Raw genomic sequence first — 67,869 nt, 5'->3', positions numbered from 1 at the left:
ACTTCAATTCCATTCTCTTGTTTGTCTAGTATTATTTTAGGGTTTAAACTAGTTGGCTTTTGGTGTTTATAATTAATTGGCTCTTTTGTATTTTGCTGCAGATCTCGCTTCCTGTCCAAACAAGAGAAATACTACCCTCGCTGTACCCCAAGAAACTCTGGTCCACAATCTCGCGACAGTCCTCCGAAAAGAGGTTATTCAATCAATCATTCTACTTACTTTAAGATGGTAATGTACCATCATTGGCCTTCATGGATGGTGTTGGTAGGTAATTGGTAACATATTTGATTTATCATTGAGAATTATTGTGGTGTTTGGTATTTTTTTTTTATAGATACTGGCATTGCCAATGAGAAGGAGTGGGGCATCAGCTTGTTAAACGAAAATGTAAATGAGTCTGGCACCAATGAAGATGGCACTACTTGGTACCGCGAAAGTGGCGAGGACCTTGGCAACAATGGCTACAGATGTAGGTGGACAAGGATGGGTGGTACTTCCCACGACGCTTCTTCACAATGGAAAGAAACGGTATTTATCAGAATTTATCATAATTATTTTACTTTTTTTACTTTTTTAACTCTGCCATGTATGACTTGACTATCCTTCTTCACTGTCATTTTGTTTACTTTAGTAATAATTATCATTGAATTCTAGGATTGTACTACCAAGGCGCCTTATATTTCATACTCAAAAGCCTTAAACAAGTAGAGGAGGACTTGGACATCCTTCTACCTGTAAATTAGCCTCATATTCTAAGTCCCTTGCTGCATTGACTTTGTCTTTATAACCCCATTGAGTATCATCCCAGGTGGATGCATTTAATTGGATTTGTTGATCTCATTGACAGTGGTGGGAGAAAAGTGACTGGACTGGATACAAAGAGCTAGGTATACTTCTTCCTTGTCTTCATCTTCAACTGCTGGATATCATTAACCATGCCCATCACTATGTAATTTCAATGAATTAGATATCTTAGATTCTTCATTGTCCTGAATAAAACCACAACCTTCAGAGTAATTCGATGTAAACAAAGCAACACATTCATTTTTATAGATGGAAAATAAGGTTTTTGCTGCAATATAAAACCTTTAAGGTCTTCTAATAAGTAAACTTGTCAGCACAAGTCTTTGCAGGTTCAGTATTCATCCTTGTTCCTAGAAATTTTTGAACCTCAACACTTCCCACTGCTGTGGCAAACTTGCACAAATATCTAAGGGCATTGAGCGGCAACCATTTACTACATACTGGTTTAATTAATCAATATCTGTTTTTAAAGACAGTGTTCTGTCCTGTATACTTTTACGGTCATTAGTCTTTCAACTAATTTGACTACTGTATCATGGGTATGGGTACAGATAGGAATGCATAATTCGCATCTATTATCTTTTCATAGGTGTGGAGAAATCTGGTAGAAATGCTGAAGGGGATTCGTGGTGGGAAACATGGCAAGAAATTCTTCATCAAGATGAATGGAGGTCTTTATCTTATCTCTATTTGATTAAGTTTTAGAGAATTACTTTTAACCCTTACTAAGTAAGCGGTAGTTATAGAACTTTTTAAAATTTGTGTTTCTTGACCTTCTCATTGCTTCATTGTTTCCTAATGTAAATTAATACTGCAACTTTGTAAGCACAGTAATTTAGCGAGGATTGAGAGAAGTGCACAGAAACAAGCAAAATCAGGCACGGAAAATGCTGGATGGTATGAGAAATGGTAAGCTAAAGTACGGTTTGTTGTTAATTCAATTTTTTTTCACATTATAACGCACGAAATAACTGATGAAATAGATAAAATGCATGGACGGTTTTTACCTATAATTTGGATGCAGGTGGGAGAAATATGATGCTAAAGGCTGGACCGAGAAAGGAGCACACAAATACGGTAGACTTAATGAGCAGTCTTGGTGGGAGAAGTGGGGAGAGCATTATGATGGAAGGGGATCTGTTCTCAAATGGTTTTCTCTAACTAACTTGATTTGCTTCTTCATCTGTTCATATTAAAACAAAAAAAAAGTCTTCATTGTTTCTCCTTCCTCTTAAATTCAGAAATTCGTTTGTCATCTGGTATCATCATTTTGGCCATTTACAGTTAAAAGTATGAAGAACAATACAGCAGCTAAAAAGTATCTAGTCGTTGATTTACGCTGGACGTATAATTTTCAGGACTGATAAATGGGCTGAGACTGAACTTGGAACCAAATGGGGAGACAAGTGGGAAGAGAAGTTCTTTGCTGGCATAGGTTCGCGACAAGGGGAGACATGGCATGTATCTCCAAGCGGTGAACGTATGTGCAAGCACCTTGAACTATGATTTAACACAAAATTTGTTTGCCTTTAGTTGTTTCCTTGGGTAACTAGTATACCATGCGGCAAACATATACAATGTCTTGAATATGTTCCAATTATTCAGATCTTCATGTTCATTCAACTTTTCAATAATTTAATCTGATGTAACTCTGTTTTTTGTTCTCTCATGTCTAGGTTGGTCAAGGACATGGGGAGAAGAGCACTTTGGAAATGGGTACGGAAGGAAATAAAGTTGCTGAACTGCATTGTCATCTATTGTTCTTTGACAAGTTAACTTGCTCTCTCTTTGCAGTAAGGTGCACAAATATGGGAAAAGCACGACAGGGGAAAGCTGGGATATTGTTGTGGATGAGGAGACCTATTACGAGTAAGAGTCTGGAGTTGGTAATGGTTCTGTCTGCATATAGTATGTTGAAGCAGTCAAAAGGATTTCAGGGGAACCAAGTATAAATAATTTAGATTACATCTTCTGGTATTGCTCTTACTGTAAAAGTAATTTTGATCTCTCACTTTTTGATGAAGGGCTGAGCCGCATTACGGGTGGGCAGATGTCGTTGGTGACTCTAGCCAATTGCTGTCAATTAAACCTCGAGAAAGGCCACCTGGCGTCTACCCTGCCCTTGACTTTGGATCATCGTCGCCTTCAGTTGATGAACCACCAGATGAATTTTCTCCACAATGAAAGGTGACCAAAATTAGGTGGTCTAGTTTAGAATATTGATCGACGTCCAATAATATTGGCTGAAACTGGTCTTTTGTAACGGACATTTTAGTATTCATTTGATTCATTCTTTCAGTTGCCACTAGTTTGAGTTTTGAGATTTGAGTTTAGGTGACTGCTGCTACTTTTTTCGCACTATTTATTTGGGGAGCTGCATCGTACTTCATCCATACCCGTCCCGACGTAGATTTCTAGTATTTAAAGTGTTCTTGCCTGAAGTGATTCGATGGTCTTTGAAAAGTCCCAACTATAAATTTTACAAGTTGAGGGAGGACAAAAATGATATGGAATTGAATTGTCAATGGAGTTTTTAGAAAGTGGCAAAATGGACAAAAATAGTGACTTTCACAGTTTTTGTAAAAATTGATTTGATTTTATTTTTTTGTTAGTTTTGCGAGGTCCGAATTAAGGGCAAAGTTTTAAACACTTTAAAAGTGGTCTTATAATTTACTGACCTTGAGAAGTATTTTCTATGAATTTTCCCAAGTCCCAAAATTTAATAATAGATAGAAAAAGACTAGCGTGGCCTAAAGCGATTCCGACATCCTGATGGTCCTTGAAAATCGTGACATTTGCATGCGAATTAAGGGCAACATGAATTTCTAGGTTGCTAAATGGAATGGAATCACATGTATAGAAAATGCTAGCAAGTCCCAGAAGTTAATTCGGAATTTTTATTGGTCAAGTTTAAAATTTATTTACAGCTGCCGTCTGTCTCTCAATTTGGTAAAAACATCCATATAAGAATGAACCCCATCCCCGCACCTCTGTGATATCTCAGGTGACTTGAAGAGACGCTAAACATTTAACCTCTTGTGAGCCGCCCAAAAATCTTTAGTACGAATAAGCCTCAAGGCTCAAGCCAACCATGGTTACGACACCCATTCTCTGCTTCAGCCCACATAATCCGTTTCCGACTCGTTGCTTTCTGAAAATCCATCATCCACTCTGGTCACTTCCGGATGCCATCGCATTGCCCAGAGTGTTTCACAAGTCGAAAATCAGTTTGCTGCCCTCCAGTGAACCTTGTGCCAGTGTTCATATATGTGGGATGCACATTGTCTATCCTCTTAGTTTTATATACAGAAGATATAGGAGGAATTGTATCCAAAACTTTCGTCTAGAGCTTGAAAATTTTGAGGGAGAAAATACGAAGAAATTGCGTATAAGAATCAGTTAAATGCAGTTGACAACTATTAGCAAGGGTCAAGATAGAACCGTCTAGTCTGAAAGCATCTCCTCCAATTCAGGTTCCTCGGAGTTGACAGCGTCATAATCCACACCTCTTCTGTTAAACAAATCATTGTCCAAGGGGGCACTTTGATATTCATCCTCATCAGTATCAGGCCCTTCTGGATCATCTTCCACGTTTTGGGCATCAAACTCTACTTCGTCTTTTCCTGTTTTGTTACTACTCCTACCATATTTTCTAGGTCCCACATCCCTCTTGGCCTTGGCCTGAGAATCTTCACATATGCAGGTATATGGGTTCTCATGAAAACCACCCCTGCCTGGCCTCACTTCATTCGGCTCACCCATAAAGCCTCTCTGATAAGTACGAACATTAGAAGCAAAAGCTCCCCAGGTCATGTTCTCTTTGCTTAGGAACAACCGGTAGAGTTTTTTAGCATTTGGACGAATAGTGGGCTTATGTCCAAAATATCTCCTGCAGCAAATAAAAGATGTGAAAACTAAGCAGGCAGTGGGGAAGAATAAGATGAGAAGAGAAATGGAAAGAGGAAAGAAAGACAGCACACCTTCGTCCGGCTAATATTTTGGCCATATTGCCATTGTTGTTTGTGACAAAGACATCACTCTCATCACAAACTATGAAGTCAAGTGCCGCCATGCGAGAAGAAAATGAATAAAATGGTTCCAATTCCTCCTTGGTTGCTATTGTCTCTTTCGAATAAAAGTTGGGGAATAGTGCCTTAAGGGGTGCCAATGTTTCTTCTCCTCCATAGACTTCCCCTGATGCCACATAGATGTGAACATCGCTGCCATAACCCAGTGCTCTCAACATAAGACCAACTTCTTCTGGAGTAAGTGGACACCTCCCATGCCTCCTTGGCTTATCAGGATTGCTAATCTGCAACTCCATCCAAGATACATCTTATAGATACAGAGCAATGGGATATAAATAGACTCGATACACACCTCATACTTGATACACACCTCCTTGGCTTTACTAAATAAACATAAGTACACACACAACTTGCGCTTGCACATTTATTAAAATAAAAAAACAAAGGTCGGGTTTTAATCAATTTTACTCAGTAGTTGATTCAGGGGACATAAGATGACATAAAGCCAAAAGAACAGCAATTAATCCTTACATGTAAAGTCTTCCACCTCTTTCGTATGGCACCCAGTTCTTTCCTTTCCTTGTCTCCTCCACCATAATAACATCCTGAGAATGCAAGCATATCAGGTTCATACCTGTAACAGTAAACATTTAATTGCATCAAGAAACAACTTGACAAGTAAGCCTTAGAATTTGCAGAATCTTGTTTCTAATATGGGTGCAACCTATTAGTTGCCCGTGCGAAGGAATCTGGGGGGTTGTTTTAGTCTACTCATGAATATGCACTTGTATGCGTGTTTCTGTAAATGTATCAACTAGATATGGAAAGCAGGTATACTAATGTACACAGAAATATGATGATTATGATCATTGGAACAAGGTTTGACGTGCAATTTTATGGCTCAGTCTAAATATGCAAGAAAGACAGGGCAATAACGCTAGTTAAATGGTTGTTCTAAACATAAAAAGTAAAAAAAAAGATGGATAAAATTACCTCAGGTGCAATGCGATGTAATGCTTGCTTCTCAACCTCATTTGATGAACCAACTTTTTAGCCATTTTCTGTATTGGGTCAGTAAACTTTAAAGCATGGTAGTTGACTCTACATCTTAATTTTTGCAGATCTGTATTCAGCCTGTTTGAAAGTCTGTAATCAAACTTGTTGAGCTGAATAGCCTGTCACAGAATGAAAACTAATAAGTGCCTTTTCCATAAATTATGTATACTTGTAGAAAGATAATTCAAGAAGACGTATCTAGGGATGCAAACAAGCGGTGCCATCCATTAAGGGATCAAATCATTCACTAGAGCCATGATCAAAGCTAAACTTATACATATTTAGTAAACGAGTCCAAACCTGGGGCTTGGCTCATGTGCTTGCCTGAATATATTGTTTTTATTTCAAATGCAATAAAATTCTTAGGGAAACAAAATGTCTGACCACGAGATTTTCAGACAAGAACCATTTGGTCCACAAGATTGGGCACTGGATTAAATGTAAGTGAATGAAACATGGAAATGTCATATATTTCAAAATTAAAAGTTGGCAAACAAACTGCAGGATACAAAAGTAAGCAAAGGAGAAGGCAGTACTGATGCAACTTACAGAGGAAAAGAAGTTTCTACATTCTATAAGAATTAGAAGCTTAAGAGAACTGAAAACTTACATGCCTTTTCAAAAGAACAGGTAATACACGATTTTGATAACATCTTTCACTACACTTCCTTGGAACACGCATAGTGGATGGCGTCCACATGTTACCTCCCTTTCTTGGAAGCTGTTTTATGATTTTAACATCTTTTGACAGAAATGATATAAACCAATCAACATCAAAAATCTCTGAAAAGTTACTGCAAAAGAAAACAATTGATTGAGACATGTCCATGCAATTACAAAATCTGGATTGCAAGTAAATATGGCAGCATAGATATGATTCAAGGACTGACCTTGCATCCTTCCAGAAAGATTTCTGGTCCAACTTTGGAACAACAAGACTAGAATTCAGTATACGAGCTGCTACAACGGCATCTGTTATCTACCAAAGTTATAGGTAGAGTAAGTTCCCCACTAAAAGCGAAAAAAAACTATACAAATACTATATAATCAAGAAGCACAAATGCAACCAAGAGGCCGCCCTTAACAACTTCTTAGATTGGGCCTTCAAGCAGTTCCTCGACGAGTTCTCCACCCTGGCCACCACTCCTCTGCAATCAATCGCTGAGCAATTTCCTATCTCGTCGGGCGGAAAGCACACAGAGGAACAGGAAGAGAGTGAGAGAGAGACGAGTGGAGAACGGCGGCGAAACGGCGCATTCCACAGGGTTGTACAGAGAAGAGGGGCAGGAAGCTGAGGAATCTGCCATCTCAAAGGCCGAGTATAACCCCGTATTCCTGTCCGCCTTCGAACGAAGTCACGCAGGGACAACATCGTGGTTGTTGGGCATTGTCGATCCAGCGTATTTGGCTGATATCTGGAGGCCCTACTTGGTTCTTCCCCTCCTTCTCCAAGTCGGATTCCGTCAATGCCCTTCCCCAGCCCAATGCCCAAAATCAGTCAGCCCCAATTTTCTCTCCGATGAGTATTCTTGGTTTTTTGAAATAAAAAACGAAGTCCTCTGTGTGCATTTCCTCTCCAAAAAATTGAGGAATAATAGAAAACAAAGTCCTCTGTGAATTTTTCTTCGTTTGTGGTTTTTTATTTTTCTCCCCTTTTTCATTTCAACAACAATTATTTTGTGAAAATTTTTTAGAAAATTATTATAGTCCAACATATTATCCGATGCACAGATTAATCCGACACAGCACCAAATGCCCGACTAATTTAGTCAGTACTATCCGAACTCTTTCAGCCGGACTATTTACCCTATCCAGCTGAAATAGTCAGTAGAGTTTGAGCTGCCAGATGAGGCCTTAGTCTATATTTTAATCCCTTTATATTTTTACCTTGGTTATGCATCAGTTGAACTGTCAGAGATAGGGTGGAATCAAGTATCCTCTCAGACATCCTCAAGGAAACATCAATGCAGTAACTATGACTATAATGCTGCAGAAGATAAACAAAAGTAAAATCGTAAGTTACCCCAGTTCTTTGTTGATTCAAGCCTCCACTGGTTGCAATCGCCAAGTACCTATTAGGACGCGTAATTTCATCAACATCTGCAAATATGAACAATATAGCTATTCAGGATGAAATTCTAAACACCAATGTCACTGTGAACACAAAAGGAAGTGTCATTTTACGAAAACCATATGAAACAAACATATAACAGAAACCACAAATAGGCAGCAACAATGCATAATTTTGGTCAATCAATTACGAAACCCTATAGACTGGGGTATACTAAATGAAAAGCAAACTGGAAAAGGAAACAGACTTGGAAATTTCTTGGTGCCATTGCTGCATCCATAGTAGAATTTGGAATTCCTGGAGCTCCAAATATCACGATCCAATCTCCCTCCACCGCTCTGATTTTGAACAAGTAAAGAGAAGCCGTAAAGATCCAAACAAAACCTAACATTACATTAAGGTTGACATCCGAAATTGAGAAGGAAAGAGAAAAACCCCTAACTGGAACACGAAAGACAGTAAACCGTGCAGCAACGGCATCGTCGTCCACGGCAACATCGAACTAAAAGGAAAAGAGGAAATTAGGATACGAATCTAATCATACGAGTTGTTAATTGTGAATAAGAAGAAAATGCGGGAGAGAGAGTGTACCGTAGAAGAATGACGCCGTTGATGGAGGTTATTGACATCGAGAGGGGAAGGAGCAAGAACCAAGAGAAGAGCGAAGAGGACGAGAAGGGCTCCGGATATGGCGGAAATGAGGGGAAGAAGAAAGCGAAAGCGGTGGTAATAGTGGAGGCGGCGGCGCTGGAAATGAAAAGCCATTGGTACAGTACAAGTGGCACGGCGGGTCACTTTGACTCAATCACTCTCCTCTCTGTTTTATTTGATTTTGCTTTGTGTGGGTTTTGGGTTTGGAATCTGGATGAATGAATTACGAAACAGGTCGACCACCGCGCACCACCGCCCTCCCACCGCCAGCAGAGGCTGAGACTTGAGGTCGTGCAATGTGGCTTGGGGTGTGGGGGTTGGCAGCCTGGCACCTAGCACTACGATAGAGTAGACTACTGTCTCTCCAATGGCGGAGCCTGGAATTAATGGGTGGGTGGGTTACTACGAAAGGAATGCTCTTTTTCTTTTTTTTTTTTTTTTTTTTTTTTTTTTTTGTGCTTGCACAAAATTATATGGTAGTAAACTTAATTTAATTTCAAGTAAGTTGTAGTAATGATTGTTCAACTTTAATCAAATGAAGCAATGGTCCATCAATTTTAATCCAATTGAAGTAATGGTCTCTCAACTAAAAATCCATTACTATTGGTCCCTCAACTCATAAAAAATGTGTAGCTATGGTGTTTTTTATCAATTTCGTCAGAATTTTGTCAAAATGAGTTATGTTGGAATAATCATTACTACAATTTGGGTCCCTCAACTAATCAAAACGTGTAACTACGGTTATTTTCGTCAACTTTATCAGAATTTTGTCAAAATGAGTTATGTTGGAAGGATTATTGCTACAATTGAGTTAAAGTTGAGGGACCATATCTCTAGTTGGATTACAATTGAGGGATCGATTGTAATGAATTTTTAGTTGAGAGATCATAGCTGCACATTTTGATAAGTTGATGGACTAATGGTAATGGATTTTTAGTTGAAAAATCATTGCTCCAATTAAGTTAAAGTTAAAAGATTATTGCTACAATTTATGATATTTTCAACAAACATATAAAAAAAAGTTATATATAATAATTCAATTTATGCAAACTAAAAATATTAAAATATTTGAAAATTTTAAGCATGAACTCTCAAAATTCAATAATAACCAGATAAATTTGCATCAAGAACTAAAAATAAAGTGGTTAGGAACTTACTAATCGATCAGAGAAATTAATAAACTTGCATACTAAGAATCAAAGAAGAGATATCTATGTTTGAGTGTCTTTTTGGCAAGAAGTGTACACTACTGTTTTTATTTATTTTTATTTTTTTATAACTTCAAAAATGTCTAATTTGATCTGTAATTATGGAATTGACGAACAACTTTCATGAGTTATGATTGAGTGCATTGAGTGGTGAAAGGCTATACTCTATAAGAGCCACGTGTAGCAGTAATGACATTGAAAATATTAATTTAAACTAAACATTTTTTTAGTGTTGGTTAAAGTGATTAATTTTTAGCATTTAAAATTAAGGATGGAAGTCTTAGATTCGATTCTTTTTAAAAACGAGTCCATTGTGAAGCTAGGCTCGCTCCCCTCCTTCTTAGCGTAGATGATGTCGTTTATTCGAAAAAAAAAAGAATTTATGGGTAAAATATATTGCCAAATTACCATGCCAATCATTCCATATTGATTTTGTGCCAATTGGTAATGGCACGGTATTGTACCGAACCGAAATTTTTTGATAAGACATTAGTATTCGATACTATTACCGATGGTATTACTGTGTTGTACAAAAAAAAAAATATATATATATATATATATATATAAAGAATTATACAATATTTAGAAAAAAATGGATCTTTTGATAGAGGATCCTCGGTTTTGAATTTTTTAGATCAAACATTTAAGTTTTTTAGTGATTTGATTAAACTTTTTTTGTCATAATTTTGGTGCTATATGCATATTGTATTGTAACAAATTTCCTATAATCTAGCCTTTTAATTACACTCTTCTCCATTAGAGATAATTGTAAAAAAAAAAAAAAAAAAAAAAAAAGTTTGGTTAGATTCAATTTATTTTCACAATAATGCTACAATTTAGCAATAATTATCTACGATTTAAGATATTTTCTTTCCAAAATAGTTTAAAATATTTTTAAATTCCACAAAATCAAATGTACCAAAATAAGTTTTTCTTCTAGTACGTTAAGAGAAAATAGGATTGAGAATAATTTAAAAGTACCAATACACAATGTGTACAAAATAAAATATACCAATATTAACAATATGTATCAAATCAAATGTACCAAAATTGCAAATAAACGTACTAATTAATGATTTTTGTAAATTCCCGCAGATAATATATACGTAATGTATTGTACCTAATAATAATTTGTCAACAACTATATTTAAAAAAACAGCAAAAAAAATATAATTTCACAAAAAAATTGAAAAAAATTACACGGAGCTTTTAGGTTGATCACCAACTATTTGAAAAAAAAAAACCACTTGGAAAAAGAAATAATATTAAATGTTTGCATAAAAAAAATACTGTGATCGAAAAAACATATTTGGAATAAGATAAAATATAGTTTAATTACTAATATCTCCACTAAATAAGGAAAAATGCATTATGCAGATAAAATGATAAATTCAAAAATTATTTTAATTTAAAAATATAATAATGACATGTAATTTAGCTTGAGGTGGTTATTGTTCAAGCACTTTAATCAAATTTTAAAAATGCACAGATGTTTAATCTAAATGATATAGAAAAATTGTACGAAATTCTAATTTTCCCTAGAAAAAACCCTTCAGTGCCTCAATCATTCCTTCGACAATTTCCCTCTTCGATACTCTCTCCCACTCTCTACAGGAATTGGTGTTGGTGTGCTTGCCTGTGCTTGTTGCCTGTGGTTTCTTACTGCAAGTATTCTATTTTGGTTTCCACTTTAGGCTATGAAAAATTACATTTTTGAGAGAGTCTCCTAAATATTTCTCTTCAGGTTTTTCATTAGTTAAATGGATTAGGGTAATAAAAAGTGATACAGTAGCCCAACTAATTAGTATTTTTAATGTTAAAAAACTCAAAACACTTCTCATGCTATAGCCCACCGTTCCAGACGAGACGAAACAGTTTTGTTGCTGACACTCTACTTCGTGCCACATCTGAAATAAACATTTAGGGCGCGTTTGTTTGATCTCGTTAGGTCTTTAAAGCTAGTTAAGTGTGCTCTCATTTGTCTGGTGCACCAAATGCACACTTAGAAGTGTGGTAATAATCAGTTTACATGATTTTTCATGAAAAATGTTTTTACTCATTACGCTGAATTGGTGATGATGCTCATCACTCATCGCCAAATATTTAGTTGAAACACATAGATGATTGTTTTACTAGCTAGCTCATATCATTGACTGAACTACTTGCTGTTGCTGGCTACTTTCTTCAACTCGACAGCCAAAGAGCAGGAGAGAAATTCTGTTGGAGTATGTAAAAAATGTGCAGCCAGAATTCATGGAGCTGTTTGTAAAAGGGAGGTATTTTATATGTTTATTTGCCATTAGTGCATACCATCTTAATGTCAATGAGGGTTTATTACTATTACTTATGCAATTTCCATGCCTTCTCACTGAATTGACAACACTTTTCACGCTTACTCATGTAGGTTGTTGGTGCAATGCGCCAAACAGTGACAAATATGATTGGAACATTACCCCCACAATTTTTTGCAGTGACACTAACCCCCGTAAGTCTATAACTATTATTCTTTCTTTTCGTCACCATAGCAGCTTGAGTATAGTAACATCTTATCTGATGGGTTCCTTATGTTGGAATTTGGGTGGCTGACTGATTTAAACTGATGCAAATTCCATGTGCATGTTTTCTGAGTTGTTGCATTTAAGGAATTTATGTACTCAGTGGGATTGGTTGACTTCCATCTCAGGTCGCAGAAAATCTTGCACAACTCATGTACAGTATCATGATGACGGGATATATGTTTCAGAATGCACAGTACAGGTTGGAACTTCAGCAAGGTTTAGAGCAGCCAGCTGCTCTTCCTGATGTGCAAGATAAGAAGGTAATATTTTTCTCATTTTTTTTCAAGTTCTATTTATGAACCATACTCATCCTTTTGGCCGTTGAGGAAACCTTTTACTACATTACCATTTACCGAAGAAAAACCATACCTTGTTTTTGAAGGCTTTGGCTTACCATTTATTTGTTATTGTGTTTTATTGATGGCACTGAAATTAGGCCCTGATGGCAAGTTCAGTCATCTGACCCCTGCGTTATTAACATGCAAACTCCTGCTTCTCCTTAGTAATATGCAGAGTTTGTGACATTCACTATTCAGATGTTTCTGATACATTTTTCATAGTCGTTTAGAGGACTTTTTTCAATCTTTCTATTTTAGTTTATGAGAGGTTCTGCCGTACAAACTTTAAATGGTGCCCAGTGACTGTTACAGGATGCACCAGATTATGCACCTGGTACACAGAAGAACGTGTCAGGTGAAGTTATTAGGTGGAATAATGTTTCTGGCCCTGAGAGAATAGATGCTAAGAAGTACATTGAGTTACTTGAAGCAGAGATTGAGTAACTAAATAACCAAGTTGGTAGGAAATCCTCGGGCGGACAAAATGAATTGTTGGAATATCTCAAGTCTCTTGAACCCCAAAATTTAAAGGTAAACAACATCCCGTCCGCTTATCCCAACTACTTTCGGTTGGCTAAATGTTTAGGTTCGTGGCTGGCAGCTGAGCATGGTAGGCTTATGACTAAATTCTAAGTGCTTTTTGTTAGAACATCTCAAGACCCACACTACTATTATTAATTTATTACTGTTATTGTCTGAGGTAAATTTTTAGGTTGAAAAGATCTTACTAGTTGGCTGCGCCATCATCCACAACATATTGTAGCTATCTAATGTGTGAATTGTACTACTGTGATTCTTTCAAACGAGAAAAACAATCATAGTTAGTCATTATTGCTTCTGAAATTAGTAGATTTATTTATAAAGGTCCATAAATCTCTCTTTGACCCTTGGTTAAATGTCTTCAAATTCGAAGTAACTGACGAGCAGTGCTGGAGACGATGTTGTGGTTGCGATGAATACATTCATCAAGCGGCTTTTGGCTGTTTCTGATCCTCGCCAAATGAAGGTTTGCCTCTGGAATGAGCCGTCCTTAACTTGCGGTTTAAGTTTCGGGCAATCCTTCCTGTAATGGAAGTATTTTCCAAAAAAATAAAAATAAAAATAAAAGGATCAACAACTGGTATGTGTTGGTACAGACAAGAGTAAAAGAGACAACTGCATGGGAATTTGCGAAGCTGCTGTATTGGCTGATGGTTGTTGAATACAGGATTCGCAATATCGAAGTTCGTTTTGATATGGAACGAGTACTTGGACTCCTCCGAAGCTCGCAGAATTGCCTCCGGGAGAAAATGTTTAATTACTCCGGAAAGAATTACAAAATAGGCGTGAAGGTTTATGAGAGGGGATCTAGAATGCTGGTGGTCCTAGTTGAGCTACTGGTATGTGTTCCTTAGAATGTGGACGAAACTGAGGGTTCCAAAGAGATGCAAGCAGGAATGGAAGTAGGATAGAAAAAAATTTGAGCGATGAATTAGGAGGCGGCCCGGGATCCTTTACTTTTAGCAAGAAACTCCAAATTACAATTCTTTCCTTTTTAGCAATGAAAAGGCCCAACTGCCAAGTCCCAACTGCGAACCCTGTGTGATCCAATCCAAACAGCCCGATAAAGAGGCCCAAGCCTGCGCCTTTTTTCTTTTTTTTCCTTTGCCTTACTATTTCTTTTATCATTTTTTTTCAGAGGTTTTCCTTTTTACAAATTCTTCCGGTCTCTATTTTTGATATTCATCTGTTAGTCTATAATTTCTATCGGATGTCTCGGAAGGGACTGTGAAATCCTTTTCCTTTTTGTGAGGATTCTGGAGATACTCAAATCGTGTTCGTTCATCGTACATCATACGATTAGAAATTATTTTAAATACTTTTATTTAAAATTAAATATGAACAATACTTGACAAAAACTGACCGCACGATGTATGATAAAGGGACACAATTTGAGGATCTTTTTTTTTTTTTTTTGTTACAGTAGTCAAGAAATCTTTTTTATTTTATTTCGCAAAGTGATTTGTTACTTTTGTTGGTTAAGAACATGAAAATCTTAATAATTAATTAATAGACTTGGCACATCTTAGTAGAGGAAATTGGAAATCCTAGCACAGAATCCGGATTAATCATAAAATCCTTAGCAATTAATAGAATATTAAAGTCGAGCACAGTACATCCTAGTCCTAGTAGAGAAAATCCCAAAAGAGATCCAGACGGATGATGAAATCAGATGTTGAAATCCTTGACCATTAATAGAGGAAATCACTAGCTCACCTGGCTAGCTAGTGTTACATATATAATATCATCAGTCATCAGGAACTGAATCATCTATCACCTACCTAGCTAATTGAGCTAATCAAGATGTTGACGTCCATGATGCAAGTCAAGATAATTTCCGATGAGTGCATCAAACCCTCTTCCCCAACACCCCAACACCTGAGAACCCACAAGCTCTCCCTCTTGGACCAGTTCATTCCCTCCGTCTATGTACCCATGATCCTCTTCTTTCACCCCTCCTCCTCCATTCACCCCATTAATATTAATATTACTACTCCAATGAGGTCACAACTGCTAAAGCAATCCCTCTCAGAAACCTTGACTCACTTTCACCCACTTGCCGGTAGAATTAGAGAGAGTCTTTCTATTGATTGGGGGCTCGTTACGTAGAGGCCGAGGTTGACTCCAATCTCTCCCAGTTTCTCAACCATCCTGATCCCTCCTTCATCAGTCAGTTCCTTCCCGGTGAGGCTAGTTGGCACGAAGCAGCTCCCGGAGCTCATGTAGCTATGATGCAAATCACCAACTTTGCATGCGGCGGTTTCGTTCTGGGTGCCTTTATCTCACAAATGGTTGTTGATGGAACCGCATTGAGCGCCTTCCTCAAAGCTTGGGCTGCCGCAACATTTCGCTACATAGCGACTCCTAATACTCATTATATTTATACAAAGGGTAAGTTTGATGCACCATTTTGTTTCCCCAAAATGATGCAAACCCAAGAGAAGCGATGATGGCTTTGCACTACCGCTTCCTGAAAGTGGGAAACTGTGTTACAAGGAGAATTGTATTTGATACTCCTGCTCTGGCCACACTCAAGAGAAAAGCAGCCAGCTCAAGGGTGCCAAATCCAACGCGTGTGGAGGTTGTCGCGGCACTCATCTGGAAGAACATTATGGCTGCCCTTAACTTGAAGGCCAAACCTAATATTGTTCAGAACCGGACAACTCTGATAACACACGCTGTGAATTTGCGTCGAAGAGCTGTGCCACCATTTTCCGAATACACTATGGGAAATTTTCTGTCCATGGCAGCCGCGCTATCACATTGCAGTACAGAAGATGATTATCAAAAGGAGGACAACTTAGCTCATGTGGATGATGATCGTGATCATGAGTTGGGTAAGTTGGCGAAGCATGTGAGGGAAGCAATAAGCAAACTTGATGGTGATTTTGTACAAAGCCTACAAGGAGATGGGACTAGAGGGCTCACTTTATCTAGATGAGCAAGACATGGCTTTATTAGAGCATGATCCTCACTTCCTTGCTTTTGTTTCTTTAAACCCTAGTCCTCTTTCTGTTGCCATCAGAACACCATAGACAGGCTGTAGGCAGAAGGCAACTCTGTTCCTCATCCGGGTCCCTGACATTAATTAGTGAAATAAAGATCATCAAATCTATGCCATTAATATATGTGCTAAACAAAAATCAATATTAAAGAAATTAGAGTTTCATTGACTTACTAGAGTTTCATTTCAAAGAAATTACAAATGTCAATCCTGTTAGACTAGAGACTACAGTAGACTTATTAGTCGTGAAGATCAATTACCATCTCCTCAAGTTTTGTGGAGAGAGATGATGCTGCTTAGTTCGGAGGAAGTGACGCTCGTGAACCCCCCATGGAGATTGTTACAGCAGAGAAACCCTAGCCGATGCCGATGTCGGTGGCTAGCAAGGAAGGGAGTCTCAACCCTCAAGTCATTCCACTTGCCTTACCTTAAAAGCTAGCATATTTAAGTATTATTTTATTATTTTTAAATTAACAATAACCCAACTTTTATCATTTAAAAAAAAAAAATATAAATAAAACAATAAATTTTGACACAACTGATGAAAGAAAAATATTGACAATAGCGGCATTTCCCCCGATGAGCACACTTACAGCCTGCTCATTGATGCCTACGCGAATGCGGGCAGGTGGGAAAGCACAAGAATTGTGTTGAAAGAGATGGAATCTGGCAATGTGCAGACCAATTCTTATGTTTTCAGCAGGATTTTAGCCAGCTACCGCGATAGAGGGGAGTGGCAAAAGTCGTTCCAAGTTTTGAGGGAGATGAAGAGCAGTGGAGTAAGACCCGATAGGCATTTTTACAATGTCATGATTGACACTTTTGGAAAGTCCAATTGTCTTGATCATGCTATGGCTACCCTTGAAAGGATGCTATCTGAGGGAATCCACCCGGACACCATCACCTGGAATACGCTTATAGATTGTCATTGCAAGTCAAGCCGCCATGTAAGGGCAGAGGAGCTGTTTGAGGAAATGCAGCAAAGTGGGTGTGCCCCTTGCGCCACCACCTATAACATCATGATCAATTCCTTTGGGGAGCAGCAAAGGTGGGATGATGTGAAAGGCTTGTTGGGGAAGATGCAGGCTCAGGGTTTACTGCCCAACATAGTTACGTATACCACATTGGTTGACATTCATGGAAAGTCGGGGAGATTTACTGATGCAATAGAGTGTTTGGAGGTTATGAAGTCTGCAGGCATGAAACCATCCCCGGCAATGTACAATGCCTTAATTAATGCCCATGCACAAAGAGTAAGTTGTCTTATCAACACTAATGTTAATGTGTGTGTGTGTGTGTGTGTATTTATTTCCGATTGCTGAAGCTATAGACAGATATCAACCAGAAGGCTATTCTTCTTGCTTCAGACTACCAGTTTTATCTTTGTGTTTGGATCCCTGATAGTGAATTGGATAAGATTCTTACCGTGAGTGTGATGGTTGAACATCCATTTGATCTTCCATGTGAGTGTTTGACAGGGTTTGTCGGAGCAAGCACTGAACGCGTTTAAGGTAATGAGAGCAGATGGATTAGAACCCAGTCCCTTGGCTCTCAATTCGTTAATCAATGCATTTGGTGAAGATAGAAGGGATACTGAGGCCTTTTCTGTGTTGCAGTACATGAAGGAAAATGTAAGTTATTTCTAATGTTGTCATAATTACTGTTACTGCACAGATTGGTACAACAATTGATCTTGTTTCTTTGTAACTGCAGGACCTGAAACCAGATGTAGTTACGTATACCACACTTATGAAAACCCTTATCCGTGTTGATAAATTTTATAAGGTATGAATTTCATATATTATCATAGATAACCTTTGCATTGTCGTTGCATGCATAACAGACCTTCAGCTTATAAGTTTCATTCGAATGTACAAGTTGCATGTTTTTGGTTTCAGATTCCAGCAGTGTATGAAGAAATGATTATGTCTGGTTGCACTCCAGATAGGAAAGCTAGGGCTATGTTAAGGTCTGCGCTGAAATACATGAAACAGACACTCAGATCCTAAATGACATGATTTGAGTCATCCAGCCACAGTTAAATGTGTTCACCTGCTATGTTTGGTCTAGTCAGGTATGATATGAAGATTAAGGCCAAACCCATTGATCTTTATACTAGTCATAAGTTTCACACATGCCAGCATCTCCAGACTCCGATGGCTGTAAATCACCATCTTTGACAGTCTGATCATTTTGCAGGAACGACGAGTCATACTGGCCATCGTGCAAGAGTATCCAACATCAAGGGAAATTGTGTTCCAGAGTTTGGGAACAATGACACTGAGCACAGCACACCCTAGTGACAAACACAAGAACAGCTGAAGAAATACACCCCCATCACCATTTCCATTACCATTACCTCACTCAAATTTTCGGTTGTAATTGTCTTCCATATGCACCGCTGCACCAGATAAAATGTGATTCATTGCTTGTATCTTGTAAAAATTTGTCCGATTGTTTTTCATCATAAAGTAAATGTAATTATAAAACTAAATTGTATGTGTTTTTGTTCATATTTCAAAAGGAAGTATGCAAACGAATATGCATATGTTAGGCGTTAGGCCACTGTGGTCACATCAACTCTTGGTTATTCAAGGGTGTGATCAAGAACAACGATTAACTGTTCAGAGATTCGAGTAAAATGCAAGCATACATTCAATCCAAGCAAATAAATGATCACTTAAATTGAAAGAATATTTTGAATATTACAAATAAAACAATCACACTCTATGGGTTTAACAATTGTTCGTATCGTGGGTAAAAAATAAAAAATTTAACTTAAAGAGACATCCTTTCTAAAAAATTTGGCATGCACCCCACCCCACCCCGCTATGATATTTCTTATTTTTGCTTCTCCTTTTTCCCATGAAAACTAGGAACTTGAAATATAAAAAAAAATTCACTTCAAATTATGGACCTCAACTTCTTGCTGCTCATGGTGTTTCACAATCGGTATTGAAAATCAAAGGAGACGTGGAGGAAATGTGCGGAACAACATGTCGATCAATACAGTGCAGCATGAAGCCTCTAACATGGAGTTGTTTCTCAATATCAGATTGCAATAGCAGAAACAATTGGTCTAGCACACTTGCTTTTTGTAATTCTGGAACAGAACATGAACATTAACAGAACAGAAGATAACAAGAAGAGCCTGAAATATGTTCTTATCTCCTGCATTCCTAGTTCAAGCACCTCCATCTTCTTTCCATATCTACTACTCCTCTCGACTAAATAACCTTCAAGATACTCATCTATGGATACCCACTTGTCTAATAAGGTGGGCACAGATGCCTTGAATAATTTTCACCAAGCTGGTCTGGCCCCAATTTAAAAATTGTGAAAAATGCAGCAGACCATTCATTGAGAACTCTCTGAAACGAAAAAGATTTACACTGTTTTCATTGACTGTTGCCTCTATACATGCTGAAACTTAAAAGATGACCAAAAAACTGACATACATTGAAGGTAACGAAGTCAGTGGGATTAAACATTTTGAAGCAATCTCTTGATGAGGCCGCTCCATCTCCATATATCTGAGTCACAACAAAAAGGATGCAAATTTGTCTAGGTCCAGGTTACTTTTTGATCAGAAATTTGAAGGAAAAAATGAGGGATAACTTGACAAACCTCAAAGGTGAAAGCCATTGGCACCCTTACAATGTCGAACATAAAATCAGTTGCTGTCCCATGTGCCAGGTACCTAGAAATAAACCTTGATGAAAAAACATATAAAAACCATTTTAAAAGAGTAAGCATCGAAACCTATAAACTTTGGCTCACAATTCGAGGAGAGATGTGGGGGGAGGGGTGGTGGTAAAGTTTATTTATCCAAATAAACCACTTAAAATTTCAAACCCAGCAGGGCTTAGCCTTGCAGTCCAGCTACCACCACAAAAGATGGTTACAAAAGTATAGAGGCTGATCTTAAAATTTCAGATAACAATAGTAACAATCAACTGAACAATACAATAACGACTGCTAGTAATGCTAACCCAACAGAACCTCCACCAGACCCAACCATGCAACGCTTTTGGCAGTGCAGTTGGTTGAGTTCTTCAAGCAATGACTTCATCTGGTGGGAGGAAACTCCATCTGGGGTTGTGTTCTTATGGTCATACGGCATAAACAGAGCCTGAACAAACCCGAATCTATATAAGAAATGTCATATGCAGAGTACACAACCCTAAGTTTAAATGAAACATAAAATTGAGAATCACTGTGACACTTCAATGGTAATTGGAAAAAAAAAAAAAAAAAAAAAAAAAAAAAAAAAAAAAAAAAACAGTATAAAGTGGCAAATCATAGGGTGATATTGCATTTGGTAAAACAGAATTGCATCAATCGTTAACTTCAAAAATGGTTGATATGACTTCAGAGTCAACATGAGGGAATACTAATTGAAAGTTTATGTGACCTACCTCCATCCCAGAGTGTATATTAATCCAGATGTGTGGATCAAATGACACGGCAACTTTCCGTATTATCTGAGTTTCAGGCTCGCTGAAAGGAGCAGTTCCAGGATTTTCCTCATATGGATCATAATCCTGGGATAGAAATACAAAATAAAAGCAAAAGAATAGTCTTAAGCACAAAAAAGAAGAAATGGAATGACAGTTGAATACTGAAGTTAAGGAGAGGAAGCAGGAAACAATAACTGAAACTACATCATCATCTAACGGTGGGTTATATATTAAGTGCAGTGCTTTATAATCTTAAAGAACATCCATCTGAAGAAGACATCTTAATCAATACACTCAAAAGATAATGCAGTATAGTATGATTAACCTTCTCTTTTTTGCCCCAATCTACGCTCCAATTACGGTTGAGATCAACTCCCCTCCCTGTCCAGTATGCAAATTTAAGCATTTAACAATCTTTATAAGATGTGATAAATAAATCAAGGATTCATGCACACATACAGACATAAAATCTTGAAGAATTACCACACATGCTGGGGCATTTTACTATTGCTATCCATGAAAATATCTCTTATTAGTGTTCTTTCATATAATAGGCGAGCATTTGATTGACAGGGAATTCTATTTATAATGTTGTATGTGCGTGTGTGTGTGTGTGCACGTGGGTGCGTATATATTTTAGATCCCAGAAAACCAATTGCTTTACCATTTCTTCTCTCACAGAGGTCTCCTGCTTCAACAAGTTTACGGCCATTTAAGTTTTCTATTGGAACCACCTGAAATAAAATTAGATATCAGTACTCAAAAAATACCAACTTCTTAAAGTTATCTCCAAAGAGATAGCTAACAATTGCAGCACATTACAAAGATGTCACCTTTATCAAGAGCTTGTCCAGGGTACTGTCTAAGGAGGCTGGGTCCAGGTTGGGTAGAAACTGTTCTTTACTACAGATTGATAGGATTCGCAATGCAAGCTCGGATGTAATAAGCTCCCTTCCATGCTGCCCAAAACTCTGGAAGACAAGGAATCATCTGTCAAAAACACCAGCCATTACCAATCTGAGATTATCTATGACTATAGACAGCCAGCCCGCTATGCAAAATATAGTCAGAACAAATCGAGCTTATAAAAATACATGAAAAAAACATACAAGAAGGATCCGAAATTTTGGCTGGTCATCAGTCTCTTGACTTCTCCGACTATAGGTAACTATTGCGATCTCAGCAGAGTAGCCCTTGTTTTGAGATTTAATTGTATCCAACTGTCATTAGCATCAATTAGAACATGAAATGAATTTCAAAGGGAAAAAAATGATAGAAGGCAAAGGAAACCTACAGTGAGCTCCTCTGGGTGCCGAAAGACGAGAGCTTTAATTTCTTCCATCAAATCCCCACTGCAGACCAATAAAAAGGAAAACTTTGATGTTATACATTAATTGTAGATTATGTTTTCGTGGTTAAAATTAAATTGCCTGAGGAATTCATAACAAGTTCACATCATCAAGTAAGGCAAATAATTGAAAGGTAAGGGAGGGAATAGCCAAGATTCGCTACAATTTCTGACCAACCTAACCAACCATAGAGCCGGGAAACAAGAAATTACAGAAAGAAACAGAAAGCCCATCACAAGATTTAAACAAAAATAAATGAATCAGTAACTATCAATTCAGCAGAAGTCCGTAGAAGCCTGATGAGATTAATCAGGCAAAATACAAGGTTAGTGCAAAACGATTGGAAAACAGTAAAGAAATAAATGTTGGATAAAGAAAATAGAGGTTACCTGGAGTGATAGAGATCGCGGTTGATAGGGGTGAGAGAAGGGTGGGTGAGATTACTATTGCCATGGACGACCAAGAAAGCTTGTAACCACGCAAAGAAGTAGAGAGTGATGGATAAAGGAGAGGAGAGAGGAAGGAGATGAACCATGGCATTGGCAGTTGACGATCTGTGTTTTTTCTTTTTCTTGTTTTCACATTATTATTTCTTTCTTTTCTTTCGAGCTGTGTCTGTGTGCGCGTGGTGTGGCAAAATGGGAAGAGAAGGGCAAAAAAATGGCAAAATAAGGAAAGAAACAAGGAAAGAAACAAGGGAAAGACAAGGGTTGTCTTGTCTTTTGGTCTGTTTGTCCTGTTATTCACACACACCCCTCCCCCTCCCCACATAAAAAGTCCTCTTTCCCACCCCGTCTTTAATCTATTTTTAATGACATATTTACCCTTATGTCAAATGACGTAAATACCTAAATAATTTAAAACCCTTCTATCCCCCTCCCTCTTTCAAACCTCTCGCTGTCCAGCTCCACTATCTAGAACTCGCAACCCAAGAATCATCTTATCCATAATTCTAACCTAGTTTCTTCTTTTTGTTTTTGCAAAACTCAATAAGATCCAATTTCTTTGAATTTCATTTTATTGTTTTTTTTTTTTTTTTTTTGAAGAACTGGCATCCAATAAAACCAAGGCCGAAGCCAAAACGCACCAGAAGCTCACCGAGAGCAAGCTACAAAGGAAACCACAACTAAAACAGAGGAGGAGGATCAACACTACAGACCCAGCCCAAAGCCACGGTCTCCCCCTCCCCAGCAAAAACAAAAAAACTAATGGGGACAAGGTAACCCATCCTTGTTCAACACATGGACCAACGAAGATGGAGGGATATTAACCCAATTCACATCGCACATCTCTGGATTACTTCTCGACGCCAATACATGCGCCGCCAAATTGGCTGACCTTGGAACCCAAGCCCAGCGACAGACCTGAAAGAGCCCCCCTAGGCGCAAAGCCTTGGAAATAACGGGAAAAGCCTCCCAGCTGCCCCGCGAGCACCCCTGAGCTAAACAGAGAATATTCTCCTTAGAGTCAGACTCCACAATGATGCACTCCAACGCCAAGGTTTTGGCCAGCTCGCACCCAAGCAAGATCGCCGCTGCCTCGGCAGCAGCAACATTAGAGGCCCCAATCAAACCACGACAAGCAGCCACAAACTTCCCCGCATGATCCCTGATCACCACTCCAGCAAAACCACTTTTGGAACTGGCCTCCCAACTCGCATCCACATTCACCTTCAAGAAAGGATGGCCTGGGGGACCCCAGCAAGCTGAAGGACCAAGACGAGACAGATTCCTCTGAGGGTGACCCTCGGAAGCAACAGAAGCCTCCAAAAACCCATTCACCGAGTTCGAAATAGACAAGATGACTTGATTAGGATAAATTCCCCTGTTATCATAAACAAAACTACACCGGGTTTTCCAAATAAACCAGCAAGTAAAAGCCACTATCATCAGGATCCTAGCAATCTCATCCTTAGAGCCCAAGTCAGACCCAAGGAACGAAAGAACCCAGGCAGGAAAGTTCGATATATTTGCTCTATTCACCCGATAATTCAACGGGCCCCCAAACCAAATTGGTTCAACCCATGGGCACAGAAGGAACATATGTTCAACAGATTCATCGTGCACCAAACAAATTGGGCAACATGGGGAAGGGGAACAACGGCGCTTGAACAAATTCTCCATCGTGGCCAAAGCACGGCTCAACGCCCTCCACATAAAATTACGAACCTTCGGAGGGGTCTTCAAGTGCCAAATACATTTCCAAACAATGTCTGGGATTACAGATGAGGAAGCGGAAGGCCTGCCAATCATAGAACTCGAGTTAGCATGCTTCCAATGATACCCAGATTTCACCGAGTACACCCCATTCCTGGTAGCCGGCCAAATTAATCTATCCTCCCGAAGCCCATCACCTATGGACGTATCCAGAATGGCCTCGAAGTCCTCCAAAGAAATAAAAGGCCTAATGGCCTCAACATTCCATGTTCCGGACACTTCATTAATCAATGTGTTCACCCGCATATTCCTAGACACTCTCACACCTCCAACAGCCGTAGGTCTCCCCGCAGGGATAGACGGCACCCACCTATCATGCCACAATCTGATGCTTCTGCCATTCATAATCTGCCAATGAGCACATCTCAGAAGAATCTCACGCCCTACCAATAGACTGGACCAACCCCAAGACGCTCTTCCCCCCAAAGAAGCATCCAGGAACGAGCAGTGAGGAAAGTACCGGGCCTTGATAAGCTGCGCCCATAGCGAGTTTGGGTCATGAATCAATCTCCAACATTGTTTGGCAAGCAATGCATCATTAAACGCTTGAAAATTCCGGAACCCCATACCCCCCTCCTGCTTCGGGTACCCCAAGATACCCCGAGAAACCCAGTGGATGCCCTTCTGCCCCCCACTCTTTCCCCACCAAAACTCAGCAATTAAAGCATCAAAATCCGAACACAGTGTAGTTGGGAACTTAAAGAGATGCATGGGATAGGCAGGGATCGCTTGAATCACTGCCTTAATCATTATTTCTTTTCCTGCTTGTGAGAGGGTGCACTGTTTCCAACCCTGAACTTTTGCAAGAATTCGCTCCCTCACGAAAGCAAGCCCCTGCTTTTTTGACCGACCCCAGAAAGAAGGGAGACCCAGGTACTTCCCCGGCTCCTCCGCCAATGGTATACCGACGAAGTGACCAAGCTCAATTGACATACTTCTAGGCACATTTGCCCCAAAGAACAAACACGACTTCTGATAATTCACCAATTGCCCCGAAGCAGAACAATAATCGGCTAAGATCTTCTTCAGACTATCACAATTTTTTTTATCAGCGCGCATAAAAATCAAAGTATCGTCCGCAAAGAACAGGTGAGAAATAATCGGGCACCCATAGTTCAGTTGGATTCCCATAAACAACCTCCTTTCCACCGCCTGTTGAATAAGCTTATCCAAGACCTCACCAACAAGGATGAAGAGGTACGGAGATAGAGGGTCCCCCTGCCGAATTCCCCTAGTTGGGATGAACTGCTTCCCAGGCCGTCCATTCAGAATAATAGCAAATTCCACAGTTTTAACACAACCCATAACCAGATTCCTCCATTGGGAACAGAAACCCAACTTTTCCATGACTGCCTCAAGGAAATCCCATTCAACCCTATCATATGCCTTGTGCATATCAAGCTTCACTCCCATCTCAAACTTGCTTTTAGCCTTTCTGAGCTTCAAGAAATGGAACATCTCATGAGCAATCCCAATGTTATCTTGAATTTGTCTTCCCGTCACGAAAGCACTTTGCGTGGGGGAAATAATCTCCGATAGAAGGGGCTTGAGACGATTCGCAAGAATTTTAGAGACAATCTTGTAGGAGTAGTTGCATAAGCTAATAGGTCTGAATTGCCCGACCGAGTCCGGATTTGAGATCTTCGGAACCAACACAATATGTGTCGAGTTAAGCCGTTGTGGATCCGAGACCTCCAGCATATAATCCTGAACAATACCATTCACATCATCCATAAGGGAGTTCCAGAATGAATGATAGAATATCCCCTGGAACCCGTCAGGGCCCGGAGCTTTCAAACCTCCCATTTGTAATGCTGCCGTCTGGATTTCCTCCAAAGAAACCGGTTTAATCAAGCCGGAATTCATCTCATCACTCACCTTAAGTTGAAGACAATCCAAAGTCCTTCCCCACTCTCTAGAGCCCGAAGTAGAGAAAAGGTTTTTAAAATGATCTTCAATGTACTTCTAAACCTCACTCAGATTATCAATCCAAACTCCGTTCCCATCTTTAATCTTTACAAGCTTGTTTCTCCTTCTCCGTTGAAGCGTAGATTGATGGAAAAAGGCAGTGTTCGCATCACCTTCCTTAAGCCACTTCACCCTCGATCGCTGTTGCCAGAATTGCTCCTCAATCTCTCCCAATCTGTCAATCCGCGCCGAAACCCTCTTAATTTCCCCCCAATTTTTGCACCAATTATTTTGAAGTACCCCCAGCCTATTGATAAGACCGTCAAGCTCTCGCCCTCTTGCTTTAAATTCCTGCTGGCTCCATTTGGTTAACTTTACTCGACAATCATTCATTTTTTTCTGCCATCTCATAATACCGTCTCCACTGCACTGATGCCCCCAACAGCGATCCATAATTTCCTTACACCTCTCTTCTTTTGCCCAGTAAGCTTCGAAACGAAAGAGTTTTTTCGTTTTCACGGCCCGAGGCTGGCATTGAATAATTATAGGGCTGTGGTCCGATCCGATAGCAGTTTCATGGATGACCATAGTATTTGGCCAACAGTTTTGCCACTGCCTTTTAGCCAGGCCCCTATCCAACCGCTCCTCAACAAGTTGCCCATTTCTCATGCCTCTCCAAGTAAAGCAAGGCCCATTAAAATCCAAATCCATAAGTTCCGTACCCTTTAAGAATTCCTCCAGGTACCTTGGACGATTATAGTTCAGACTTGCTCCTCCTGATTTCTCATAATCCCAAAGTATCTCATTGAAATCTCCTCCGCAAAGCCACGGAATATTGGTCGGTCTAAACCGTTCTTTCATCCCCCTCCAAAAATCTAACTTTTCACTCCGATAAGCAGTGCCATAAACCCAAGTGACCCGAGCCCGTCGATCCGAATCCACAACAGTAATATTAGCATCAATAATATGTTTAGAAGTAAAATCAATCGTTACCTCTACCGAATCATCCCACCACAGACTTAGACCCCCAGCTCTCCCAATGGGAGAAACGTTAAACCCCTTCTGATACCCCATACGCCTTCTGACGCCCTCAACTCTGTTATCTCTCATCTTTGTTTCAGCAAGAAAAATCATGGTCGGCCTGTGCTTCCGGATGAGCCCAATTAGAGCCCGAACTACCGTGTCCGACCCTAGCCCACGGCAGTTCCAAACTAGGTGTGTCATGGCTCTCTTGCGGCTGTTGAGGGCCAGCCGCCACCACCCTTTTTTCCTTTGAGCTCCCATTGTGTCGTCAGCTCATGTGACTTCGACTCCGCCCTTACTTCATCAATATCTCACTTCTCTTCTGACTGACATGCCTCTGTTGTCGTTGTCCTGGGTAGAGGTGACTCCCAAATTGTTCCTTCAGCACTTCCTTCCCTCAGCTTATTCCTTTTCAAAGAGTACTGGATTGTCCCTAGGTTGCTCCTCTTTACACCGCTGCTCCACCCTTCTTCCGGTCGCCAGTGTTGCCCGCAAATCTCGATCATTGGCAATGCACCTCTCGATCTCCTATCAGGCCTATTTAGCGATGCCGGTGTCTCAGATTCAAGTGGGTTACCCAAGTTCGAAGAACCATCACTGATTTTGAGAGTAGGGCCACCTGTTCCCCTGTTTTGGCTTTGAGTAATTTCTCCCATCTCCTGGATCTCATGGACTCGGGCTACCTGGGGGATGAAGTGTTGGTTAGGGATATTAAGAATTGTATTAGGTTGAGGGCCCAAACACCCTATTCCCATAAACACTTGATGGGCCACTTGGGCCATGTGACCATCTATCACCCACTTTTGAGAGGGCCCATCCTGACTCCCCATACTCTTCTTCATCCTATGCCACGTTCCTTGACTTCTTCTTGAACTGCGTGCCTCCGTCTAGCTTGTTGTCCCCCTCACTGGCCCCTCCATTTCCAGACGACCAGCGGCCTCCGTGGGCCCTACGCGCCGTTGCATATTGGTCTGATCCCCTCCTCTGGTGGCTCCAGCAGGTCTCCTCTCACCCAAATTAACCACAAGAGGATGTGGCTTAGTTATCTCATCTCTAATAGGCCCCGTTCTCGTCCATTCACCATACCCCGCTGTAGAGCTCTGCCCAATCTCAAAAGAGCACTCATTACTTGCATGTCCTATCCTCCCACATTTGTAGCAGAAATCCTGGAGTCTTTCGTATCGAAATTCAATCCATGAATCCGTATTTTTCTCCCGCGGTATCCAGCATCCTTTAGCTAACGGATTTTTCGTGTTTATGATCACCCGTACCCTGAGAAATCCCCGAGCCTTTGCAGGGTCCTCAATCTCCACTACCTCACCAATCTCTTCTGCCAGTCGTCTCCCATTTGTTTCTGTACACAAACATAAAGGAACCCCCCTAATTTGAACCCAGAACGGAACCAGCTCCATAGGGATTTCCTCTATTGCAAGCTCTGGTGGCCACCTTTTAATAGAGAAGTTCTGCTTCATTACCGCCCATGGAACCTGACTCAATATCCTCTCAGCCGAGCTTTCATCCTTCACTGTGATGATAAAAGTGTTTCCATGAATCCATTTGACTTCGAATTCCCCCATTTCCTTCCACGCAGCTCTCAGAATGTTCCTGACTCCCCATTTATTCAACACTTTGTTGGTTAAAACAGTTCCCACCAGCTTTATTCCTCGTTCCATATTCGTTATCTCCATTGACTTCTCCAGGTGGACCATCAATTCTTCCACCTCCTGATTCGCCATTATCCCGATGCTGTCTCTGCCTTCTTTTTCCTCTGACCTGTTGCAAGTTTGCCTTTTTTCTATCTGTACCACTAGAAGAAACAACACAGCTATGATAGTAAAATTTAGGCCTCCTTGCCTTCCCAAAGGGTTTTTACGCCTGCTCCAGAGATCAGAATTAGCATTAAAAGGGCCGCCTTTAATTGCTTTAACCTTGTTAGGTAACATCCTGTCATAAATACCCCCAACCCTCTCCGCCAAGAATGGGTTGAAAATCCACATCACTCCTCACCCAACCCTGAACCCACCAAACGCCTGGGAAACCTAAATCCCAACTAAGAGGAGAACTCCCAAAACCACCTGGTTAAACTTCCAACACCCCCCAGTAATCACCACAAAGAAAAGAAGGAAACAGAAAATTGACAAACCAACACAGTCCCACACAGGTAGATAGTACACTTACCTCAGAGGTCTCTCACAGTAGAGAAATCGGTACTTGCAATTTCCCCCTTGGATTTTCCCCATAAATACACAACCACCAGGAACTCCCACTAGACACTTAAGACCCCAACCCCCCATCCTGAGGAAAAATTAAACACCTATCGCCCCTGTCAGATCCACCAACCATCCACCCAAACCCCTCCCACATAAAAGCCATCCGACAAAAGAAATAACTTTCCCCAACCTTCACTCTGAACCCTACCCCCAAATTGACCCTCACACCAACCAGTCACACCTCCATCCACCTACCTCCAGATAAACTACGATCCAATAAATACACCCCAAAGGGAACAACGACCTTGCAGCAAAACACTAACCCGCAACCCACGCGCACGAAGGCGGAACTCACAGCGGAGCAAGCACTCTCACACTGGGGAGAGAAAAAATAGCAATTTTTTAAAATGTTATTTTTTCATTCATTTTATTGTTAGCTACTGCCTTTGTATAATTGAAAGAAACAAAAAGTGAAAAATTGAAAATTTAGAAGAAAAATGGAGAGCCCAGCAACCAACTCCCCACATCCATGAGCTACCCACCCTATCCAATTTGACAGCAGCCATCCTCCACCGGCTTGACACTTCAACCTAATATTTTCCTTCCTCCATCTCAATCGAACTCACAAATAATAAAACTCAACTTTAACCGTGGATGTCACTCATCCTCCTCCTCCTAGTCAAAATGGGCCACGTCAAGGCCTTCCCCTCCAAATTTCCAGAGAGAAAAAATTATTTCTGGTGGGAAGGAGGTTGTTGTCGAATTGAGTCGGATGATGTTAATTGTATCTAGGATATTTCAGGAATAAAAGTGGGTGGAGAAAGAGTATTAAATATTTTTAACTTTCTATAGTGAGTGAAATTATAAGAGGGGGGGTGAGAAAATAGGACAATGGGGTGGGTCTAGTAAAACTCATAAACATTCGACGGTTGGATGGTGATATTGCTTTTTTTTTTTTTTTTTTTGGTAAATCCTTTCCAAAGAAGCAAAGGTAATTTACAAGACAAACGCCCACAAACAAATATTAACAAAACAAAAAGGAGCCACCCAAGCTAAATTAAAAAAAAAAGCCCAACTAGGACCCCAAAGTCTGATACACAACAAATGAACGTTCTAGATTCCTTCCACCGTGCAGCAGTTCTTCTCGATCAACTAAATTCGATTTCCCCAACTTACGCCACAACTCCCACCAAGCAGCACCGTCAAGATGAAATGAAGTGAAACCCCATCTCCCAGCCACGAACACCGCACCGATCTCGGCCAGAAATTGATAGAACCTCGTGGGATTACCACGAACAACACTGCCACCAAAGGCAGACAAAGGGAATGAGGTAGTGTTGTAAACACCTGAGCTGGCGTGACCACCGGAACTCTACACACCCTTTCGAAAGAACACATTAACATGTGTTGAAAGCTGATTGCAGACTGAATCGAAAGAGGTAGCAAAAGGAGAAGATAGACGCCCATAAGGTATAAAGGACTGGTTAAAACTAAGAAGGATAAATGGGGAAAAAAGGTAGCAAAAGGAACAAAAGGAGGAAATAGAAAGAAAAAAAGGCCAAATCTTCCACCTACCCGCGCCTCGGCAAGGGCCGACGATGACGAAAAGAATGGGTTGGAAGCTATTCACACTAACGATGGGAAGGGCTCTCAAGAAGAGAGAAAGCCTCTCACACTCAGAGAAAGAGTTTTAACAACATAAGGTTAGTGATATTGTTGATACCTCTGCTCCGCTCTGCTTATGAATTTCTTTCTTTCCCTTTCATTTTCCCTTTAAATTACAATAGCCTTCATGCACGTGCAAAAGACATTTTTTGAATCACGGCGTGCTACGCGCGACTTACACGTTTTAAATGTATTTATATGCGTGAATTGATAAAATGAAAGTCAAATATTTGAAGTAAATAAATAATCTAGAAATCATGCTAGAAAAAAACCCTCACAAACCAATCAAAGCAGCTGAATTCACATAATAAAATCAATCTTTCAATTTTCATCTACATTATATTGAATTTACATTAAGAATAGATAAAATAATATTTAATAAACAACTGATTGAATTACATTATTGCTAGCCCATTGTGAGGCTAAGCTGTGACATCCCATATCGCCCAGGAGAGTGATCCTTAAATGTATATTCCCATCCCTACCTAGCACGAGGCCTTTTGGGAGCTCACTGGCTTCGGGTTCCGTAGGAACTCCGAAGTTAAGCGAGAAGGGGGCTAGAGCAATCTCATGATGGGTGACCCACTGGGAAGTTGCTCGTGAGTTCCCAAAAACAAAACCGTGAGGGAATGGTAAGCCCAAAGCGGACAATATCATGCTACGGTGATAGAGTGGGCCCGGGAAGTGATCCCTCCCGGCCCTGGATGTGACAAATTGGTATCAGAGCCTAACCCTGGCCGTGGTGTGCCGACGAGGACATCGGGGCCCTAAGGGGGGTGGATTGTGACATTCCACATCGCCTAGGAGAGTGATCCTTAAATGTATATTCTCATCCCTACCTAGCACGAGGCCTTTTGGGAGCTCACTGGCTTCGGGTTCCGTAGGAACTCCGAAGTTAAGCGAGAAGGGGGTTAGAGCAATCCCATGATGGATGACCCATTGGGAAGTTGCTCGTGAGTTCCCAAAAACAAAACCGTGAAAGAATGGTAAGTCCAAAGCGGACAATATCGTGCTACGGTGATGGAGTGGGCCCAGGAAGTGATCTGACCCAGGCCGGGATGTGACATAAGCCCCACCCCCTCCCCCTTAATGTATATAATATCGTTTGTTCAAAAAAAAATCATTTGACAACTAATTTAATCACATTATTATGCATGTGAGAAAGACATTTTTTATAACCGGCATTACAAGTCTTTTAAGATGTTTTGAACATGTTTAAAAATAGAGAAAATAATATTTAATGCACATCTGATTGAATCACATTATTGTTAGCCTATTGTGAGGTACTAATTAAAAAAATGTAAAAAAATAATTAATTATTAAAAAAATACTGTTAAAATGACGAAAATATCTTGCATTATTTGGTGCATTATTTTGGGTTGTTTTCGAAATTTTTTGTTTTGGGAGCATTTTTGTCTAAATATTTTTTATGAAACTTGTGACCCCAAAAAAGATTGTTGACTTTATATATAAAGATTATTCTTTGCGAATTGCAAATTTGGAATTTGGTACTATAATTTTTTTCAACAAGTCACTTGGACGCTCATTACAATACATTTTAGGGTTATGTACAATGTTGGACATGTTACCCTCAAAAACGACACAAAATTGAGGAATTTGAGTTTATTATAACCATCTTCGTGTCATGATGATCGACCCGTTTGACACGGTAAATAAATATTTTGTGTTCCAAATTAATTTCCTTAATTAAAAAAATGACACACTTAAACATGTTTACATAATTATATCACTTTTTTATTTGATGTAAACCTATATTTGATCGGTAATTTTGTGCTTATGAACGTTAAACAGGCTAAACATATAATTATAATTGACACCATTAATAATCGTATCATATTCACATTTACAAAGAATGACCCAGTTAATCATTTTGTCATGTTCGAGTTGATCCTAATTATGTTTGTGTTGACACGAATCTAATTCGTGAACACAATTCCACCCCTACAATTTTGATACTAATATTTTGCTCAAATAAGTATTTTAGTCCCGTGTGTCTTAAAGATATAAATTTTGATATGCTTTACTCTTCTTAGTAATCTTAGTTATTTTTAATCTAATTTGATGTTAATTTTGAAGTGTGAGTTTTTTCATGTGTCACGTAATAACACATACAATACATGAAAATGAAAAAAATAAGTGGACAATAGTATCTAATGGAATAATAATACTATTTGATACAAGCGAGATTGAAGGAGATGAAATCGAATTTAAAATTCATTATTTATACACATTTACTAATTAGTTTGTCGATCACCTTTTCTTTAATAAATTGTTCAAAAAAAAAATATCTAAAAGGTGATTAAAAAGTGAGCAATAGAGGTGGTCCGAATAACATGTCCTTCATACATGGATCATAGTGTAGAGTGTAAACCAAATATACTATTTTAAATTCATTGGGATTCAAGAACTATTCACTCTTGCAAACATCGGCAAGATTAGCGACAAGATTTACATGCACCTAGTTCGACCACACGTAATTCCACCATGATTAGAAGCACATACACACATACCGCACTGGCCAAAATATCCATACTCACCGACTAAATTGCCCAAATTAAAAACACAATAATCATAGTTAATTAACAATGATGAGCATATCCACGGGAACACAGAAGTATCAAAGGAGTAGTAAGGGAGTGGGGTCCAACGAAACGAATTTTCGGAGTTGGGGATTGCATTGGAGTATAGCCATGTGCTGTTGGTCCAGAGTGACCCATGCTTCTATTCCGTCTCCCGACTTAGTGTCAACCAAAATTATAAGATTCAAGAAGACGGAATTCCCAGTCGAGCCGACACTGCTGACCCAAACAGGCTTTCCCCACCCGAAATCACCGCCTTCGTAGAACCCAAAATTACACCAACTGCTAAACCCATAATAATCTGATTCTGATGACAGCGACGATCTTAATTCCTCCAGAGACTCCAGCATGTGATACTTCCCCTCCTCCTCCTCACCTGCAGATCGCATTTTGTTAACAAAATCACCATCAATCTTTGACACTGCATTCCTCAACTCCTCCACCAGCCCATGCAATTGCAATCCATCAGCTGCAGCATCATTATCATCTAGCGTTACTATTGGTGTCCGGCATCGAGCAGCCGCAATCCAAAGGAGGTTTCCAATTGAGTACTCCAAATCTAAATCCAACATAGATGTGATCCTTGAGCGGAGGTTGACTGCGTGGGTGAGGAGTGAAGGCCTTATGAAACCATGTATTTGTTTGGAGGCAGCCATGGCGCATTGCCATATGAAAGCCGAAACAACCTCAACACGCGTCGGCCGCTTCACCTTATAATTATTATTCACTGCTGCCACCATGCCCTTGAGGGCCGCTATAGCTGACCCCTCAAACACAAGTCTTCTTGTGACGCACGAGGACTTGCCGTCGTTTATGAACAAGGAACCCCACATCCGAAGTGATGAATCTCTGAGCCATAATTCATCGTTTGTGGGGAACAGACAAGTTGCAGCTGATATATTGGGTTTGGTGGGGTGTATTATTCTCGAAGCTGCTCTTGGTGTTTGATTATCATCTGAATCTGATGATGATGACAATGTAACTGAATCCGAGGGTGCCAACGAGGATGATGAGGATGATAATGAAGATGGTCTTGAATACAATGCAAAGCGGGGGAGGCTGCTGCGCAAACGAGCAGTGGCAGTCCAGGCCTTGATAAAGGTGCACAAACCAGCACCATCAAGGATCTTGTGGGAGATGCATAGGCCGATGGCCATGCCGCCACATTTAAACACATTTACTTGAATATTAGTTACACGTGCACCTGTATTATTATTTGTAAGATCACAAGGGAGGAATCCATGCAGTAGCAAGATTAAGTCATCAGGTCGGTTGAGAAATTCACGCAGAGTAGAGTTCTTCACTCGGGCTTCCACGTAATGAGCTCCTTGGTCGTTGCAGTCGATGGACAGGTCATCTTTGATCTGCCCAGCAAGTGGGTAGAACCCAGTCAAGGTCTCTGACAAAGATGTCTTCAGCACATGTAGCCTTTTCATGATTGTGGCCTCGTCTTCGTTGTTGTCGTCATCATCATCATCAAGGTGAGTGGTAGTAGTGCAGGGTTTTGTGAGGTTAGGAGTATTATAACTAGGATCAGAATTGTCATAAAAGAGGATAATGGGAGCAAAGGGAGCAGGTATGAGCTGATCCAAAAGGGAAAGCTTAAAAATTCTGAGGTGAGAGGGCGTTGGGGAGGATGGTATAATTCTATCTTTGGAAACAATTTCTACTTCCATTTTCATCATGAATGTATGTGATGTATGTTTTGTTTGACAATTTCTTAGTCCCAACTCAGGGTGGTTTCGTTAACTAGCTAGTTTATATATATGTATGTATGTATGTATGTCTCGATCGGCAGCAAAAGGCATCTTCCTGCTTGAGGTCCGACTCCAGCTTTGTTTGTCATATTAGGGATACCTATGTATGCATCGGTCATTTTCTAGCTAGGCATCCGGCTGCCCACTCTACTTTTAATTTACTCTTTGTGATGTTTATCAGACTGAAGCGTGCATACATTCATATATACTCTTGATAATGACCATCACTTCACTAACAAATAACAATAGCTAGCTACTAATTTACAAAAACATAAACACTGGCTAGCTACATATCTCTCTCTCTCTCTCTCTCTCTCTGTGACAAACAATTTGAGAAATATTTTAACACTTTTTTTTAACCATTAGATTTTATAACATCTAATGGCTACAAAATGTAATGTGCATGTTTTTAAACATTAGATGACATGGATTATAAAAAATAATAATGTTGGCAAGTGGTCCTCTAACACAGTAGTGAGGAGGAGTGTTGCCCTTGCATTACGGCATGAGTTCGGAACCTGTAGACTCCACTCAATGCCTTCAATATATTTTGTTTTGATTCGACGCACATACAATTTCGAAGCACGTATGACATATTAAGCTATCACTCGATCTCCTGAATCCTTCGTTTGGTACCGTAAACAAAACGTAATCCTAAATCTTCACTCTTGGTATCTTTGGGTGATAAATTAGGTTGTAGAAAACTTTGATTACGTAAATTTTACATGAAAATGGGGAGGAGGAAGGCATATATGCGGCCATGCGGGTGTGATTGTTCATGGAATGTAAGACATGAAAATATGTTGTATGATTTTGAAATGGATAAATAAACTTTCTTGAAAACCCCTTTCCATCTCATGTTAATCAAATTCTTTTGAGGGTTAGAACATCACTACAAGGTAGAATTTTTCCATATCTCGTTGGATAATTTCATGAAGGTACCATATATTTCTGAGTTTAGATTATTGGGCTGCTATTAGTGTTGTTAAATTGCTTATGGAAAAGATTTTCAATTGGGCAAAAAGTATTAGCGATTGAAAATCATAAAATTGTGTTGTCATAGAGTACAACAAAATAAAGTGGAAGCAATGGCAAGAACCCAATCAAGAATCACCATGCCAAAATCAGAAACAGTTTCCGGCGGTGGGCAACTTGATAACGCAAAAGACAAAATCCCATTAATTGTAGCTTTTCTTTTTTATTCTTTCTTCAAGTAATTTTTTCGATTTCCTTCCTTAATGGTTTTTTTATTAATTACAATTCCACGTCTGAGTCCAAGTCATTAAATATATATTTACAAAATTTTCACGTCAGCTTATTAGAATCGTTAGATTTTAAGTAATCTAATGGCCAAAGAGGAGTGTAAAAGTATTTGTCAAAATGTTTGTTTCTTAATCCTAATCCTAAATGGGGGTACACTCATTTTCTACCACATATTTTGTAACGCCTATTATGTAACTTTTTTTCAAGGAACCAAACCATCTATACTTTAGTTCATTATTTATATATAGATAATCCTTTCAAAAAGTTATACAAATTTAAAATCATTAACACATTTATTTGTAGTGAAGAAAATGAACGAGTATTGCTTTGTAATGACTATCATTTAATTAACTGAATGGTCATATGATTTCGGATTTGGATGATTTTTGGTAGATATAATCCTTAAGAATAAATCTAAAAAATAGACGATTAGATCGTTGAAATACATTATGAAGTGAGCCTTACAAAATGTATCGCTACCTTCCTGATCCTGTAAATATATATATGGAAAACTATACATTGAAGCTAAGAGTTGACATAATCAAGGAAGCATGAGACAAACCTTTTCAGTTAAGAATCTAGCTAATCTAGCCAGCTGCTAATTAGTTATTACTTAGGACTGTGATGTTGTGTACAACACGTATTATATATGATAATGATAGTGATATTACTTACTAAAATCATTATATTTTAGCTAGGTGCGTATAAACCTAGTTGGTTAATTTCATTATATTTTTGCTGTATAAATATTATAGCTCTTGAATCATGATATAGAAACTTTCGCATCATGCATGCCTGTTATTGTTTCATGTGCATTGCTACAGTAATAGTTAGGGTCGTCCTCTCCTTAATCGCATAGCTCGCACAATAAAGAATTGAAGAATTAAAGAATGCAATAAGCTTAGTAAGCTCCGCCAATAGTACTGTGTGATGTGTGTAACTGTGTATATGGAATAACGTATCTACTTTTTTATATTTTGAGTTCGAATACCGCAACTGTTAGCGGAGCTTATTGGATTCTTGTTTGTCCTAAACCCTGAATAAGTTTAATACAGCCGGTTGTTTGTCCTAACCCCCAAATAACTACTCAACAACTTTGCTCTCCTAACAAACAAAAAAAATTCACTTTGCTAATTACGAAGAACTATACAAAATGTGGTGGATGTTAATGCAACAATAGTCGCAACACCAGTTACGCAAAACCCACAGCAAAAACCAATATACCGATTTCTCTTCCTAATTGCACCATAAGCAAGGTCGGCCTTGAGATCTTGGGGGCCTTAGGCGAGCCCCTAAAAGAGGCTCTTGAGATTCTAAATCCTCCAATGTGTCACATATTCATATAAATAAAAAAGAAAAAAGCGTCTAAGATATCGAGTACAATAGGAGTCCCGAGTCAAATTAAACGGTTGGATAAGCACAAGTTGGCCATAACAAACAAATAAAACACCAAACAAAACTTATAATAAACACAGAAACCTATAATTGCATCAAAACATCGCACAATCAAGTTTCCTTCCTACCCTTTTCAATAGATAACGTAACTAAGTTACTCAATCTCTATCGAAGACAGTACACTACTGATCAACTTCAAATTTAAAAAAAAAAAAAAATCATAGTACGAGGATTAATTACCTCAAATCAATCTTCTAAACTGTATGAGATAGTTAGTTTGCAAATCTATTGAAATAGTGATATGGAGATGGAGTTCTAGGGAAATGCTCAAAGAAATACAAAACCCTAGGCCCTTGGATCGACTAAACGGATTGAAAAAAAAAAAAAATGAAAAGAGAGAGATGTGTTTGGTGAGATCAAACTCATGCCCATCAAACAACGTAGTTTCTAATTCAAAAACACGGTAACAATCCAATTTTAACAAAATGCTTAATTTTTTATTATTACAAACCTAACAGATAAGATAAAAGAATTTTCGGAAACCTTTTCAGGAGAGAGAAAAACTTATGTGGGGCTTAACTTGTCATTGGATTTTGCTGAGAGACACTACAATCCTCTCAAAACTCGCTACGTGGCAAATCTTAAATATACTATTTTTTTATTCTCTTATATTTAACATTCAAATAATTATATTTTTTTACTAATTAATATACACCATGAGATCAAATCTAATGGTTCATTTTTTTTTCTTTTTTTTCTTTTTTCTCTCTCTCATTTTTCTTCCCATTTTTTCTCTGCCGTCTTCTTCCACAAATTTTCTGCAATCTTCTTCCCTCTTCTTTCTCTAAATACAAATATGCAGACTATTATCGAGTTGATTTTTTCGCAATCTATTTGTATACGTAACTCTTGGAGTAGATTTCAGAATTTTACAGAGAATAACCTATCTAAACTAAAAGCAGGACATCACTCACTACGAAAGTTATCTAGCTTATTACGCCATATAATAAGCTTAGAAAACCACTTAGCAGAAACCTATCATTTGAAAAAAAAAAATCAAAGATTAGACTAATATATTAATAAAATACTCATAATAAAGAAGGTAGATGTGTCAGGATACCATAATTTTTATTATAAAATATAAAGAAACCAAATGCCCTCACTTTAACCCATAACCCCCAATTATAAGAAAGAAAGAAAGAATTAACTCTAATATGTGATCAGATAAACTATTGATAAAGAATAAAAAAAACCTTAGAGATTTTTGGTTGCTTCCCATGATAAGAGTTGGATAAGGTTTTTTTTTTTGGGGTGCATAAATTTTTTTTTTTTTTTTTTTTTTGAACAAAAGCAAGAAGCAGAATCGGGAAAGAGAAGAAAGTGAAGAGTCCTACGGCAAAATATAAGGGAAAATTTGGGAAGAAAAAAATGCACCATTAGATTGATCTATGTATATTAATTAGTAGAAAACTAATTATGAGAATGTTAAATATAAAAGAATGGTAAAATATTATATCTAAGACTTGCCATTTGGTGAGTTTTGAGTGGATTGTAGTGTCACTCAGCAAAATCCAATGGAAAGCCAAACCCCACACAAGTGGTGGCCTCCTCTTCCGGCTACCCTCAAGGCTGGTCCTGGAGCATACGATGCCCTAAATGAAACCTAAAGCCCGTCCAAAATGAATGCTTGTTTAGCCAAACTTAGTAAATTTTTTTCTAGTAGAGCGATAGCCTTAATGGGGTGGACAGTTAGTTTTTATGGGGAGAGGAATTGGTGGGGATTGAACGCACCAGGATGTAAAGACATGATTGTTTTCTACCTTTACAACAAAGTGCCATCAATAATTTTTAAGCAATGCATAAGTGAACTTCCTACTTAAACTACAAGTCTCATTTGCAATCCAATATTTTTAAATTCTAAAATGTTTTTGAACACTCTTGTGAGAATTGTTAATGTCAATTCAATATTTCAGCTTGTATTCCTTGGCACTCTCTACAGTCGACCGTCGCGCGTCGATCTTAGAGGTATGTCAAGATCGGGGCCTGACATGGTGCCCACAAATAGCCTTCCAAAAAAATAGCCTGTTAGGGCACCTTTTTTGTGTGTTTGGGCAATTAAGCAGCCCTTGCTTCTGCCTTTTAGGAACCGGTGGACTTGCTCTAATGTGCATGTTGGTTGGTTGGTGCCTATTCTATTAATGTATTTGGACATTCTCACTTTATCAAATTTCATGTGTCATTTTGTATATAAAAATAATACTTTTTGGGAATTGTTATTAGCACTCAAAAAATCTCATTCTACACTCCTTACAAATGTATTTTTCTTTTTAATTATAGAAAATTTGGAGTACCAAATGAGATTGTTGGAGTGCTAATAACAATTCCCTACTTTTTAATGCTTTTGGCTGGAGATTAAAGATGAAAAGCAAAAAAATAATTTCAAAGGCATTCAATGTCTTGTATTTTGTGCAAAAAAAAAATAATACATGACAATTGATGAAGTGAGATCGTCGAAATGCAAAGATTAGTGCAAAATTCTCTAGATTTCCATCCTTGGATTGGAGCACAATTTTTCAATTTTAAAAGGCAAAGTGAGACCCGAGTTTTTTTTTTTTGGGGGGGGGGGGGGGTGGATGGGGGTGGGCCGTGGGGGTGTGTTGTTGAGCAAATGAACAGTTAAGCTTAGGCTACAGGGCAAGATTGTACCTTATCACCTCGGAATAAAAATAGAATAATAAACAAAAGATAGAGAACAGTGCGTCAGCCACGACTATTTTGAGATCAGATTCAGGTTTGGAAGGGAAGAATGGAGAAGCTTATATCAAGAAGGTACAAAGAAAGACCTATGCCTGAGGGTTACATATTCCCACCCGATGTAAGACCCGGAAAGCTTACTGTCGTTCCTCTATGCAACAACACCATTCCAGTCATTGATTTGGGTTTGGATGGTGAAGGAGCAGCACAAGATTGTGATATAGTTGACCAAATACTTGAGGCCAGCCAAGAATTTGGATTTTTTCAGGTCATTCAAATTCTTCAATCTGTAATTCTGTATGTAGCTTGTAAGTTATTAGTACTAGTGTATATCAAATTCTAAATGAATAATTTTTCATTTTGTATATGAAGAAGAGCAGGTAATTAAACATGGGATGTCAGAAAATTTGTTGAAGGAGACGGTGGGATTGTTGAAAGAGTTGTTCCAAGAGTTGCCTGATGAGGACATTGCAAGCCTCTACTCCGACGACCCCAACAAAAGCTGCAGGCTCTTCACCAGCACCAGCGGTGGAAATTTTGATGCGGAACCTGTTCATTTTTGGCGTGACAGCCTCAAACACCCTTGTCATCCTCTTTCAGAGGAATGCTACCAACTTTGGCCTAAAAAACCAACTAGATATCGGTAAGTCCAAGCTTAAATAATGTACATATGATGTATTTTCAGACAGAAAGCTAGTATTTAGTCAAAAGGGTTTATTGATGAGATTTGAATTCAGAGATGTTGTCGGGGAATGTTCGACACAAGTGAGGGAACTGGCTTGGAAGATCTTGGAGCTAATGAGTCAAGGACTTGGGCTGGGACCTGGGTATTTCAGGGGTGAAGTAAGCCAAGAAATGTTACTGTCAGCAAATTATTACCCACCTTGCCCGGAACCAAGTTTAACACTAGGATTACCTAAACACGGTGATCCAAATCTTTTAACCATTTTACTCCAAGGGGATGATCATGTCAGTGGTCTGCAAGTTCTCAAGGATGGGGAATGGATTTCTGTTGTTCCTTTTCCACATGCGCTTGTGGTTAATGTCGGTTATCAATTACAGGTACAGCCTCCCTCTCTACCATTATCTTCCTCACCGATCGCCTTCTTTTGGTTTGCCATGCATGACCATTGACAAATTATACACGGTTGCAAAATTGTTGCGGGGATATTGTAGGTTATCAGCAATGGCAAGTTGAAAAGTTCTGAACACCGGGTAGTGACGAATTCAAGTGCTGCTCGGATTTCAGCTGGGTTTTTCGTTATGCCTTCCCATGATTGCCTTATAGAACCTGCTGCAACTCTTATCAATGCAAGCAATCCCCAACTTTACAAAGGCTTCCCATACAAAGACTTCTTTCTCAACTTTGGTAAAACGCTGGGAAAAACCGAACAAGTACTGGATCGCTTTAAGCTTCAGGGTTAGCTAGCTCAATGCAACTTGAAACGGGATATTCAAAAGTTTCGCTTTAAGCACTGCTCATTTGATCAAATGTCGTTTTTGCGTCATTATTGCTCTCTGACGAAGCAAAAACTTACAAAGGTCTCCGACTACAGTTGGAGTTTATTTTGGGTCATTTTATTGATAAGTGCCATCTCTGTGAAGAACTGAGAATCGAGTTCAAGTGAAATTTGCTTAGTTGTGTGAATCATGTGTATCCGATGAATCTTGAATACATATGTGATGAGTACCGCAGTATATGGAAATTTGTTTATTTTCATGTATATATGCATTCTAGTCTGCAACTTCATCTGCATCTGCAAGTCGTACAAACTTCTTCAGAGCGTTTAACACTGATACAAAGAAATCCGATTATTAATATTTATTCACAGGCACAGGCACAGGCACAGACCACATATTATATGTACAGAGAGCAAAAAATGTCAGTCTTCCGATGACCCTCGGTCACACTCTTGTGCTCTTGACCAACAGCATTGTCATGATTCACGGAACCCAGTTCGTTCTTCAAAGTTCTCCTGCCCAACCACAACTTGCTTTAATGTTCATGTCTGCCTCCTCACCTTCATCCCCTCGATAATAAACCTTATAATTTTGCAAAGAAACAATTAAGCCATATTCCATCACTCAAGTTTTAATTTAAACAGGATGTGACAAAACCAAGTCACCACACAACGTTTAGAATCATGTGTCTATTTGCACAGAAATCAGAAATCAAACACGATAATAAAATGTTCATCAAAACCATAAAACAATAACATCATATGGTGCTGAATAAATGGTACCTTTCTGAATTCTGATGGTAGTGGATCCCAGTAGACACCATCATAATTCATATGATGCTGCGAACCTTGCTGGGTCCACGGTGGCAGGCATATTGAATCCAAGCAGGGATGCGATCAACCCAAACTCCATCTCCATGCTTGCATTGTGAGGAATGGCTGAACTTCCACCAGAATACAAAACCCAAATTGGTTCTTCTCCATCTTGTGTTTGGAGCCACCCCATCCATTAAAGCTCATTCACGGTACACAATGTCCGTCTTCTTCTCTGTTAAATCCAAATTTCAAATAAGCTAGAGATCCCATCCATTAAAGCTCATTCACGGTATACAATGTCCACCTTCTTCTCTGTTAAATCCAAATTTCAAATGACCTAGAGATGAAGCAAACAGGTGTTAAGGGAAAACAGATTCCAACGCTTTCCATGTCTCCTCGGTGTCTGTTGTTATTAAAAGTATGCTCCGCCTGAGAAAGAAAGCGCGGATTTTAACTAGTTTATTAGTGAAAGTCGATGGTAGTGGGGAAATTGAATGAAATGAAGAAGAATGTGAAATCACGGTTAGCATCCCCTTCCCCAGTTCCCCTTGTTGGAACGTGAAACTAGTATTCAAGCAAGATGAAGCAAGGTAGAGCATAGTAACAAAGTATTACATGCCGAAGGCAGAAGCCAGCAGCAGCCAGCCCAGATTCATTTGTAATGCTTCTGTTAATGCCTCCTAATTCAATCGGTGAAACCCTAAAACCCTCAACCTTTTGAAAAATTCGGAAAGCCAAAATTTAAATCAGACATAAAATTCTAGCCAACTATTACAAATTATTTTAATTCTAACCAAAATTGATATGAAAATACTGCAATACCCTTTCTTAACTAAAATATTTGCAAACCTACAACTTTTTAGTGTCATTCCAAATTAATCTCAATATTTCCAAAACATTCTAAATAAGTTTCAAACCTATTAAAAATGTCATATCCATTAAGCCCAATTAATTTTTCAAACATAGATTATATTCAAAACTCATCAATTGGGTATATCATGAACAATATTAATATTAGTTGCCTCAAAATCTAAATTTCAAACATAGATTATTTTTATATAATATGAAACCCAATGATCAAACATGTATTGAATTGAATAAAAAATGGATCCAAATTGAAATTACATTAGGAGGGCAATCTCTTAACAAAAAAAAAAAAAAAGGGTTAAGAATTCAGCTAGGGCTTGAAGGAGTTTTTTTTTTTATGTTCATGTGATTCCTTATTTGTTGATACTCGACTCGTAAAACTTCCAGTTATTTTTGTGGGTGGTGAAGATGATGGTGGCAACATCATGACAGTTCATACCATTTCAGTAACCTATGACCTTCTTCTTGATGTTGGCTGCTTGAGTTGCAGGGTGAAGTTGGTGGTTTTGCGTAGGGTTTGGAGGTGATGGCATGAATGAGGTTGGTGGATGCTATGCTTTTATGACTTCTATTGATAAGCGTAGTTAATTTAACAGATTTTTAACTGAGGCTTAACAGATGTGACATTTTCATAGGTTGGGTACTTGTTTGGAATGTTTAAAAAGATTTAAACCAATTTAGAATGACACTAAAAGATTAAAAGGGATTAGGTACTTAATCATTTTCGTTTCTTCTGAAAAGAGAGTATTGGGCCTCTGGCCCAACAACATCCTCAGCAGTCAGGCCCAAAAACAAATGAAAGTTTTACACTAACGACATGTCGTGTGCAACCGACGCAATGTGTGCGAATGCGCAACTATAAATTAGGGGAAGAGAGGGAGGGGAGACGGTTCGTTTTAGGGTTTTGCGGAGCAGAACGGAGCGAAAAGAAGACCAACTGTCAGTAAGTGAATCATGAGCAGAAGTTTGGGAATTCCGGTGAAGCTTCTTCACGAGGCGTCAGGGCACGTGGTGACGGTGGAGCTCAAGAGCGGTGAGCTTTACAGAGGAAGCATGGTTGAGTGCGAGGACAACTGGAACTGTCAGCTCGAGAACATCACCTACACCGCCAAGGTACTCCAGCCTGTCTCATCCTTCGTTTCTTCTTCGTATATAGTTTGCTGTTATTTTTGCTTTCTTTGAACGCCTGCGATCTCTGCTGTCATCTTTTAAATTAAAACCCTAGATTTCATGCGCTTGCACTGACACTGCACCTCTCTCTTACTGAATCTGACGGACCAATTACAAGACAATGTTCTCAAAAAAAAAAAAAAAAAAACCCTGAGCTTTTAGAAGTAGAGTAGGCTTAAAAGCCGATGAAAAAGTTGGATTGAAAGGTGAAGGAATTGGAATTCTGCACTCTATTAGGCATATTTCCCTAGATGGGGCTGAGTGATTATTTCCATATTTTAGGATCGGAAAAGGGGGAGAGGGAGAGGGAGAGGGTCAAGAATCTTAGGCACTTAATGCGTTTCATTTTTTCTTGCTAAAAAATTGCCAACTTAATCTTATACGTCCTGATGGTCAATTTTGAAAAGAAGAGAAACGGAAATTAGTTTAGAAATATCCGATGTTGGATGTTACTTAGTCGCTCTTATTTTCAAAGCTTGAACAATTTGTTTCATTTAGTTTTTGACATTGGTACACTCATCTACAGGACGGAAAAGTTTCACAGCTTGAGCACGTATTCATCCGAGGGAGCAAAGTAAGGTATGTAATGACGGATCCTTTTTGTATGACAGCACCCATACATAATTTGGTCAAGTTGTGTTTCTTTGCTACTCCCAATGATTGTTCCACTGATATTGATTTGAAATTTTAATAGGTTTATGGTCATACCTGACATGCTGAAGAATGCTCCAATGTTCAAGCGCCTGGATGCTAGAATCAAGGTATCATTCGATGTCTAAATGATCATTGAGTTATCGATAGTGATGAATTTTGTTTTTTACTGACATTTTGATTTCTGAATCTGGAAGGGCAAGGGTGCTTCACTAGGAGTTGGCAGAGGTAGAGCTGTTTCAATGCGGGCTAAGGTAAGCTCTTCTAATTTTTACTGAATCTTAATAATTGAAAGCTTGATGCCTTCCATTTAAACATTCATGTGTGAGAAAAATGTGGCGACAACACAGAAGACTGCATTGTGAGAAATAGAGGGTTCCTTGATTTAGTCCTTTCTTCTAGCACCTTAGCTTAGGCATAGGGATACAAAACTCTGAAAATATGGCTTGAACAACTCTTTTATAGAAATAGAAAAGGAGAAATGGATTCAGCTTTGAATAAATATATTTTCCTGTGCAGGCTCAAGCTGCTGGCCGTGGGACAGCTGGTAGGGGGGTTGTACCACCTGTTCGGAGGTAATCAGTTGGACATAATCAGCCCTTCATGCGATCCTTCAGCATCCTCGTTGTAAAAGAATAGACTTTGTTTGGGCGATGAGGAGAAATCAGAAATTGCGTATCTTGACAGGCTGTTGTCGTTTTGTATGCATGTTATGTTTTGGATGCTACATCTTTTGACCTTACATTTACTCGATTTTCTTGTAGTTGATATTGTTGATGTAATAGCTTCGTTTCAATCTAAATCTTCAGAGTTAGTAGCCTTCGTTCTGTTTATTTTCTCATAAGTTAAAAAGGAGAGAAGGAAAACCCTGTGGCATATTTTTTTCATTAACTAACCTTTCCCGTGAGCCTGTGGTAATAGTCGTTGCTGCTAGAATGACAGGCTCAAAACCAGATGAACAAGACAAGTATCCCCATCATGGTGAACCAGAATCAACTGAAAGAATTAAGGCCTTTTCCTCCCTTGCCGTTTATATTTCAACAGTTAAACTAATACACGTATGGATAATGGATAGACATGAAATAAATTAAATTTCGACGAAGAAGTTTACAGAAATTGAGGAAAAGCCAACACATAATGTAAAAAAATTAGTGGAAGTAACCATATGGTCTAAAACAGTCTGCTTCCGCGTCCACTAAACTTGATACTAGTAAAATTCTTGTGTATGACTTCTTCCACTAGAACCCCAACCCTGCACATAATATGCACGCGATATGTATCGATGTCTCTATAATTCGTTTTTAAAATCTCTTCTTTTGTTTTCAGAAGTCCGAAACCACAAGTCACTTCCCCATTCTTTTATTCTAGTCACGCAAGTGATATTACGTAAAACTGACAAAGTAGACACGATATGAATCATTATAGATGAATTAAACTATGTTGTAAAATATGAATTAAATTATTTTTCCCCAAGGTTTCTTTGAGCCCAATGGTTGGAGATGGTTTTGGGAGAGGGGCGGTTAAAGCTTATATTTTAAGTTTTATTCAAAGAGTTGGAGATGGTCTTAAGAGTAATGTTATACTTATCACATTTTTCATACCACACTTATACTACTTCTCTAATAGAAGTAGAGTCCACCAACACAAATGGATCCCATCTCTATTAAAGAGGTTGTGCAGATGTGATAAAAGTAACATTTTTTGTTTCCTAATTGTGACTTATGTCTGTGTTGGGGAGAGAGGGGAGAGAGAGAGAGAGAGAGAGAGAGAGAGAGAGAGAGGGGGTAATACTAATGCTAATGCTATGCGAGTAGTCGTAGTAATACTAGCGGATCGTGGCAATTGGCAATTTACCGCAAAGGGAAGCCCAAAAGTAGGTTGGTTGGAAACTAACCGACTTTCAAATAGCATTCTATTTTAGGCTCTATGCATTTCCAAATTTAAAAAGCCACGAATCCGAAAAGCCGCAAAAAGCTTCTGACAGGCACCAAGAACGAACACACAGAGCACCTGCAAATGGAATCCATGGGCATTAAGGTTAGGGTTTCGTTATCTTCAACCCGGATTCCAGCGGCGAATTATGCATTCATGAACCCTAGGGCAATGCTATTGCTAGTTCGCTTACTCGTGATTTGAAGTCAGAATTACTCTAAGAAACTAGGCTTTTGGTTTTTGGTTCATCTAGTATACATATATGTATAAAGGTGGAGGCCCATGGTGATCGATGGAGAGATCAGAGACGAAGGTGAAGGTGGAGGTGGCGGAGGCGGCGGAGGAGGAGGAGGAGAGATCAGAGATGAAACTGCGGAAGGTGTGATTGAATATGTTGCTCAATTCGGAGATTACCGAAGAACGCAGAGGAAAGAATGCTACAACCTGGTGCGGCGTATGAAGCTCTTGCTGCCGCTTTTTCAGGAGACTCGGGAGTTCGATGGGCCAATTCCGGAGAGGGGTGCTGCTTGGTTGGCAAATTTGAAGAAGGTGCTTCTCATGGCAAAGAAATTGTTGAAAACTTGTAATGAGGGGAGCAAAATTTATCTGGTTAGGCTTTTTTCCTTTCAAAATTAATAGATGTTCAAATTCAGAACCGTGAATTATTAATTTATTTGTTGTTGCGGTAATTTAGGCACTTGAAAGCGAGGCAATCATGGTTAGATTTCATGCGGTTCATGAAAGACTCGGTCAGGCTTTAGAAGGTTTGCCAGATGAACTTTGCCTATCAGATGAAGTTGAGGAACAGGTATATACATATATGTCCCTTTTTTCCGTTTTCAAGCTAATGCTTCCCATGTGTTATTTCATTTTTTTTCACACAGACAGATCTTTTATCAATCTCGCTTTGCTGCACACGTTTGATATAAGTTTGTGTATCAAAAACTTGTTCCTGATTGTTCCGGGGTGGGGGGTGGCGTTAATTAGGAGATTGGTAATTTCTTAGACGAATTAATTAGCAATCCAATCCAGTCTAGTTTTGTTTCTGATATAAGTAACTTTTTTTTTGCTTTGTTTCAGGTGGAACTGATGATCATGCAACTTAGACGAGCGAGGAAGCGAACAGATACACAGGACATAGAGCTCGCAATGGATATTATGGTGGTTTTGTCCAAAAAAGAAGATAGAAATGCTGATAGTGCCATTATAGAGAGGCTCGCCCAAAAGCTAGACCTGCAAAAATCCGAGGACCTTAAGATAGAAACAATAGCTGTGAGGAATCTGGTTAAGGATAAAGAGAGAGGAGGGCCAAGTGCAGAGACCATGCAGCAAATCATTGATCTTCTTAACAAATTCAGACAAATTGCAGGAATGGAAGCGGCCAATGTCCTTGACAACCCTGTCATGCCTAAAATGCTCGAGAAGTGCCCGTCTTTGATGATCCCTCATGAGTTCCTCTGTCCAATCACGCTAGAACTAATGACGGATCCTGTTATTGTTGCAAGTGGACAGGTGAGTCGCTTACACGAAACATGCACCGGCTAGGTTTCCCTAGTATATATTTTTCTTCCTTCTACTCATGTCGTGTGTATCGGAGCATAAATCTTGTAGAGTAAAAGTAAACTTGGGCTCAGTTTACGTTTACAATTGTTATATTAACAGAACGGGAACTGATTCATCTTTATTTTTTCCCTCGGGTTTGGTTATTTCATTAAAGACGTATAACAGAGAAAGCATACAAAAGTGGCTCGACACCAATCATAGGACATGTCCCAAGACCAGGCAGACTCTGGCTCACTTGTCACTTGCACCAAATTATGCTCTAAAAAATCTAATCATGCAGTGGTGTGAGAAGACCAAATTCCAGCTCCCGAAAAAAGAAACTTCCACGGGCCAGGAAAGCTCCTCCACCGAACACAAAGAGGAGATCTCATCATTGGTTGACCAGCTGTCCTCAAGTCACTTAGAAGTGCAAAGGAATGCGGTCATGAAGATTCGTTTGATCTCTAAAGAGAACCCAGAGAACAGAATTTTGGTTGCCAAAAGTGGAGGAATCCCGCCACTGGTGCAACTTCTTTCCTACCCAGATTCTAAAGTTCAACAGCATGCAGTAACGGCTCTTTTGAACTTATCGATTGATGAAACAAACAAGAAATTGATAACCAGAGAAGAAGCCATTCCAGCTATTATAGAAGTTTTGCAGAATGGAAGCTCAGAAGCTAGAGAGAACTCTGCAGCAGCTTTATTTAGCTTGTCGATGATCGATGAGAACAAAGTAATTGTGGGGGAATCAAATGGCATTCCGCCATTAGTAGACTTGTTGCAGGACGGGACGATTAGAGGTAGAAAAGACGCTGCCACGGCACTGTTTAACTTATCTCTGAACCAAGCAAACAAGGGGAGGGCCATTAGTGCTGGCATTGTACCGCCACTGATCCAGCTACTGAAGGACAGAAACTTGGGCATGGTCGATGAAGCGCTCTCCATCTTCTTACTTCTTGCATCACATCCAGATGGACGACAAGAGATTGGACAGCTCTCATTCATTGAAAATCTGGTGGAATTTATCCGGGAAGGAACACCAAAGAACAAGGAATGTGCAACGTCAGTTCTTCTCGAGTTGGGGTCAAGCAATTCCTCTTTCTTACTTGCCGCACTGCAGTTTGGAGTGTATGAGCATTTGGTAGAGATCACAAGGAGTGGAACCAACAGAGCTCAAAGGAAGGCAAATGCACTTCTGCAACTCATAAGCAAGAGTGAACAAATTCCTTGAACAAGTAATAATTAATCTGTGTAGAATAACATTAATATTTTCTCAATTTTGTTGCTTTTATTTGATTTGATTTGATTCTATCCTTCTAGGGTGAATGAAATCACATGTGTATGTATAACAACGTCCACAAAAATGCTACGACTCAATATACAACTTTCAATTACTTCCTTTCACCCTATTTTGGCTTATAACAATCGAGAACAGTCTGACGAAGGAACTCCTGCTCAAGATCTACTCTCGCTCAAGACCAATCCCTAACCAAACCCCTCCCTCGCTCTACGCCAAAATCCTAGACCTTAAACCATCTTTGCCTCACAAAACCACCCATGGCCATCGTTCTCTCTCTAGTATTACCCTTAGTTATGGAAGGAAGAGTTATGTAAAAGTGAATTAATCCTCAAGAGGTGTTAGAATAATGTTTCAAAGGTGCAGAGTTTTTGTGAAAACGCAAACTTGAAAGGGTATTAGTATAATTTAACCTAGAAAAATATTAACATACGAAACCTGGACCAGTTAGCTTGCCCGGCCCACACACATCACCCGGTCTCATTTGTGTCCCTCCCCACTCTCAGACCACACCCGAGACTCACGCAAGAACCTCTCCATATGATAGGTTCTCGTCCAAATTTCAATCACTTGCTTTTTCATTTCCCATATTTTTGGCTTATTGGCTATCTCCTTTAGTTAGAGAATGTTCCATTCCATTCGATTACAAAGAAGACTCAACTACCACTCCAGCTTCATTTCGCCTTTCCATTCCCTTACACCCCAAGCTAAAAGTGCGGTAAACAAAGAATCATTTGGTAAATAATTGGTTGAGTTTGTGACAGCGTCAGTTTTTTCGACAGTCGACACTAAACAAAGAACCGTAGAATTCTGTCTTCAGCATATCAAACGCCCATTAGAATTCTTTTCCCTGAGCATTAAAACCTTTCCACACTTTTACAAGAATAAGCCCAGGCATCTACAGAACAAATTTCTAATGTAAAAAACAAAATTTACCATGAGAGATGAAATCACCGTTACATAAACCCAGAAAGCACAACAGTTAAACATCGTTTCCTCAAACATAGAGTTAACTGCAATCGTTGATACTATGAGAGACCATTAATTGTACATCTAGATTGCCTCGCCCAATGAGAGACTAATTTACCAAAACTGCATAAGTGCAAGCACACTATCTATAGGGCAAGGGCATGATTTACTCAAGTAGCTAACAACATGGGAGGGCCTGGAAAACACATTCTCTCTGGTAAACAAAGGACCTCCGATCATTTGTCAGAATGTCATGACTTCAGCTGTGATTCCATTATTAAGGTCATATTAACGCCCTCCAAATTTGGCCAAAACTGTAATTGGAACACCTTGTAATATCAAAATGACAACAAAAACACAAAATAAACGGAATAAGAATGAAACATACCATCAAGACTTTATCAATCATCCAGGTAATAGTAGGACCCAGCAGCTTTTTGTTCCCTATCCTTCGTTGACTCCAATTTGTTGATTCTTGGGCGATAGTTAGTTGGGTCACGTCTAAATGTGATATCAAGATGCTGCATGATTTAAACAAACAAACAAACAAACAAAATAAATGGAAGTTACTTGTGCACAGCGAGGGAGAGAGAGCGAGAGCAATTCCAATGAGATTAATTGCAACATTTACCGATAAGAATAGATTCATCCCAGTCAACAATGACTGGGGACAATTTGCAGTACAATCAATTGACGGCTTCCCCTCATAGACTATAACTCTATCCGCCAAGTAGGTAGCCATAATAAAATCATGTTCAACCACGAAAGCAGTTTTCTTAGCATGAAGGATGAACCTCTTTATGACTTTAGAAGCAACAATACGCTGCTCAGAATCAAGATATGCACTTGGTTCATCTATCAGATAAATGTCTGCTGGCTGCATTGAGTAAATAGAAGCGGACATTAGAATGTATTCATCAAAACTGATCCGCATGCACTTCAACTAGTTAGAACAACGCAACTGTAAGGCAGAACCTTACCAGAATCAAACAATAAAAAAAACACAAAAGTGAATCTAATCACTATATTTACATTGTTTACTTTACAGGCAGAGCACAGCAAGATTGCCACGAGAAAGCAACTTTACATATTGGTAGATATATGAATTGCATACTGAGAACTGACACATTCTTATTCCTCAATTATTTGGATTCACACCTAGCATGTTTCCTATCTCACAAGAAAAACTTATAACTCCTAGGGATCACAATATAGTTTCTCCCCCCCCAATGCCACAAAGGCATGGAACCGGACTGCTGACAGCAGGTCTTGTAACCATACATCCGCAATATGACCAAGGAGCGGGTGGGATTGTCTGTGTTTCAAAAAGCAACACCTTGGATCCATTTCCAACTTCCACCCACTCAGAACCAGCCAAATAGAAAGACTACAACAAAGTGTTCAAATGAATTCATCCCGAGATTCAAAGTGTCCTACACAAAGTAACAAATAAATTTACCTTCCCGAGGCATAGGCATAATGCAACCCTCTGCAACTCTCCGCCAGAGAGATTCACGACTTCTTGATCCATTAATTGTTCAATTAGAAGAGGCTTCATCACATCCGACATGAATTGTGGATGAGTATATGAATCACGAATTTTTGAATGTAACAAGTGTCTGACAGTGGATTGAAACTTTGGACTGATTTTCTGGGGCTTGTAAGAAACATTGAATTCAGGTATCTCCACATCTGAATTTTCTACAATATCAGGTTTCAATAGACCCGCCTGAAAATCGGATGAATATATGTTAACTCAACATCTGAAACAGAAAAGCTATTGTTAATGAAGAAAAAGAAAATGGTAAAAGAAACTAAAAATACCAGCATACGGATAAATGTAGTCTTCCCCGTTCCGTTCTCACCCAGCATCACAATAATTTGAGAATCCGTAAATTCACCCTCAACCACACGAAGCCTGAAATTTCCCTGAGTTTTACTCATTGATGGGTATCTATATCGTGCATATGTCTCAATTTCCTCAGCACTTTCCTGTGGTGTCTCAGCAACCTAATACAGGCAACAAAGTAAATCAAAAAGTACTGATAAGTCAGAAGACCAATTCATGGACAAAATTTATAATCTTGCCTTAAATGTCAGAGATTCATCTCGGAACCTAAGATTTTCCGTAGGAACAAATCCGGCCAAGAAGATGTTGATTCCTTCTCTAACTGAGAATGGAAGAGTCACAACTCCATATGCACCTGGTTTCCCATATAAACAGCAAATGAAGTCTGACAAGTAATCCAAGACACTAAGATCATGCTCCACAACAATTACATAGCTGAAAACACAAGGGAATATACCCATCAGCTAAACATGAAAGAAGACAATCAAGAAAAAGAATCCAACAAATACATGCAGTGAAAATTTGAGAGAAGAGAAATATACGAAAAAAAGACCTATTAGGCCTAAGTAAAGATCGGATAACTTGGGCAGCTTTAAGCCTCTGTTTCACATCAAGATAACTTGAAGGTTCGTCAAACATATATATCTCTGCATTCTGTATGGCGACAACAGCAATGGCAAATCTTTGAAGCTCCCCACCTGATAAATCCCCTACACTACGTTCTATAACCTGGTTCAGCTCAAGGTCAGCACACAGTTCTTCCTTCATATCCCTCTCATCTTTCTGGTTGAGCACCTCCCCAACATTTCCTTGAACTGCTTTTGGAATGTGATCAACATACTGGGGCTTTATAATGGCCTGTTAATGAAAAGAAAATTACAATTATGCAATCAGCACGAAGCAAAAAATTTATTACATAAAACAAAGCTTGGATAACAAGCACTAGGTCCGAAAACTAACCCAACTGAAAAAAAAAACCTTGGAAATACACTTATAAAGGTTTTTTTTTTTTTTGTTTGAAACTAGTGTCTCCGGATCTTTGACCCGACTAATCACCAGGCCCCCTGCCTGACCCCACAACATTTCGGAAGCAAGAAACTCTAGCAATTGCTAGGTGGGTACTTTGAGAGGTGTCGAACCCCAGACCTCTTGGTAGCAAACCAAGGGCCTGACCATTAGACTAAAGACTCTTAGGTCACTTATAAAGGTTATGAGCATAAAAGGTACCTTCAAATTGTCTTCCAGAATACGGGTAAAATAATTCTGCAGCTCAGATCCCCGGAAGTAGGTCAAGATTTCCTGCCAATCTGGAGGATTCTGAAAAAACAAAACAACTTGAAGATAAGTTAATCAAAGAATACAGCAAAAAGAGTTTGAATAATATTTTATACTTATCACAGAAAGGGAATTTTGTAAGGAGTATTACCTTGAAACGGCCTAAATTTGGTTTCAACTTTCCAGCCAAAACTTTGAGGGCAGTCGACTTCCCAATGCCATTAGTTCCAACCAAACCTAGAACTTGACCTGGCCTTGGGACTGGTAACCTGAAATTTTGAATTTCTGTTAGCCACATAAATGCTAGCATGATCAATGATCACTTCCCAATAATGTGGTAAGGAGCTAACCTGTGTAGTTTGAAAGTGTTAGGACCATAACGATGGGTCGTATCTTTGTCTAAATCCTTCGGTAAGTTGATGATTTGAATTGCTTCAAATGGGCATTTCTGCATCATGAGATGGAACAGAGTCCAAAGAATGTCTTTAGAACCAACTAATGCAGGGAACAAAAAAAGAACAGTAACCACAATGTTTACAGACCTTAACACAGATACCACACCCAATGCACAATTCTTCCGAGATAAAAGCAATCTTGGCTGCAGGGGTAACCTCAATACATAGTTTTCCTGTAGATTGATTAGTTAGGTGAAGGCGGTGTATATTTGTAGCACCCTAGGACAACAGTATATTAAAAAAATCGAGTTCAAGCCAAGAAAATCAGCTTTGTACAGAGAAGTAAACCTAGCCTAATGCATTACAGGAATTCTGCCAATACTGAAATATTAAATAATTATTTGGAGCCTCCACACTATATACGGGAGCTCATGCCTTTATTTTTAGCAGCCATTAGTAGAATCTTCCCTTGCTTTTATATACCATGTAATTAGAGCTTGGTAAAGTTTATGGGTAAATCTACTTGCAAGAGGCAATCCATTTCCTTAATTTCCTTTTAATTATCAAATAATTGAACACAAACAATAAGTTTCATGAGAAATAACAGTTCACGCGCTAAACTTTCAGCTACTGAATCTAAGTAATCAAGAATTGTGCATCACAATACCCTCACGAAACATATAGCAAGCTCATCATTCAAGAAACAAGAAAATATTTGCACGTTTTGTGAAAACAAAAGAAACCATTATCTTGAGTGATTCGATCAATCCTGATATGCTATTTCCTTCACTAATAGAAACAACGAAAATATTAAAATTAAGAAGGGATACTATAATATACCAGTCTTGACAACAGGACAGCTCTTCTTGCATTCCTGGCGGCACTTCTTTGGCTTGCATCTGTCGGAGCTCACGATTGCAATACGGGTCAACCGGTCTGCCATCTCCTCTCCTAATCTTATTCTATCCACAATAAATCAACAAAATCATATTATGCCACACACAAACAGAGAGAGAGAGAGAGAGAGAGAGAGAGAGAGAGAGAGAGGATAGAGACATATGGCCACCTTCTTTGTCTATATTTGGTAAAACATGCTCTGCGCATGATCAAACAAAGGCTGGATTGGATTGCATAAAAAAAATATTTACAGAAGAAAGAGATTTGAAAGGCAAGTACTTGGGTATGAAATTGAAATATATCTGTAAACATTTGATGTAGGTGGAGGACTTGGTCGATTTCATTAAAAGGCTTCAAGAGAAGAGTCATTAGCTAAAACTGTATCCAAATCGCCCAACACACCAGCTAATTACTTTGTCAAATTTCAATTAGTACTAACAATCAGAGAAAAATAATATGCTTACTGATTTTCAAATAATAATCAAACAATTCTCGCTTAATCTATGTTATCCGGCACCCAGATATACAGGAAGAAAATACACTAAATACTTACGAAGAAAACGAAGCAGATGACGGCGGTGGCGACGGAAGGCAGACTGACTGCTAAGTATAGGGAGGGGCGGGGAGGTGGTGTTGCGTGTGGCGTGTGGCGTGTGGCGTCCCAGGGGAGAGGAGAGCTGTCTCTTTGTCCTCTCTGTGTGATAAATGTTAGGGTTTTCAAAAACCGAAAGAGACTGACGGGGTTGTCTGGGCAGAAGCTGCGCGTTACGGTATTATTGGTTAATTTATAAATACTAGATTAAAATAAGATTTTTGGACATATTTTGAGTATCATTTGTCTCTAAATGAATAAGCTTTTGAATTTCTTATCATTTAGTTGAAGATGTGGCTATTTGAAAAAATATTGAAAATTTTAAATTTAGATTATTGCATGAGGTAAGGGAGTGGTGTTTATGAAAAGGATCTGAGCCTGCAAAAAAAAAAGATTTGAGAAATGATGTAGAAATAGTTAATTATAGGGAAAAAAAATTAGAAGTTTTAAATTTCGGCCTACAAAAAAATAAAAAAAGAACCCCTTGAACAGGCTATTTGGCTGGCTAAGAATGGCCAGTGCTATGGCTAAGGGCTGAAACTTGGCCTAGTAGGCTCCCCATTTTTTCGGCCCAACCCTCCATTAGAGTTGGATTTTGAAGCATTTCGGGCTAGATTTTGGCCTATAACACTATAACCATCTCCATTCAAAATGACCTTATAAATTGCTTCCTTAAACATATGTGAGACCCAACATTTGATAATATTATGTCAGTATTCAATAAATTTAATTGTATATTTTCATTATGCTCACATGGGAAGTGAAACGAATTTTGAGTTTTAAAAGTGACAAATTTTAAGTTACAGAGAATAAATTAAAATTAAATCAAGTTACAAATACTTAGTGAAAAAGAAACCTAAAAGTAAAACGTTGGTGATTATTATATGGATATAGACGCTTCATATATGTTTTTTTTTTATTAGCAAATTTATTTTTATTTTTTAAAACAAAACCCTTTTGCAAGGAAAGGATGATAAAGATGTTATTACAACAATTTACCAACTAGTACAGTGGTTTGGTATAAGTTTGAAATTCGACATATGAAAATGAAGTACATTTCAATCGAGTGCTCAACAAATTCAATCCTTTATACAAACAGATTTAATTCAATTTCGATCATCTTTGCATAATTTGGGTAACTTGGATTGCATTTAAAAAAAAAAATCGACATGATTGAATCCAATGACTGATTTGCTTGTGACAATTCAATCTAGTTGATTTTATCCATTTTTTCTTACAAGTTGGCGATTAATTGGGAACTAAACATGGGCGGCTGACTACCATGTAAAGTAGATGGCGTTTGGATTGAGAAGGGTGAACTCGAAAAACTCTTGACTATTTTCATGGAACTGGAATTGCCGACGGGGAAATGTCCAGTACATTATAGAACCAAATTAATCATTCATTTTTAAGGCTTTAAAATTTGATGATAATTGCTTCATGATTAAATATATAAGTAACAATGCCCATGATTTAGTAAAAATGATAATTGCATACAGAGGAAAGAGGAAATATCTGCCTATCAGATAAGACAGAAGTCTAAAGGAATTGGATTCCCTCCCTCCCATTATCATTTCATCATAATGATTCTTGCTCTGGTGGTGTATGTCCGTGTGTACGGAATGGAATCACACCCCAAAAGAAAAGAAAAGCAAAGCAAATTTAACTGCAATTCCAAATAGACAGCAACATCAACCACACCGTATCTCTATCTCTATCTGTATATAATAATAATAAAATAATAATACAACAACAGTATACCTAATGTAAATTAAGCTCTCCTTTTTTTCATTTTTTTTTTTTGGATACAAGAGAATTAAGACAACCCACCATGGATTACGAGGTGCGGCTGGCTTCCCACTCAGCCAAGTGACTCCGGTCTTGGGGTGGGTGGGGCCAAATGCAAGGGTCCTGCTCTTTTTTCCGTGTGCGCCAGCCGCATGAGTGACGTGTGCCTGACCCGTGAATTTCACTCCCACCTAGATGGACCTGTGGTATTCTGTTCAGACAAACCTCAAAGCATCCTCTAGCTCCTTCTCATCAACACAATTATATCCCATCATATAAGCTCTTGCTGCATCAAAAATGGAAAATTAAGCTTGCACATAATTAACATTACACTTCTCTAAAACCAAAACAAAAAGGCAACTTAATTACCAAAGCGCCCAGATCCCATGAATGGTTCTGCCTCGTCTGTCACAGCTCCTTGCTGCTGCTCCTGAATTAAAGGAAATGACCAAGCATTAGCAACTATACAAACCAACTGAGACAAATTGTTCTCTAGAAGGCTAACAACTAACCAAATCACCTAGTGCATTTAAAAATTTTACAAGAAATGAGAAAACGGAATTGAGACACTTAGTTGATGTTTGAGGGGTTAAGTAGCACATTTTCAGAATACAGTGGCAAAGTGAGACTAAAAGTGAGTTTCAAGGGGCATATCAACTTATCAATAATTAAGCCCGACACAAATAAATTTCGACTATTTATATCAACCAGAAGATATTTCATGGGGAAGAATGAGAGGCAACTTGATGACATTTTGTTGTATAATGACAACAAATTGCAAGGCAGGGGAGATGTTCACTCACAGCATCTGACTCCGTTTCTTCTGGTGATAGGAGCCTATCGAAACAGTGCCCAGATATTGTGCAGACCCAAAGCTCATTGGTCGGATCCATAACAACTTCTCTGCAATTATCATCACATACTGCAGAAGGAAACATGAAAAATAATTGGATGAGACTTAAGTCCTGCACAAATTCACACACGAACACACAAAGTACACGAAATTCATTGATACCTACCATGAACCTGGCCAGTGTTCTCACAGACAAATACATCTCCAATTTGGTAGTAAGTGCACTTTTCACCTGAACAAGCATGATCAGCTTCCGCCTTATCAGTTAGGCCTCTACTACTTTTCCATATAGACACTTGATCAGCTACTGTTGTGTCAAGAATTATCCCGTCATCATTCACCTTCACAAGCAAATATGAAAGTTAAACCGATGAAGGTATAAATGTGTGTGTGTACATACATACATACATACATACATACATACATAAGTAGAGGGAGAGGGAGAGAGAGAGTCCCACATGTTACAACTAAATGTAAAGGTTAATAGAAGGTTGAGTTTGACATACTCAGCACTAGAAAACTATTGAGAAAATAATACAAAAGATCTTGTAGTTATCCCAAGAGAAAAGCAAAACGCAGAATTTTTTAAGACCCAATGTCTCATATAGTAAGTCTCCCATGAAGGATCTCAAGTTAACACAAGAGAAAACAATTATGCATAAGGTTTCAAGAAGCATAGCGGTCAAGGCACCACACAGGTCAAGGCATAAGAGCAGGCTCTTATTATAATCTCACACAAAATGACACCACACAGGTTAAGGCAAAGGTAGCACCAGTTACCTGTGAAGGAAGAGGTGCTTGGCTTCTTTTGGCAGCTTGCATTTGAATAAAATATTCCTTGAACTCAAGTGTGCAATTCCTAACAAGTTCCACCGTATCCTCCTCATCACGCTGAGAAAGAGAAAGAATTTGTTTAGGCTAATATCACTTAATCTAGGTTGCTGCTGCAAAGCAGCTTCAGGTTTCATGTAAGCGCATACAATATGAAAAATTCAGTTTTTCAAGTCCAAATTACAAATTAAGTACTTTTTGTGAATGCCCATGATGACTGCAGCAGCAACTACTACAAATTAAAATAGAAAATAAAAAGCCACTATCACTAAGGTCTGGTGGTATTCCTCTAGACGTGTAAGTGGGAGGTATCATGTTCCACTCACAGGGATGGCTAGTTTGAGACCTAATTATTATGGCTGACTAAAATAATAGTAAATAAAAAATAGATAGAAGTACCTGAATATAAAGTTTTTTCCATGGACATTCACGCAGCTTTCTACTAGGGGGTAAATGACCCCATCGCATACAATACCTGCACATAGCCGCACAAACACATTACTCGCAAGAGGATGAAGTAAATTCAGTGCATTTATCATCGTTAAAGAATCAACAAATCCATACTAGGGAGGGAATTTGTTAAATAGGAGTTACATAAAGCTCTCAAAATTGCGAACAGGTGTTGCCAATAGATCAGACATTTATTGCATTCCGGTAAATTAATTGATTTGGGAAGATAACATAGGAAAATAAAAAAGCTTTGGCGTCAGAAAGACTGAAAATTGCACAACTAGTCATACAAAGACTTGTAAGAGTTACTTACAGGCGGCGCCATAAGGATTCATCGGAAGCGACATGACTTAGAAATCTACAGACGAGAGAGCAAGCAAATAGATCTTCAGAAGAGAGGAACTTGAGGATGTGAGGGAAGAGTTCAGGAGGGATTTTGCTGAAAATGCCAGTTTCAATCCTCACGGGCGAGTTCCCGCTATTGCTACTGCAGCCGATGGCGCTTTTTGACTGAACAAACCCGGAAGAAGATGCGCTTTTCTGAAATTGAGGGTCTTTCTCAGCCGTATCGTCCACTAGTCGCATTTTCTTTGCTTTGGGCACCTCTGTTACCTCATCATCCTCCTCCTCCTCCTCCTACCATGCAATCAAAAGCCCAACAACAATATCAGTCACTTATTCGTTCATGCCAGTGTACTTACTATATGATATGATTATAGAACAAATTACCCCCCTTCCCAAAAAAAAAAACCTAATTCCCGCAAAATTGAAAGTAAGCCTCATCACGCAGAGATCAAATTTTGAAATGAATGAAAGCTTTGTCATATTAATAAAACTGTTTAAAGACAGAAATGGATCAAACCGAATCGGAGGAAAGACAGAAGAATAAGACAAACCTTGTCTTCTGAAACCTCGGAGAGCACCTCCGATTCAAGGAAATGAGCCAAACTCTCGTCCTCATCCTCTGATATAGTCATGTTGCCGGCGGAAGGAGACCAGGGTAGGGGGCAATTTCAACGGACAATTTCTGGCGGAAGCAGAAAAATCGGCTTTGAAAGATTGAAAGCTTGCAGATTATCAAACGTTTTTTGGTTGCTGGTTGTGGCTGAGATAAGGTGTGCGGTTCGGGATGATCCTCGATGCTATACTATTGCTAATTTGCTAGTGTCCCATGGAGGAGAAGGTTAGAGGTGGGATGCGAGGGAAGAAGGAAGCACGGAGCAGAAGGGATAGGTTTTTTTCTCTTTCACCTTTGCCTTTTTTTTTTTTTTTTTTCTTCTCCAGAACTTTAACGAAACGTTAATTCTATTTTATTTTAAAAAGTTAATTTTAATATTATTTATTTTATATATATCGTAAAACTTAAAGTTTTCAAATCATTTTTATTAATTTTTTTTTCCCTATATTACCTCGTTGTTGCAACTCTTTCGTTAGTTGAAAACCAAATGCTAAGGCCATCACGTAATTTTCGGTAGACTCTTAGTCGTTTTTTAATTTAATATTATTTTTTGTGTTAGTATTATAAAATATTGTACAAAAACATAAATAACATTGAGATTTTTCTTAAAAGCAAAAATAAATATGAAAGAGAAAGCATATTCGTTTGAGGATGTGTTTTGCTTCGATTTCGACTCTTAAGGAAAAAAAAACAAAAAAGATGGAGATAGCATTCCATCTTTAAACTTTGGTACAATTCCAGCTTGCCACTTAGTATTAGCGGTATTTCTCTTCATTTATAAGTGAAAGATTTTAAATTCGATTTTCGTTAAAAGCGAATTTGAATCATATTATTGTTAGCATATTGTGAGGCTAAACTAACCCCTTCCCTTTTAGGTCATCTCCAACCGAAGAGACTAAATATAGTCAGATTCAGAATTATAGCCCTGCTAGGTCACATTCATATGTCATAAGAGGATAAACATAGGGAATGTTATTGGCACTCCAAAAATCTCATTTTACACTCCTCACAAATCATAAGTGTATTTTTCTTTCCTAATATAGGAAGTTTGGAGTGTATAATGAGTTTTTTAGGATGCTAATAACAATTCCCTAAACATAACTTTTTAGTAATTTATTATTTTAAAATTCATTACTAACTTAATTCACCAACTCAGTAAATTTATCAACTATTCAGCTATCATCATCAAATGGGTTCAACGAAATCAAGTCATTCTCACAAAAGCCCATCCAAAAATAAAAACAAGTGATTATAGGGGTGGACAAATGGGTATAGGAACCATGGGTCAGGACGGGTAATGGCGGTTTGGGGCGGGTACGGGCCGGTTCCTACTTTTAAAAAAGAGAAACGGGGCGGGCATTTGTGATTTTCGGTTTAGGCCTGTTCCTGGAGTATAGGAACCGCGGGTACCCGGACCGGCCTGTTTGTAATTAAAATAGACGGACCAGATTGATGAATAAGCTACCATATCTAATCTGAATCGTTAGTTTTAATTTTACCCTAAGTTCTCTATCTATCTCTCTCTCTCATCTCGACTCTCACTCTCATTCTCACTCTTAGTCTCTCAGTCCCTCCTCGACAATTCCCTTGACTCTAATCGTCTTCCTTTTCACCAACCGTCAATTCTCCTCGGCGAACACAACGGCACCACCCATCCTCCTCCTCGACAACATCCCAAAGAACCCAGGGGCCAGGCCATCACCCTTGCCATCGATTCTCTCCTCTTCGATAGCAACCCCATCACCTTTATCGAGGACACTAGTACAGGCCATCATCCTTTTAAAATTTAGGTAATTTTGAATTAGGGTTTTGTTATTAATTTGAAATTTTGAATTTTGGGTGTAGGGATTTTAGGGTTTTTAAATTGGAATTTGGGATTTTAGGGTTTTCAAACTAGGTTACTAGAGTTACTTTTGTAGTAGATTGATGACTGAATTGATAATTTTATAGTTTGGTTTATAACTTTATATTAATTGTTTTACAATTAACATTTGTTCTTTGTTGTAGAATATAAAAGAAAAGGAGCAAATACTATATCTACAAGTTCAACTATCTCACCAAATATTCCTGAAATTGAAGCTCCTCAAACAACTCGAACGAATAAAAGAAAAGGAATTGTGGTAATATTTAAAACTCAAATGAATAAACTTTAAATTTCAATGAGGATAATATGATGTTGGACGTTAAAAATGTCATGTTTATATTCTATTTTTGCTTAAAGATTCAATGAGGATTATTGTTGGAACTTGGGTGTTGGATGTTAATTTGAAATTTATTGCGGATGTCATGTTTATGTCGTTTTGGATTATTTGATTCTTGGAATTTGGATGTCTTGGACTTTCGGATATTTTGTATGTTGATTTGATTTTTAGATGTTGGACGATGTAATATTGTTATTTTGGAAGTATTGTTAATTTATGAACTTGGATGTTGGACTTTGTATTTAGATTGGATGTGAATAACGGTGAATTTGTGCAAAATCTGCATAAATGCAGTATGTGACTCTGTGCAGTTGCAATCTATGCAAATCTGTGCAGTTTGCAATCTGTGCAAAATTCAAATATGTGCAGTGCAGTTTACAATTTGTACAAATTTGATTATTATTATTTTTTTCAAACAAAAAAAATAAAAAAAGACCGATAGACCCTGCCCGAACCTGCTCGTTTCAATCGGGGCGAGTAATATCCGGTTCATATATTAGAAAATGCAATCCCGACTCAGCCCATTTCCTTTGAACCGAGGTCCGATCCAATCCCATCAAAATTGGGCCCAGCCCGACCTAACCCGTGCCCAGCCCTATGTGATTCACTTCCATAACTTACCCAAGTGGCAAGTACCACCCCATTTCGATGCTAACTCGAAAGGTCGTCGTCATGAAGTTGTGGGTCTTTCCCAATCAAATCCTCATCAGCATCATCCCCCTACCCAGTACCCACACCATCTCCAATCAAAACATTTAGAACTTTTGATTAACTAATTGAGAGAGATGAGTTAGATTGTGCCATGGAGGATGGTGGTGGAGATTTGTGAGCTCGAACACGATAGGAAAAGTGGATGGGCGACTATGGGTTTGTGATTGATGTGGAAAGGAATAAGGGGAGAGAGGGAGGGGGGGAGAGAGGGAGGGGGGGAGAGAGAGATACCTGACTAGTTGTATAGAAAGATGAAGGTGATGAAGTTGGAAATGGCAAAAAAGAAAGGAAGAAGCGACGATGAGAGGTAGAGGATTGTAGTAGAGAAGAAGACCCATTTCTTTCTCTCTCAGGTTGAAGAGCAAATGGACTGGGCATCAGGCCAAGATTGGCTAGCCTAGTAGCCCTTTGGTCATATTTTGGCCGGATGGGTCCCACTAATTTTTAGCCTAGACTTCTGCTGGAGACGAGTTTTGTCCAAATCAAGCCATATTTTGGCCCTTTAACCCTCTTCATTGAAGATGACAAACCTAAAGCCATGTTTAGCCCTATAGCTCTGCAAGAAATTGATTTTAATTAATAGTGTCATACCATATTTTATACTCTCCAACCGAGAGGGCCAAAGGGCCATAGGCCAAATATTGCCTGTTTGACAAAAAACCTATCTCCAACCAAAAGGGACTATTTTTTAGCTCCCTCAATAATTTATTATTTTAATTGAATTAAACTACCATATTAAAATAAGATTTTCAAACATATTTTTAATGCCACTTATCGCTAAATGATAAGTCTCCGGATTTTTTATCTTTATACAATAAAAATGATGTGAAAAATTGGTGAAGAATTGAAATAAAATGAGGTAAGATAATATGGAATGGTGAAAAGGAGATGAGAAATGGTGTAGAAATAGCTTATGTATTTATAGGAACAAAAAATTAGAATTTGTATTTAAAAAAAATTTCATCTAAAAAAAAAAAAACAATTCAAAATCCAAACAGTAACCTAACGTCAACTAGCATGGGTTTGGGCTGATGCAAACGAGTTAGCTGGCTGACTCCTTTTGGCCAGCTCATTAACCTAGTGGATGAATTATAGCCCGCAAGAACCCACAAGCTCTTTGGCCTAACCTTCGGTTGGATACGGTTTTCGTATCAAAACGGACTATATTTTGACCTATAACCCTTTGACCAAGTCGATTAGAGATGGCCTTAGTGTAGATAATATTGTTTATTCAAAAAAAAAAAAAAAAAAAAAACAAACAAACAATGTGAAACAATGTAACTTTTTATTTGAATGAAAAATGTCAAAACCGCAACCTAGATTTTGGTGGATGGAGTTGCCCGATAATATGACTTACTGTTTATGCTATGGCTCTGTTGCTGGACAGTCAGCGGGAATTCCGGGCTGTCCTTGACAAGTGATCAATCCAAAGAGCTCCGATCGATGGAAGAAAGCGAGCACTCAACCTCACCTAGATCTTCCTTTGTTGCACCTAATATAGAAAGAAAGAAGACTGGTAATAGGTCTCTTTTCTTTTGGAAAAATCGATCTAAGTGTAGCCTGTTTTTGATTCATCCAATTGTGGAGAGTGAGTCTAGTTTCATACTTCCAATTCCTCTAAAGGAGTTGACCCGCATCAGTAAGAGGGATGATATATTGACAGACTTATCCCTGGACCATTTGCTGCCTACTTTACTGGCCTGGCCCTACCCCCTACTTGAATGAAAGCATTACGCCAAGTCCTTTTTCTTATTCCTTACTCTATTGGCTGGCTCACGGGACTACTTGATCAGTGGAACCACTCTATTTGATTACTAGTTATTCATTAAGCCCGTCTTTTATGCATACTAGAATTGTTTAGCCCAGGAGGGATTTCTCGACTCAAATGGGGCTCTTCTTCTTCAAAAGAGATCTCTGACAACTCGAGTCATCCACCACTATTACATAATAGGCCTCCTTCTGATCCAAGGCGCCCTTCTGTTCCAGCTGGATTATTCTCCTTTCTTTCAGGTCACTTTTGATGCAGGAATTAAGGTTGGGAAACCCCCTTAGAGCGTGAGTAGAGTCTTCAATCACAAATGAAATTGGATCAAGAGCCGTACTGGTTGAATAACATTTTTAGGTGCCATAGTTTATTGCAACTGAACCCTTGACCCGGTTGCTAATGAAAAAAAATAAAGATATTAAAGGTTTGCTTAGCTAGCTGCTTTGACTGGTGGGACAGAAAGAAGAATCTATCTTCAAGGAACTTCTTTTTGGCTGAACTAACCTCTTCCTTTTGCAGCCAGACAACTGGCAGATAAGCCGAGCATCTGAAGAACATAAGATCCGACGCCAGGCATAAAAGTCATATTGTCCACTAGGGCAATTGGCACAACCAGGTATCTCAAACATTGATAAGGGAGGAATCCGGCTTTCATTAGGATAACATTCTTTTCATCCGAATGACAAGGCTTGCTAACTAGGAGGATCGATTATGCTATAAGTAGAGAGACCTTCAAGCACCTTCGGAAGATTAAGGCACACCTCCTAACTCACTAATTCTCACAACAGTTAGTCGACCAGGAAGACCTAACTAAGACTCGAACCATTGGGAAACCCATCGGACTCGGCAAGGTGAAGCTTTCTGAGTTCTATTTCCAGTCTGGAATAAGAACAGACTGAACACAAAGCAGCCAATCGAAATCAACCTTCGAAGAGACACGAATCACATACCTTTCTGACAAACCGGATTAATTAAGAAGGGCTAGATCGACATCTCAGCTAAGGCAGGGCATTCATGGATGGTCCGACAAAGCAGCTTTTCCGTGGGGGGTCAATCGATCCTACTAACTCCTAAACGGCTCCCTAATTCCTCACCTAAAACATCCCGTAGGCGACAAAGAAAAGAAGTGATTAAAATCTCCTCGTATAGACAAGTAAGGTAAGGGTATCTGTTGTTTTCGGTCAAAGCGAGAGTGCCGATCAGAAGTAGCAAAAAAGGACTCTGTTTTTGATGAATTTCTGAGAAAAGTCGTTGAAAAAGTGGGTGAAATTAGTCAGCTGGGTGAGCTCGGAGCTTAGGCAGTGGAAAAGTGCTTCCTGGCTAGCGACTCGACTGTAACTCCTCTCCATGGCAGGGAGAGAAGCTTCAATTTCCACTCGTGAGACTGAGCGAGACAAGGAAGCGCAATACGACTCTTCATGATGAAGCGCCTTAACGCATCCTGGCACTTGTTTCTCAACACCGTATTTCTCGACAACTTGTATTTGTAAATAAAAAAGACTACTCATTCTGTCTAGTAATTCCTTATGGCATTAGGGACCTTCTTTCAGGTCAATTTCATGTTTTTTGGCACTCGGGAAATTGATTTCTGGCATTCGTCAAGTCATTTTCATCGTGGTACTACTAGTCACTCTTTTCGGCACATCATAGGCCTCACCATCAGATGCCGAATTCGCTGAATAGGAATCCCTTGATCCGATGATCCGAGAAGGAAGGCCTTTCCATGGGTGGTGGGGGAATGA

The 67,869-nt window shown here is 38.9% G+C and overlaps 10 protein-coding genes and 1 long non-coding RNA gene across 19 annotated transcripts in view; 5 read left to right on the top strand and 6 right to left on the bottom strand.

The window, feature by feature from the left end:
• LOC125467900 overlaps positions 1–3,112 on the top strand; it is a 3,938-nt gene extending 826 nt beyond the window's left edge. For 2 of the 5 annotated variants that reach the window (XM_048575465.1, XM_048575428.1), the window contains exons 2-11: positions 102–193; positions 335–528; positions 848–887; positions 1,394–1,475; positions 1,636–1,713; positions 1,829–1,954; positions 2,163–2,284; positions 2,481–2,520; positions 2,599–2,673; positions 2,829–3,112. In XM_048575465.1, coding sequence (XP_048431422.1) covers positions 102–193; positions 335–528; positions 848–887; positions 1,394–1,475; positions 1,636–1,713; positions 1,829–1,954; positions 2,163–2,284; positions 2,481–2,520; positions 2,599–2,673; positions 2,829–2,988 — 1,009 coding nt within the window. In that variant the 3' untranslated portion in view covers positions 2,989–3,112. Of the gene's footprint in view, positions 1–101; positions 194–334; positions 529–847; positions 888–1,393; positions 1,476–1,635; positions 1,714–1,828; positions 1,955–2,162; positions 2,285–2,480; positions 2,521–2,598; positions 2,751–2,828 lie in introns of all 5 variants that reach the window. The other 3 variants (XM_048575497.1, XR_007255035.1, XM_048575533.1) reach the window with 3 other exon arrangements.
• A 571-nt stretch (positions 3,113–3,683) lies between these two features.
• On the bottom strand, positions 3,684–9,124 carry LOC103927061 (O-fucosyltransferase 16). Of its 2 annotated transcripts, none has more exons than XM_009335961.2 (10): positions 8,551–9,124; positions 8,402–8,461; positions 8,207–8,297; positions 7,912–7,988; positions 6,779–6,867; positions 6,499–6,682; positions 5,826–6,007; positions 5,364–5,466; positions 4,785–5,116; positions 3,684–4,693 (listed from the first exon to the last, which is right to left on the bottom strand). In XM_009335961.2, the coding sequence occupies exons 1-10, from the start codon at positions 8,722–8,724 to the stop codon at positions 4,249–4,251; spliced, it is 1,737 nt and encodes a 578-aa protein (XP_009334236.2). In that variant the 5' UTR covers positions 8,725–9,124; the 3' UTR covers positions 3,684–4,248. The 2 variants fall into 2 exon arrangements, with proteins under 2 accessions (XP_009334236.2, XP_048431330.1); XM_048575373.1 differs by having other exon boundaries at positions 7,912–7,960; positions 8,551–8,633.
• A 7,215-nt stretch (positions 9,125–16,339) lies between these two features.
• Positions 16,340–18,757, top strand: LOC125473034 (pentatricopeptide repeat-containing protein At5g42310, chloroplastic-like). Of its 2 annotated transcripts, XR_007254977.1 has the most exons (5): positions 16,340–17,511; positions 17,737–17,889; positions 17,972–18,043; positions 18,157–18,332; positions 18,458–18,597. XR_007254977.1 is itself a non-coding variant. In XM_048575279.1 (4 exons), exons 1-4 carry the CDS (start codon positions 16,918–16,920, stop codon positions 18,578–18,580), a joined length of 942 nt encoding a protein of 313 aa, XP_048431236.1. In that variant the 5' UTR covers positions 16,340–16,917; the 3' UTR covers positions 18,581–18,757. The 2 variants fall into 2 exon arrangements, 1 of the variants encoding a protein (XP_048431236.1); XM_048575279.1 differs by lacking the exon at positions 18,157–18,332 and having other exon boundaries at positions 18,458–18,757.
• A 164-nt stretch (positions 18,758–18,921) lies between these two features.
• LOC103927083 (carboxypeptidase A6) lies at positions 18,922–22,692 on the bottom strand. Its single transcript, XM_009335982.3, is given in 12 exon segments — positions 18,922–19,546; positions 19,549–19,629; positions 19,717–19,791; positions 19,886–19,958; positions 20,251–20,390; positions 20,677–20,802; positions 21,044–21,099; positions 21,383–21,452; positions 21,552–21,689; positions 21,828–21,938; positions 22,013–22,070; positions 22,457–22,692. Coding segments are annotated over 12 exon segments (1,311 nt in total). The 5' UTR covers positions 22,603–22,692; the 3' UTR covers positions 18,922–19,309.
• Positions 22,693–33,476: 10,784 nt separating this feature from the next.
• Positions 33,477–35,548, bottom strand: LOC103929111 ((13S,14R)-1,13-dihydroxy-N-methylcanadine 13-O-acetyltransferase AT1-like). The gene has a single exon (XM_018642933.2). It carries the CDS (start codon positions 35,372–35,374, stop codon positions 33,728–33,730), a length of 1,647 nt encoding a protein of 548 aa, XP_018498449.2. The 5' UTR covers positions 35,375–35,548; the 3' UTR covers positions 33,477–33,727.
• Positions 35,549–40,821: 5,273 nt separating this feature from the next.
• Positions 40,822–42,582, top strand: LOC103927027 (flavanone 3-dioxygenase 2). Its single transcript, XM_009335928.3, has 4 exons — positions 40,822–41,126; positions 41,239–41,501; positions 41,596–41,920; positions 42,035–42,582. The coding sequence occupies exons 1-4, from the start codon at positions 40,911–40,913 to the stop codon at positions 42,281–42,283; spliced, it is 1,053 nt and encodes a 350-aa protein (XP_009334203.1). The 5' UTR covers positions 40,822–40,910; the 3' UTR covers positions 42,284–42,582.
• Positions 42,555–43,862, bottom strand: LOC103927036. The gene is made up of 2 exons (XR_664144.3): positions 43,102–43,862; positions 42,555–42,901 (listed from the first exon to the last, which is right to left on the bottom strand). It is a non-coding gene; the product is annotated as an uncharacterized LOC103927036 (long non-coding RNA).
• Positions 43,863–44,878: 1,016 nt separating this feature from the next.
• Positions 44,879–46,644, top strand: LOC103927018 (small nuclear ribonucleoprotein SmD3b). Its single transcript, XM_009335917.3, has 5 exons — positions 44,879–45,114; positions 45,698–45,750; positions 45,866–45,932; positions 46,020–46,076; positions 46,342–46,644. Exons 1-5 carry the CDS (start codon positions 44,956–44,958, stop codon positions 46,399–46,401), a joined length of 396 nt encoding a protein of 131 aa, XP_009334192.2. The 5' UTR covers positions 44,879–44,955; the 3' UTR covers positions 46,402–46,644.
• Positions 46,645–47,642: 998 nt separating this feature from the next.
• Positions 47,643–50,700, top strand: LOC103927006 (U-box domain-containing protein 15). Of its 2 annotated transcripts, XM_009335905.3 has the most exons (4): positions 47,643–48,363; positions 48,449–48,562; positions 48,835–49,266; positions 49,472–50,700. In XM_009335905.3, the coding sequence occupies exons 1-4, from the start codon at positions 48,037–48,039 to the stop codon at positions 50,525–50,527; spliced, it is 1,929 nt and encodes a 642-aa protein (XP_009334180.1). In that variant the 5' UTR covers positions 47,643–48,036; the 3' UTR covers positions 50,528–50,700. The 2 variants fall into 2 exon arrangements, with proteins under 2 accessions (XP_009334180.1, XP_048430933.1); XM_048574976.1 differs by lacking the exons at positions 47,643–48,363; positions 48,449–48,562 and adding an exon at positions 48,572–48,748.
• Positions 50,701–51,531: 831 nt separating this feature from the next.
• On the bottom strand, positions 51,532–56,743 carry LOC103926961 (ABC transporter E family member 2). 2 transcript variants are annotated; one of them, XM_048575033.1, is made up of 13 exons: positions 56,532–56,743; positions 55,922–56,043; positions 55,229–55,314; positions 55,037–55,134; positions 54,838–54,955; positions 54,639–54,728; positions 53,965–54,269; positions 53,651–53,846; positions 53,387–53,572; positions 53,022–53,291; positions 52,194–52,439; positions 51,951–52,083; positions 51,532–51,876 (listed from the first exon to the last, which is right to left on the bottom strand). In XM_048575033.1, exons 2-12 carry the CDS (start codon positions 56,022–56,024, stop codon positions 51,964–51,966), a joined length of 1,818 nt encoding a protein of 605 aa, XP_048430990.1. In that variant the 5' UTR covers positions 56,025–56,043; positions 56,532–56,743; the 3' UTR covers positions 51,532–51,876; positions 51,951–51,963. The 2 variants fall into 2 exon arrangements, with proteins under 2 accessions (XP_048430990.1, XP_048431052.1); XM_048575095.1 differs by having other exon boundaries at positions 51,532–51,825.
• Positions 56,744–58,211: 1,468 nt separating this feature from the next.
• Positions 58,212–61,781, bottom strand: LOC125472874 (F-box protein SKIP31). Its single transcript, XM_048574896.1, has 8 exons — positions 61,389–61,781; positions 60,806–61,128; positions 60,442–60,517; positions 59,992–60,102; positions 59,378–59,552; positions 59,162–59,280; positions 58,728–58,788; positions 58,212–58,644 (listed from the first exon to the last, which is right to left on the bottom strand). The coding sequence occupies exons 1-8, from the start codon at positions 61,467–61,469 to the stop codon at positions 58,574–58,576; spliced, it is 1,017 nt and encodes a 338-aa protein (XP_048430853.1). The 5' UTR covers positions 61,470–61,781; the 3' UTR covers positions 58,212–58,573.
• Between the last annotated feature and the right edge of the window lie 6,088 nt (positions 61,782–67,869).

Source organism: the organism of the source record quoted next, unplaced genomic scaffold (genome assembly GCF_019419815.1).
Source record: "Pyrus x bretschneideri cultivar Hongxiangsu unplaced genomic scaffold, Pyrus_bretschneideri_v1 Contig1, whole genome shotgun sequence".
NCBI lineage: Eukaryota > Viridiplantae > Streptophyta > Magnoliopsida > Rosales > Rosaceae > Pyrus > Pyrus x bretschneideri.
This window is presented reverse-complemented; position numbering and strand designations above follow the sequence as displayed.

Bases quoted from the DNA above. Each gene is read 5' to 3' on its own strand.
- LOC103927027 (XM_009335928.3), top strand. From the start codon at position 40,911: ATGGAGAAGCTTATATCAAGAAGGTACAAAGAAAGACCTATGCCTGAG. The intron at 41,127-41,238 runs GTCATTCAAATT...GAAGAAGAGCAG, and splicing joins AAGAATTTGGATTTTTTCAG to GTAATTAAACATGGGATGTC. The intron at 41,921-42,034 runs GTACAGCCTCCC...GGGATATTGTAG, and splicing joins ATGTCGGTTATCAATTACAG to GTTATCAGCAATGGCAAGTT.
- LOC125472874 (XM_048574896.1), bottom strand. From the start codon at position 61,469: ATGACTATATCAGAGGATGAGGACGAGAGTTTGGCTCATTTCCTTGAA. The intron at 61,129-61,388 runs GTTTGTCTTATT...ATTGCATGGTAG, and splicing joins CCGAGGTTTCAGAAGACAAG to GAGGAGGAGGAGGAGGATGA. The intron at 59,553-59,991 runs GTAACTGGTGCT...TTGCTTGTGAAG, and splicing joins AAGCACCTCTTCCTTCACAG to GTGAATGATGACGGGATAAT.
- LOC103927006 (XM_009335905.3), top strand. From the start codon at position 48,037: ATGGTGATCGATGGAGAGATCAGAGACGAAGGTGAAGGTGGAGGTGGC. The intron at 48,563-48,834 runs GTATATACATAT...GCTTTGTTTCAG, and splicing joins CAGATGAAGTTGAGGAACAG to GTGGAACTGATGATCATGCA. The intron at 49,267-49,471 runs GTGAGTCGCTTA...ATTTCATTAAAG, and splicing joins TTATTGTTGCAAGTGGACAG to ACGTATAACAGAGAAAGCAT.
- LOC125473034 (XM_048575279.1), top strand. From the start codon at position 16,918: ATGGAATCTGGCAATGTGCAGACCAATTCTTATGTTTTCAGCAGGATT. The intron at 17,512-17,736 runs GTAAGTTGTCTT...AGTGTTTGACAG, and splicing joins TTAATGCCCATGCACAAAGA to GGTTTGTCGGAGCAAGCACT. The intron at 17,890-17,971 runs GTAAGTTATTTC...TTGTAACTGCAG, and splicing joins TGCAGTACATGAAGGAAAAT to GACCTGAAACCAGATGTAGT.
- LOC103927018 (XM_009335917.3), top strand. From the start codon at position 44,956: ATGAGCAGAAGTTTGGGAATTCCGGTGAAGCTTCTTCACGAGGCGTCA. The intron at 45,933-46,019 runs GTATCATTCGAT...TGAATCTGGAAG, and splicing joins GCCTGGATGCTAGAATCAAG to GGCAAGGGTGCTTCACTAGG. The intron at 46,077-46,341 runs GTAAGCTCTTCT...TTTCCTGTGCAG, and splicing joins CTGTTTCAATGCGGGCTAAG to GCTCAAGCTGCTGGCCGTGG.
- LOC103929111 (XM_018642933.2), bottom strand. From the start codon at position 35,374: ATGATGAAAATGGAAGTAGAAATTGTTTCCAAAGATAGAATTATACCA.
- LOC103926961 (XM_048575033.1), bottom strand. From the start codon at position 56,024: ATGGCAGACCGGTTGACCCGTATTGCAATCGTGAGCTCCGACAGATGC. The intron at 54,270-54,638 runs GTACCTTTTATG...TTTCATTAACAG, and splicing joins TTCTGGAAGACAATTTGAAG to GCCATTATAAAGCCCCAGTA. The intron at 52,440-53,021 runs GTAAATTTATTT...TACTCAATGCAG, and splicing joins TATGCCTATGCCTCGGGAAG to CCAGCAGACATTTATCTGAT.
- LOC103927061 (XM_009335961.2), bottom strand. From the start codon at position 8,724: ATGGCTTTTCATTTCCAGCGCCGCCGCCTCCACTATTACCACCGCTTT. The intron at 8,462-8,550 runs GTACACTCTCTC...TTTTCCTTTTAG, and splicing joins AACGGCGTCATTCTTCTACG to TTCGATGTTGCCGTGGACGA. The intron at 6,683-6,778 runs GTCAGTCCTTGA...TTTCTTTTGCAG, and splicing joins TCTTTCTGGAAGGATGCAAG to TAACTTTTCAGAGATTTTTG.